General features: G+C 37.2%; 2 protein-coding genes across 6 annotated transcripts; one reads left to right on the top strand and one right to left on the bottom strand.

Moving 5' to 3' along the window:
* The first annotated feature begins 45,531 nt into the window (after positions 1-45,531).
* Positions 45,532-51,910, top strand: LOC148845922 (formin-like protein 2). Its single transcript, XM_088954645.1, has 4 exons — positions 45,532-47,861; positions 48,007-48,206; positions 49,150-49,394; positions 50,785-51,910. Exons 1-4 carry the CDS (start codon positions 46,189-46,191, stop codon positions 51,607-51,609), a joined length of 2,943 nt encoding a protein of 980 aa, XP_088810771.1. The 5' UTR covers positions 45,532-46,188; the 3' UTR covers positions 51,610-51,910.
* Positions 51,911-56,206: 4,296 nt separating this feature from the next.
* On the bottom strand, positions 56,207-68,495 carry LOC148845921 (histidine biosynthesis bifunctional protein hisIE, chloroplastic-like). Of its 5 annotated transcripts, none has more exons than XM_088956263.1 (6): positions 67,684-68,495; positions 59,697-60,028; positions 58,097-58,342; positions 57,912-58,007; positions 57,386-57,537; positions 56,207-56,752 (listed from the first exon to the last, which is right to left on the bottom strand). In XM_088956263.1, the coding sequence occupies exons 2-6, from the start codon at positions 59,829-59,831 to the stop codon at positions 56,548-56,550; spliced, it is 834 nt and encodes a 277-aa protein (XP_088812389.1). In that variant the 5' UTR covers positions 59,832-60,028; positions 67,684-68,495; the 3' UTR covers positions 56,207-56,547. The 5 variants fall into 5 exon arrangements, with proteins under 5 accessions (XP_088812389.1, XP_088812388.1, XP_088812392.1 ...); XM_088956262.1 differs by having other exon boundaries at positions 67,696-68,457; XM_088956266.1 differs by having other exon boundaries at positions 59,697-60,103; positions 67,684-68,439.
* Positions 68,496-72,089: the final 3,594 nt, after the last annotated feature.

Genomic DNA, 72,089 nt, shown 5'->3' with positions numbered 1-72,089 from the left:
GATGTAAATTCATGCTGATCCTTTTAATCGCCATGTGTTTGATGGGAAGTGTTTGTGAATCCAATTGTTAAGATGTCCATGGCTACATTAAACCCTTGCAAATGGATTTGGATTGAGATGGGGTTAGTATAAGATTAGAATTAGATCATTGTTGAGATTACATTTATCTTTACTGAATGTTCTATTTATATCTCTTGTAATCACTCTTCAATTGAATGAAAAAAAAAAAAAATCTAAGTTTCTCAACAATCAAAAGAGTTTTCCAGAAATGATACAGACATTTAGGCGGTTTGAAGGAAAAAGTAGGAAAAGGAAAGGAAATATAGGAAAATCTTTACAAATCTTGTATAGGTTTACTTACCTTTTCCTACCTTTTCCCTCAAACCAAACATAACCTTAGGGTTTTGGTGAAGTAATCTTTGTACCTACCAAAGTGGAGGATTGAAGCCCTAGTTCCTCCTTCTAATGGGTGGTGTACATGTCATTTTTCCTTTTTTTTTTTCTCATATGGTAGTTTAGATGTCCCCCTTGAAGCCTGACTGGCATGCTCAGGATTCTTTAAGAGTTGCATGGCCACATTTGTTTACAAAGTTCCTGACAATCTACTGTTGGAGTTGAGTAACTAATAAATTGGGGGCCCAATGGGTGTAATAGGCTTACACTTCAGTCCAATGGGCCAGTTTAATTCTCAATTCGACAGCTTCTGGGGCCAGGATTGGGCTTGGGATTTTGAAGTTATAACTTTCACCAATCTGGTCCATATATCATACCCTGGCCCATGTAGCCTTTTAGTCCTTGATGAGATGGATCTGGGTTAGGCCTCACTGAATTTCATATATTATGGAAATTCTTATCTCTGAGTCCTTTTTTAGCATGGAATTAAACTCTATGATCATAAAACTGAAGTTAAATCACTCTTTGAAGAAGCTGGGAATCTTAAGACAGACCTGGGGTTGACTCCCACCTGCCCATTAACATAAGATCAAACCCCATAATCATCCTATTAAGCTGAACCTTCTTTTTTTTTTTTGTGGTAGTTGTTGAATATTAGTTCAAGAGGTCATCCTAAGGGATCAAATTTCGTTTGTTAGTCTTTAAACCATGTCTATAAGCAACATCCCTCAGATTTGTATTTGGTTGCACTTGTGTAAATACAAATAGGTTTGAGTGTAAAATTCTAGTCTACTTTTGTTTCAGATTTGACCTTGTCTTGTTGATTTATCAAAAATAAAATAGTGTGGTCTCATTTTATATGCAAGAAAATGGAGATTGAGGAGTTTTATTTGTTTGAGAGTGATTTGTTAAGATGATGTAGTCTCCAATTCCCACTTCTTATGAGAAAATTTTGATATAGGAGGAAGATGGTGCAAATTTTGCATCAGTTTTTTAGATGGAAAATTTACATTACTAGTGAGTGCAAACTAGACAGGCGGTATTTGACATCAATGCCATTGCTTCAAAAAATGGTGAAACATTAGTGTCATGTTGAAAAAATCGGTGCTCCAGAAAATGGTAACATGCTTGGAACTGTTTTTCTATAAAAAATGGTGCTTAAAACCACGCTTTGAAAAGCAAAAAGGCCTGGTATGGGGAAATGCCGAATTTGATGTTTTCTCAATTTGAAGCTCGTTGTTGTCAATGAGGACATGATGTGGACTTCCTATAATGGGTACCAGTGGTGAAAATAGATATGGAGCATTGGTACCAAACAAAAGGTGTTACCGTTGCCCCAGGAAATGTCCTACCTGGCAGCAATATTTCCAAACAAAAAAAAGACACTTTTGCTTCAGAAAACGGTGCTTCCAACCCAGAAACGGTGCTGTATAAGCAGCATTGGTGTCAAATATATACAAAGTATTAAGAGAAATCTTCATTTTACCCCACCTCACAAATTTTTATACATTTCCTAATTTTATTTTTCGAAACCCCCACCTATGATATAATATCACCCTCTTGAATTGTGTTAACTTCCCCCACATGTCACTATTCCCAACTACAAATAAACATTTGTGAGGGGGAGGAATCTGAAAATTTGCCATAATAGAATCAGGTAAGAATGCAAATCATAGTTACAAATAGACAAATGCAAAACTGAAGGGGGTGCAAATGTAGTCTTAGCCCCTCTGGGGTAATGCTTATTTTTAAGCATTTATTAGAAGAAAAAAACACTTAATTTAAGCTAGGACCACATCAATAAGCACTTATATGCATTTCTAGAATAAGCCCAAATAAGTGCTTTTTCTCATTTTCAAGAAATAAGCCCATTTTGAATAAGCCCAAAATTTTGGCTTTCTTTCAAGTTTTAAGTGCATTTTTGCATTTCTGGCCTGTCTTGACTTGTCAGTTGTCACGTACTTTTCATACTTTCCCATTTGAAAGCACATTTTCACCAAACACTCATATGTGCTTATTAGGATAAGCACTTATTTATTCAATTAGCACTCCCAAACAAGAGCTTAACCTTTGATAACCCAGCTGCAAGACAAAGTATTCTTAACTACCAATGCTGCAACCAAATAAACTCTTCCTTAATACTAAAGACAAAGAAAAAAGCTATTAACAATGGTTAATTGCCCATTTAGGAGGGCAAAGCGCAGTGGTTTCTGGCTTTCTGAGGTAGGTTCCACACGAACAGCCTATAAGCTTTGCATAATGAAAAATGCAGAGCCCATATCATCTCCCGTCAGTTATATTAAGTGCTGCCACTTCTGCTTTTTTGAATAGTTTATCCGGAGCAATTCAAAGCAGCTGAACCAATTTAACTAATTTTTCAGCTCAGCCTTCCCAAACTAGCCCTAAATTTTGTTACAGAATGAATATTGACCATTGGGAGGCCTCTGAAACCACTAATGTCAGGCACTGAGCAATTGGGTTTTGGTGTGGTGACCATAAATACATTGAAATGGCACTCTAAACTGTAACCTCATTATCATGGAGTTCCCTCCTCAGTTTAACAATTAAGGTCCTGTTTGGTTTGCAAGAATAGGGGTCATTGTCTCCCCATTTGAGAATCCCATTTTCATTCCTGGTGAAGTGACACTTCCCCATTTGAGGGAATGGCTATTCTCTCTTCTTCCTTGGGAATGAAATCCCATTACAGCTGATTCCTATTATGGTTCTAATTCCTGTCTGAGCCAAACAGACTATGGGAATAGATCATTCTGATTCCGATTATGAAGAATTTCAATTCCGAATCTGACTATGAATCAAACACCCTAAATCAAATTAATAAAATAAAAAATAAATATACTTCAAACAATAGTGTCACAAACTATGACTCCCATGTCATGTCCCAATATGACCATGGGACCTACATTCTTGTGATAGTTCATGTTTGTTTTCATTTTGATTTTATTTATTCACAACTTTCACTCTTTATAATATGAAAAAAAAAATCACAAATAAGAGGAAAAGATGTGAGGTAGATAAGAGGTACTATCCCTGTGCAAAGAAAGTTGTCTTATGCATGCCAAGCTTCACCACTTGAGGCTTCTAGTTGTTTTCTTTCTGAAGGAGACATGTTCTGTTTTGATGTGTCTGCTTCTCTCTATAAAACAAGACTTTCTTACCTTATGAACCTACAAACGGACAAAGAAGATAAGGAATCAAAGATTTTGCTAGCGAATTATGTTTAGGAATCTAGTTGTTCCCCATGTGAATTGAAGACCATGCTTAATGCATCCTTAATTCTTTTTTCTGTAGCCATAACTGGAAAAGTGCACCTGGTTTCTCTTAGTTCTCTATGCTCAGATTTGTCATTTCTGTTTTATTTCTTTTCCTTTTTTTTTTTTTTTAGCTAGGGATGTCAACAGCAAGGATCAAAATTCCGTGACATCGGCCGATACATATCATATCGGAGCCTTCCCGATATGCCCCTACAGAAAGTGTTTTGGGTTGGCGAGTGATTCAGAGGGTAGACTGGCCTTAAACCGGTCCCTCTGAACTAGTTTCGAAAAAAAAACATAAAAACAATACCGATATAGGCCGATATGCCTGCATCGATAATTTGAACCTTGGTCAACAGGTCAGGTTTAGCATAAGTTTGGCTCAACCTGTGCCCAATCTAACATGTCATGCATGTACATCTATATTCAACTAAGGCTAAATTTGAAATGCTTATTTGAAAAATAAGTGCTTACCAGCATTTGATGAAAAAACATTAATTTTAAATAGAGTAATATAGGTATTTTCAAAATAACATGGTGGGCCAAGATAGGCCACAAAGGAAATAAATACTTAAAAATAAGTAAAAAATTTGAGCTTTTCAAATAAGTAATTATCCTAAGAATAAGCATTTAATTTTAAATATGGATGGTATAGGTATTTTAAAAATAAATAAGCAATTATAGAATAACTACTTAAAAATAAGCCAAAAGTTTGAGCTTTTCAAATAAGTGCTTATTCTTGAAGTTATTTCCCAAACACAAATAAATACTTATTAGTATGGTTTCACCCCAAAATAAGCATTCCCAACTTAGCATAAGGCTGTTTACACAATATTTACAATGCTGCAGAATCAAAAGGTTAGACTCGTTACAAGTCCATATCAATCTGAAATCTGATTAAGATTGACTTAATCGTGACCAGGTGATGAGGTTGGGTTAATGCAGGCTTTCCACTTAACCACGAGACAATACTTCTTAGAAAAATAATTCTGCTTCTACACAGTTTGCAGACGTGGGAGCTGACTTCAGACCCCAAAATGGGGTTCATTTGTTTATCTTATGTGGACAATTATAGTCCACTCAGTTATGTAGTAAAAATAAAATCAATTTCTTTTTTAAATGATCATATTAGAAACTACTTTTTGAGCGTGAGAAATGACATCACAGACATAACTGATTAATAGGGTTTGATAGTCAAATTTTATATCAGTGGAAGTAGAAAATAAAAGATGAAAGAGAAGAAAAGAAATAAGAAGAAAATTTCAGAAAAAAACACTAAATCCCACTACAGACCTACAATAATTCAAAACACAAATACCTCCACCCTAAACACCAATACGATGGGCACCTACCCCAACTGTATGATGGGACTAAGAATTCTAACGATGAGCTGAATAGTCGTTCTCTCGAAAAAATTAGTTTTATAGGGCTGAAAGCCCAATGCAACAAAACAAAGAGTTCCATTCTTTTGCTCTAGCTTGCAGCATTTCAAGGGTAGATATGAAATAACAGTTTTCCATCTGAAAGATTTAAATAGTGTTGGATTTTAATCTTGTAAGAGATTAAATCCAATGGGTTTGATTGGTCAATTACATGAGAAATTGCACTTGCACACTTGATTGAAAAATTAGTTTTTTTCTTACAAAATTCAATTTTGAGATTGTCCCACATTGGAAAATTATAAGTTTTGTTTTCAGTATTTTAATAGGAGTTGATTTACACTCTTTAGAAATAGTAAAGGAGAGTATGGGGGCTTGATACCGTGCAATGCGTGCGCACACGTGTGCGGCGCAGTGAAGCGCTTTAGAGGCACACTTTGCTCGCACCCACATTGGCTCGTGAAGGGCGGTTTTGGTTTTAGTGCGATGCTAGCTGTTGATCACCATTGATAGATCAAAGGTCACGATTTGATCGGGTGTAATCAAGAGGCATAATTAATTCAAAGTTAACAGTCATTAACTGTTAACCACTTTTTAAATAATAAAAATGTTTGAAATTGTGACTGTTCAAGGTGCCTTCTCTGAATCAGCACCTACCTTTTCTTCATACCTCTTCATAAACTATTTAAGGAGCATGAATCAGACTTCAAAAACACACATTTTTCAAAATCCACTTTCTCTCTCTTTCTCAGTCCGGTCTGCTACAGTCTCACAGAAGGTTTCTTTGGAGATTCTTCAACTTTGTTGGTTGTAAATTCTCGCCCAAGGATTTGTTGTACTCTGGAAACGGATTTGCCTGAACCCAACAGCAAACTTGGTGAAACTGAGTAGGGGCAAATAATGTTCTAAAGACAGTGCCTTCAGACGTGCTTCAGAGTTTCTCCTCCAAAGTTATAGTGACCCCATTTTCCAACAAATAGCAGATGTAGACCATTCATGCATGTTGAGAGAGATTCTCTACATTAGCAATTTGTGTGTAAATTATATACAAGTTCCTTTAATCTACTGCATATAATTTTGAAGCTTTCTGAGCTTAGAATTTTGCAAGGTCAAACATCAAAAGAGTAGGGAAGAAAAGTAGACTTGAAAAAACTGATGTTAGAAAAAGTCTGAGCAAAGGAGTTACACAACCTTGAATGAAGAGAAGTAAAGGAAGGAAAAAATAAATAAAAGACAAATCTCATCACTGTCATAGAGATAAAAACTACATTTTCAAAGATAAAGGCCACTTTCTCTTTTTTTATAAGACATTTTTTCTCTCTTGAAAGGAAAATGAAAAGTGGTATGAATCATTGAATTGATGCCCACTTATAAAAAGAAGCTACCTTAGGCAGGTCTATTGTTATTAATTATTTTTAGCTTTCCTAAATATAATAACAATAATAATTCTATATAAAGGGGAGTCTTCAACTCCTGATATTTAATTTCTACTTAACTCCTTCATATTATTTCCACTATTCACTTTTTCCATCCCAAAGAGCTGCCAATGGATCCAGTATATCAGTTCTGGTTATGTGGTTTGTGTGTAATAATTGGGTTGGGGCTGATTATTATTGCTCTAAATCAATTAAGACCAAAATTTTCATATGATTTTCTTGTAATCTTTTGCTATATTTTATGTCTGAAAGAATAAATTTTATAGACAGTTTATAAGATAGGGTTCAACTATGATACCGGAAGGACATGATATCTAAAAAGTTTGTGACCAATTAGTCAGTATCATAAACCTATTAATCAATCAGTTTGTATTTATCAAAATTTACTGGTGGGTTTTGATTGATCAAAGCACTTCTGGTATCATGTTTTTCTAGAATCATAGATTTTCCCTATAAGATAATTTTGGCTAAAAACACTTATTTTATCAACAAAGAAACTGTTTATTATTCATTGTCATTTTTATTAAAGTTATATTATTAAAAATGAACTTCCAAGTTGTTATTATCATAGATAACATAAATGTCAAGTCTAATATGGCCAGATTCAATTATCCTGATTAATAATTGATTTGGTTCTTGGTCTATTTAATAGAACCAATTAATAATTGGTTCGGGACTGTTCCACTCTATCCCAAACCAGACCCGGTTCATGGTTTCATGGAATGTACTCTTCTTCCTACTAGGGGTGTTAATTGAATGGGATTTGGTCCAATCTGATCTAGTCCAATGTGAGTACATTACAAATAAACCAGGTCCAATCAAATCCAATATATACTTTAGACCATTAAGTATGGGCAGGTCCAATTAATTCAATGTCTTGTTTGTCCGTTCAATCCGTCCAAATTAATTTTGATTTGAATGGGTCCAATCCAAAAACTGGTCCATTGACACCCCTAGTTTCTTTATTTCTATGTCACAAGTGATGGAATAAGCCACTCAGTCCATTATATTATACCTAAAAAAAACTTAGTACCTGGGGGAATTCTTTTCTTAGGCTAAACTTTTTCTTTTCACTTAAAACCTTATAAATTATCTTATTTCCTTTCTATCCTCAGTCTCTCCTTTCTTCCGACAGATTGCACATTTGTGCCACGTGATATGTATATAATAGAGGTGACCCATGCGTGGACTGGTACCAAAGTGGGACCCATATTCCCAAAGGTGATTAGATTCAAAGGAAACTGAATCAGTTGTGGGTGAGTTTAAATAACCCTATATCTATTTATTTATGTTTCTTTATACTTCAAAAATTCAAAGATACAAATTTTTCAGGAATAGGAATATGAGGGAAATTTTCAGATGTTGACAACTACATTATACTAAGGGGAAACGCATCTTGGAAGACCAATTTTTGGTCTCTTCTGTTTGGTACAGAAAGTAGAGAAGACCAAAAGACACACGACGCAGAAAGACCAATCGCTGAATTTCAAGAATCTTTAAATGAAGCTTTTAGGGGGTGCAGTAAACCGTCTTTTAATGAATTTTTAAAAGCTTACTAGACTGAGGTGCTTTCCAAATGGCACTTAAATTTATTGTGGATGAGCTGAAATAACCCCATGTTCAATGTAATTTGTTTTGGTAGCTTCTCTAAAGCCGCTCAGTCAATGCAGTTCCATCAATGTAAAAGCCCTCTCTTAAGTAGGGGTGTAACTTGGGCAGGCCCAGTCCGAGCTTGAACTGATCTAATCTGGAGTTTTATATGGGTTGGGCTTGGATTTTCGATCCTTAGGTTGGGCTTGGGCACAAGAAGCCAGGCTTTTCTATTTTTGGGTCGGATTTGGGCCTAGCCCTAAGGTAGTTCGAACTACTGCATATATATTTACATATATACATACATATTTGTATATAACATTTGTATAAATATTTTGCATACATATTTACATACATACATAAATATATGTATATATATTTACATAAATGCATTTATATATGTATAATTTTAAAGTGGGTTCACTGACCAACCCAAACCTGGCCTGGGCCCAAGTGCATCAAACTACAGGGCGGGTTGGAAAAATCAGGCTTGACCTCAGGCTCAGGCCTTAAGCCTAAATTTTAGGACCAGGCCTGAGTTGACCATAAACCCGGCCCAACCCGCCCGACTTGCACCCCTACTCTAAAGCCGTTCTAACCACTGATTTTCAGGCCAATTTTTAAAACATTATTTTGAGTTATTCTTCAAATCACATGGACAGACTGTTTAATAGGCAGTATAGCCCAAGACCCCTAAAGCTCTGTTAGGTTTGGAAGAAAAGATAGGGAAAAGAAGGGAACGATAGGAAAACCTGTACAACGTTTGTATGGATTTTCCTATCCTTCCCTTCCTTTTCTTACTTTTTTTTTTCTTTCAAACCAAACAGCCTAAGATTTTCTTTTCTTTTCTTTTCTTTTTATTTTTTTTTTCATGTCGAAAGACCCCTGAAATTTGACCGAGTATTTTTTCATAGCTGCAGGTCTTTCCACTATTAGATTATTATAAATGTAATGATATAGTTTAATAATTCTCAAATATTTGAAAAAAGGTCAAATAATGAAGAAAATAATTATAGAAAAAAGGAAAGGACCACTGGATCACAAACATCAATTGTGACCCATAAAGCAATTATGCAAATTAACAACTCATCTAATTAATAAATACTGATCATCTTTTATTATTGGGGTTAGAGAGAGAGAGAGAGAGTCCTGTTTGGGCCCTACCTTGCATTTGCCTAAAATCTAAGGTTAAATTGAATTATTGTACCCACATTTGCATCTACTCTTCAAATGCTTTGTTTTGTATTGAAAAAGGAGTAGACCGGGTGTACAGTTGGAATTATTCCAAAAACCATTCGTTGCAACACTTTTTGAATGGTAGTTTAATGTCATTCCATTTATTGAAATCCTGCAACAAGACAAATTTTTATTTTTATTTTTTCATTGAAATTGTTTATTGGGCCCTTCTCCTTTTTATGGTCAAGAAGAATGTGTTAAAATTATAATTACAATGATACCTTTCTGTCTTCTTATTTTTCAACCTTTTTATGCTCAATTGATTATTCCTATTTTTCAAATGTTTTAAGGGGAAATTCTCAAGGTGAACTGCTTTTCTTATTGTGAATACCAAAAATAAATCAAAATTATTTGGTTATGCAAACAAAGAAAAAACAGACTGAAAAAAAAAACAAATTCTTCAACTTTTAGCTTAAAGAACATATTTACATATATTGGCTTAGATATCATATTTCATAAACCAAATAATATTTGTATTCCAGAATTTTTTTCCAAAAACTATCATTTTGTTAGGCTGCGTTTGGAAACAATACAAATAGAGTGTAAATCCTGGTTCAGGGTAAATTTACACTCGGGTTCACTTTTGCCTCTGTTTGGCAAAATTTTTGCATTGACAAATGACAGAATAATGCATATTTACATTGATAATAAGATGTAAAAGTACATCAATAAAAAAGAAGTAAATTTTCATTCAAATGGGTTTTTGATAAAAAAAAAAAAAAAGCGTATACTTTATTGGAATTCATGTTTGCATTCATTACAGCTAAAAGTTTATTTGGTAAGAAGGTAAATTTGTCATTGCAAAACTAACCCAACTTTGCAATTTATATGGACTGTTTTACACCATATATTTGTATTCACACTTATTTGCATCGTTTCCAATGCAACCTTATTTTCAAAAACATGAACTGTTTTTTTTTTGAAACAAAGCCAATTTGCTTTTATTTTTAAAAACAAAAACACAAATCCGAAGCGCAGTTTAATTTTTTTACACTCTACATATATGTCAAGGTTCAAAATATCATTGCGTATTGGCCAATACGCCCTTACAAGGAGTGTATCGGATCAGGCCATAGTTCAGAACATAGTCGAGACTTAAACCAACCCCTCTAAACTGATTTTTTTTAAAAATAAATATAGCACAAAAAGAACACCAATACAGGCCAATACAAAATAAATAGAACATTGCCTTATGTTTATGTGACAATTCTAAAAAGGGGAATCTTGATTTATCTCCACCTAACAAATCTTTATTATGTTGTACATTTGGAGTCAGTGACAATAGGGAGAATTAATGCCAATACAAGGCAAATACCATATCATATCATAAAGGAGGGTTTTAGAAGTTATAACTTAGTGTGATCATACGGGTAAATAAACATTTGTAAGATGGATTTCATTGAAGATTTCCCTAAAAACAAAAGCATTCTGTTCTAGTTGTAGAGCACCCCCTTTTTTGTACCCAACTACCTGGGCTGGGCTGGGCTTGAGAGAGATTCCAAATTCTTTACAATTTGGGGCCCTCTGGCTCTGGGTTGTCCATTCTTAGAATCTGTATTTAAAACATAATCTTTTAATGCCAACATGGTTTGGTCCGTTGCCATTTTGAAGATGGGACCAACTTTCTGTGTTTTCACCAACCAAAGGCCATGTTTGGGAGTGTTTAAAAATAAATACTTATTTAGGTTGGGACCACACTATTAAGTACTTATTAGTATTTGGGAAATAAGTCTGAAATAAGTGCTTATTTTTTAAGACCAAATTTCTAGTATTTGTTGAAGTACTCATACAATAAGTACTTATTCAAATTTTTTCTCCCAGAATTGTTCCTGATAAATTATTTAAAATACCAATTATACCCTTTCAGTATTGTTACTTTTAGCAATAATTTTGTTACTTTTAGGAAAGCATATTTATGAAAGTACTTTTATAAAAGTATTTTTACACAAAAACACTTTTACGAAAGTACTTTTGTAAAAGCACTAAAAATATTTTTTATGAAAGTACAAATAAAAAGTACTTTTGCGAAACTATTTTTATAAAACCACATTACTAAAGTACTTGTACAAAATCACTTTTACGAAAACACTTCTATCAAAGTACTTTTATTCATTCACTTTGGATTGGATATTTTAAAAATTTGAAAGAAAATGAAGGACAAAAGAATCACAAGTGCTTATCGGAGAAAAAGACCACCAAATGTCCAATATGGATTGCTTACTTTTTAAAATAAACACTTGAAGAAGTTGGATGCCAAATACAAATAAGCACTCACTTTTGAACACTTACTTTTAACATAAGCACTCCCAAACATGGCCTAAATGCTTTTTGTGCCTTGAATTCCATGAAAGCTGAAACCAATTTTGTGCCAGCCTTCTCAAACAAATAAAAGGTATTGCTTAAGGGATAAAAAGACCGTTTGGTATTTAGGTGACCCATTTCTATCTTTTGCTTCCAGATGCAACCATCTTTACCAAATTATTCTGCAATTGTTCTTTCTTATCTTATTCTTTCACTATTTTTATATTGTCATCCTTTCCGTAAGCACGTTTAGGGAATTGCAAGTTTGTTGCATTGGAATCTTTTATTCCTCAAATTTGCATCAGGACAATGATGAAGTAATAGAAAAGGCAATGAGTCAAATGAGTCAAGTCCCAACAAATATTCCATGTCATGACTGTTGACCTCAACTTTATTACCCTTATTTCTATGGTTATGAAATGAATTGATTTTTCTCCTTGTGTGTTCCAAAAATAAAATAAAACCAGTTGGTTCGTAATTCGGATATCCTCCTCACACCCACCTAACAGCATTTGCAGTAGTGCAGTGATCTTTTAGGTGGTGTGAGGAGGAAATCCAAATTCTTTAAAAATAAATTGGATCTTAAAATAAGGAAACAAAATAATATACTCTTGATTATATATTTTATGTTTTCAAAACTGAAAACTCAAAACATGTTTTTTGAATGTCTGATTTAAAAAAAGAAAAAAAATATATTTTCGTCTAATTCATGGCATATCTGTATAAATTTGTTTTTTTTTTTTATTTTAAAATCATCATTTTGATGGCTTCGAATCATGAATTATTAAAATACAGTTGAAAACTTTTTGTTTGATTTTTTGATCATGGGGGGATTATAAAATCAAATGAAAACAAAAATATTAATATTGTAGAACACCCCCTAAATGGTGGTGATAGTTGAAATAGGACTTCATCAACCCTTAAAAAAAGATTGATGATGATAATGATGGCAATGATGATAATGATAATGATAATGATAAAATAACGATAGTCCGTTGTTTATTCACTCAAATGAGAGAAGGGTCATATTATATAGACATGACAAAATTTTGGGGTTTTTACTGTTCAATCCCCTCCCCAGAAATCTTAGTTTTACTGTACAATTAGGGTATATGCCAATTCGGAATTGATTCTAATTCACGAGCAGGTATGGGTGTTATAGGTGAAGGTGTTGTAAGTCTGCAGTTAAGTTTAGAATTCTGAGGTGGAGTGCAGTCAATTTATCCTTAAAATAATTTATATAAAAATTAAAATATATGGAATGTATCAGCATTAATTGACATATAACCCTTTTCTTTTGCGTAAAGTTGAAACTTGAAAAAATATGGTAGCATTTCTCAATCAATGCAATATGCCCCCTCACCCGAATTTCCATTGGATTTGAAAATGACACGAATTTCCATTCGATTTGAAAATGGACAAACATAAGTCCATTCATATTTTGTGTTGAAATTTAATTAATTATAATAAAAGTGATAAGAATTGAACACTAAAACATTTGTTCAAATAAGCTTTTATATCATTTCAATAAATTGTTCAACCTAAAAACTTAGATGGTGTTTGGAAGTGTAGGCATTTTTTGGGACTGATACGTTTGGGAGTATTTCTGCCATGTAGGCAGTGAACAACACTATATTGTTTGGTAAGGTGATTTTTATTACCGTTTTTCATATATATGCTGATAGGTAAGTGCCACATAAGATATACATAATCGCCAATTAGTCAACCGTTGGGGGAAACAATTCACCAATGCATGAAATGACAAATTTGATGTTTTATGAATCTTGTGGGGTCCCAATTTATGAGACATGCCCATTTTTCAGCATTTTTTCAAAAAACGCCTGAACCAAACAATCATATATGTGGGTGTTTGTTGAAATGCTTATGTGGATCCGACTTGGCACCATTTTTTAGAAAAATGGCCATGCTTCCAAACATCCCCTTAGGTTTCGTTTGGTGCGTCTCTCTGCACGGTCTTTCGACTGTTTACAAGTCTGGCAAACCACATTGCAATCTTTTTCCATTTGGTTTGTAAGAGATCTAGTTGTCAAAAGTCGATGCATTGAAAAGACACGAGAATTTCGGGAAGCTCCAAATAGAGTTTTTGTGTCTTTCTAACTTTGTTTTCACACGAAAAGAAGTACGATAGCCAAAACTAGATTCAAGCTGCTCAGATCTTTATGCAAAAATTCAATGCATCTTTTGAATATCAGAACTACCAAAATATCTTCCCAAAAAGACTTGTGAAAAGGTCCCTAAAAATTTCTGAATTCTACGTACCAAAAAAAGTGAAATTCCTGAATAGGTTTTATAGGGCAGGATGGTAAGAGAGGGATCGCAATGCCCCCAAGTTGAATTTTTTACCCGGCTGATCCGGCTGGTTAGTTCCTTCCACTTTGGTTCGACCAACCAGCCGGTTTAATATAACCATAAGCAGCTACAATTTATTATTTATTTATTTTAGATATTTTTAGTGGTGTGATTTCAAACAGCTGACGTCCATGCCGCATGGGAGGATCGTACGGGGAGGTGCGGGAAGGACGAGTCATCCATGTATATTAACACAACCCGTGATTCACGTTAGGGTCTGAGTCGGCTGGGAAAACGACAACGCCGATCATGAATCACCGTGCCGACTGCTTTTGCCGGCGAGTGTGTCAGACAGACTAGACTTTTTAGGGTTTAGACGAAGAGAGTAGGGAATGATCCTCGAAACTTGAGGATGGGCCCACCAAAATTGCTATTTCGCCGTTCCTTTTCCTCTGGCTATCCCCTCTCATCGGAAACAAGTGGGTCCCACAGAAAGCATCACCAAGGAAAAAAAAAGGTGCTTTTTTCAGGAGAAAAAAATAAAAAAAGATGATCTTTGTAGCTGTATTTTTGTCCTCGAGGGTGAACAACAAACAACTCCGTGAAAGGGAATAAAAGCGATCTGGTGGTAATTAGTAAAATAAATAAAAGTAGAGATTTTCTTTCATTTCCTTTTTTACTTTTTACTTTTTAACTTTTTCTTATCTATTTTTGCTACCACCGACACTCTTCTCTGGTCCAGTTTTCCACAGCTCGATTGAGAGTACAACTGTACAAGATAGACTTTTGGATGAGTTTACTCAAATGCCCTAAATCAGTAATTGTTGCTTTTATGAGTTGATGATCAGTCTGTAAAAGAAGACACAGAGACTTAACTGTTTGCAAGAAGCTTTCCAAAAGCTTTTTGTAGAAGCTGTTCATTATTTCCTTCGGGGGGGTGGGGGGGGGGGTTGTTCTTTCAAAGTAGCTATTAGGGCTTGTCTTGTCTTAGATATGTGAGCTAACCTCCTACCACTACAGCATCTTAGCTAGGTTGGTAGTAGTTAATTTATAGTGCAGTTGGTGAATTAGATGCATGGTTTTAAAAAATGACTCGAAAATGGAATCGTTTTCGCCACTAGTTTTTGGGTCGATGGTTCAATTGTTTAGTTTAAATGGATAGCTTGTTTTGATAAAATAAAATTAAAATAAAAATAAAAAACAACTAAAACTGTTGAACGGATCAATGGAACAATGGTTCAACCGCATAAGTTAATGGGTCATTGACTGATTTAATAGTTTTTGGCTTGGCCAGAAACCAAGTTTGGGATAAAACAGAACTGGTTGCTTAGACAGTTCTTAGGTCGAACGATCCAACCATTCGGGTTAATAACGATTCAAAAACCATGGCTAGATGAATTATTTATGGGATGGTGCAGTATCGAATCCTGTTACTATCATTTCTATAAGAAAAAAGGTGATTAATACAAAAAAAAAAAAAAAAAAACAGAAAAAATTCAACCCAACCTAAAAATTTCAGACTTGGGTTAGGCTTGGAACCCCGGGCCACGCCATGCCTTGCCCCAAGCCATTGTCCTTAAATAAATAGGTGTAAAGCCTGGCCGTGATCACCCCTGTTCCATTCCATACCAAGGTTTTAAAAACCAAACCAAACTGGTTAAACCGTGACCCAAACACCTCGGCAGTTCGATCACACCTGATTTCATAAGTGATAAAAAAACCGTCTCATTGGCTACTATCTGATATTTTATCGTTTTAAATGAAACATTGCAATCATTGTAGTGTTGGCTACTTATTTTAATTCCATTCTATTATTTTTAATTTTGTAAAACTAATTTAGTAGTGCATTATTATAAAATAACAAAATATTAATAAGAGAAACTTAATGAAAACAAAAATCGACAATACCAGTGTAAGCTCATAAACCATGTACTGTTGCCAAAAACAAATGTTAAATAATGAGTAAGAGTTCCTAACAAAAAAGGGAGAAATGACAAGAAAATTGGTTACAGTAAAGTAGAGTATAATTAACCGGACCAGACCGGATGGTCTGACCAGAAAATTTGAAAACCAATTAGATGACCGGTTCTGTTTTATTCTAGAACCATTATTTTGTCAAAAACCATTGATTTAATTAATAAACTGCTGACCTGGGCAGTCGAATACCATTTGAACCATTCAACAGTTTGATGGTTTTTATTTTCTTTTACTTTTAAATTTTAATTTTTTTTTATCAGAACTGACCATCAGTTCAGTTCAAACACCGGACCTTTCGACCTGGGAACCAGACTCTCATCGGTTCAGTTTTAAAATCCTTGCTATAATTGGTACATCAGTGACCATTCTAGATAATTTTCTTTTAGGTGAGTCTATCTCTCATCTCCACATTCCAACTCCAACCCCATTTTAATGTTTCATGAGAATATTAAGTGATGAGAAGCATTAATAGCATTGTTTTTTTACTTAAAAATGACTAATATAAAATATGTTTAACTAATGCAACAGAAATATTTAATCAATATTATTATAATAGTATTGTAGCATTTTTAATATCAAAATACAAAATTAAATGCAAGGTTTTTAAAACCGATCTGGAGAACGAACCGGTCAGGGTTTGGTTTTCAGGTCGAACGGTCGGCCCATTCTGACAAAAAAATTAAACAAAAATAAAAAACGGTCAAAACCGTTCGAACAATTAATCGCCCAAGTCAATGGTTTGCTGAACAAAATCAATGGTTTTGAGAAAAAATCTGGTTTTGGGGAAAAACAGAACCGGTCCGACCATCCGGTCTAATCCCATTTTGAAAACCATGATTAAATGTGGCTGCTAACACAACAATGGCAATGTGTGGTCTATTTAAAAGTTAAAACTAAAATGTGATCAATTTTGGCCTCAATATAAAATAATGTGTTCTTTCTTAATTAAACAACACCTTGATTTTTATGTTATGAATTACAAGTCTGATTCAGCTATGGTTTTTAAAACCGACCCGATGATCGAACTGGTCAGGGGTTTGGTTACCGGGCCGAACGGTCCGACCATTTGAACCGAATGTTTAGCACGTTCTAACAAGAAAATATTAAAAAAATAAAAATAAATAAAAAACGGTCAAAACTGTTCGAACGATTAACCGCCCGATTCAACGATTCATTGACCAAAATCAACAATTTTGGGGAGAAATTCAATTTTTAGGGAAAAGACAAACATAAAAGACAATGTTTGAAAAGTGTAAGAATGGTCCAAATAAAATCCATGTGCATTGTGTTTGCACTTTTCACAAAACCTCATATGTGAAAGTGACTATTAAACAAATTCTATGAGCCATTTTTCAAGTTTGGTACAATGAGAAAAGAAAATGACATAGAAAGGCAAAGTAAAAAAAAAAGGGAATAAATCTTAGTTTGGAAATATATGCTTCTAATGGATGAACTCTCAGTTTAGTCTACACCCACGAAAATGACTTCTAATTTGGTTTAGACAAGAAATCGAGTGTTTTGTATGCACTTACCATCACAAAGACACATTTTTGTATGCAACTTTCATGCTTATTATGATTATTGATAAAAGAATTCAATTAATATTAGGGTGCATATGTATCCATTGTGTTGAATAAATGTGGTCCACAATCATGGCAGCTTTGTCTTTGGCCTTTTTCCATTTTGGTAAGTTATAGGAGAAAGGTTTTCCTTTTGGTGGGGCAAGTGAACCAAGGGTTTTCTTTTTTCCATACATAATCCATGTTCTATTATAAAGAATTAAATGAACATTAATATTATTGTTAGATGGTCATCTTACAAATTTATACTAGTAGGGCTGCAATCTAGCTGAGTTGAGTTGAATTTTGGCATGTCTTGGTTCGATTCGACTAAAATATTAATAGGTTTAAGTTTGAGCTCGATTTGATTAAATATTAAATGAGTTTGAGTTCGGCCCGAAAGCTTGAAAATAAATATATTTGCACATTTTATATGTATGCTATTTTTTATAATATATAGTATATTCTTATATTATAGAATATAAAAATATATTTCTATATATAGAATATAAAATATACTTTATAATACTCTTTATAGTATAGTATATATATGATATTTTTGTAATATATAATATATATTTTTATGTATGTATGTGTTAATCAAGCCATACCTTTTATTGGTCTAACTTAAGCTTGAATAATTAATTGAGCTTACCCCAAGGTTTGAACTCGATTGAGCATAATCGAATTCGAGCCCGAACTGTTTGATTAGAGCTTGATTCGATTGCAGCACTATATACTACCTCCGTGGAGGATTATCACTATCAGCAAATGCAGAAGTTTGATTTCATCCTTTTCTATGTGTAACTTTTCTCTACTTTTGATGAAATTTCAACAATGTTATTCATAGATCAGAAAAATTTGCTTGTAACATCCAAAGCATCTTTATGTAGTCACTTGAACCACAATTTTTTCATCAAACTTACTGCAACTATGTAACCATGTATCAATTTGATGAAACGATGCTTTTGAATTGTAAAAAAAAAAATCATTAATATCATAATTGTGGTAGAGAAACTTCTAAATAAATCACATTTTATATTACTTTATATTTGTATCCAAAGTGGTGTTGCCAAAGACTACAGCGAGATCAAAACTGGAACTTCCAAGGTTAAGAGGCCAAGGGTTCCACCTGTTAGTATAAAAAGATGTCAGAGGTTCTAGTAACAAGGATTTTAATGGTTAAGTTAGTCGATGACCCAAGATAGCTGAAGTGCCATGGTGAGGTGAGATCAAGAGAAATTAAGCGTATTGGAATGCATACGAAGGTTATTTGAAGACCAAGGTTCGTACTTATAATTGAAGGGTCTATTCGTTTTCTCTTAACTCTTATTTTTTAAGAGGAATCTTTTAACTTTAAGAGAAAAATGATTATTTTTTCGTATCTCCTATCTCTTATCTCTTAAATACCCCCTAAAAGACAAACAAAAACATTCATATATAGGGTCAAAATTGATATTTGATAATTTTCAGAATTCAGAATTCAGAACAACATTCTCTGCATTCAGAGTTCAAAGGAAAGAAAAATTAACCAATATCAATGTACCTCTTAATGTAATAATTGCACTTTCAGATATCATAATACTTCAGAGCAAACAAATAAGCTCGAAATTTCCCATAAAATTAGTGTGATAAACTCTTGATAATGGCTTCGCACATCAAGCACCAAGACCAGGAATTAGAAGCCTTTACTTTGTGTTGCTGCTTTTCTTAGAGCCAAATCAGACTCTTGATTATTGGGAGGGGGGAGGTGAGTTACATCCTCCCTCCCAAAACCTAATGGTTAATAAAATTTTAAGATGGCCGTCCTACTTGATAAAAGATATATAGTTTACATCGTAAGGGAGGACAAAAAAGATTAAAAAAGTAACTTCAAAATTATAGGGTATATTTTCTCTAAGTTGTTTTCTAAAAAAAAATTATATATAGAAAGAAAGGATTCAACTATAATACCAGAAATACATGATATAAAAAAAAACAACTTTTACAACTAATCAACCGGTATCTTTGGATAATCAATCGGATGGGTCTTCATCAAAATTCACGGGGGCTTTGATTGGTCAAACCCTTTCTGGCATCCTTTGTTTTCGGCATCAAAGATTTTCCCATAAAAATAAAATAAAATTCTTAAATCGTTTTTAAGTATAATTGTAAGAGGTGTAGTTTTATTATTACATTCAACAATCGAAAAGTGTTGAAATTTTGTCTTATTTGCTTAAGATTATACATACCCTAATGGGGAAAGTTGGGCTAGATGTATAGAAGCTACCATTTTAGTTGGATCAATTCACCATACTACTATCTTTATAAGCTCTATAGCCATAAGAGGTCAAAAGCCACTTTATGTCACTATATTGAAGATGTGATGACTGGACTGCTTTTAATGATATACTAGCGGGCTGAATTGGTCAATAATTCATTAACCCGTTCAATAGTTTTTAATCGTTTATTTTTTATTTTTTTTAATTGAGAATCATTCAAGAAATCAATTCAGTTTTATCCTAATCTCAATCCCTGGCAAAAATTTGTTGAATTGGTCAATGATTCATTCATCTAGATAGTCGAACCATTGACCTGTTCAATGGTTTTTCATTGTTTTTTATTTTTTTTTAATTTTTGTTGTTAGAATAGGACATCCGTTCAAACCAAACAGTCGAACTGTCGACCCAGAAATCGGTGGCCAGAATGGTTCCGTTTTTAGGTTGCATGAGTCACATGCTCAAATGACATAACACGTATGGTACTGCTTAATGGACCTCACACATTCAATTTTTAGGCTGTAATTCTTTTTTGTCAGAACGGGTCGCTCATTTTTTTTTTTTAATTAGGAACCATCTAGGCAACCAGTTCCATTTTTACCCCAGTCTTGGTCCCTGGCCAAAAACCGTTGAATCGGTCAACGACCCATTGACCCGAGTGGTCGAACCGTTAACCCGTTGACCCATTCAATGGTTTTTGGCTATTTTTTATTTTTTAATTTTTGTTGTCAGAACGGGTCCTCTGTTCGAGCTGGACGGTCGAACCATCAACCCAAAAATCGGTGGCTAGAATGATTCCGTTTTCGGGTTGTATGAGTTACACGCTCGAATGACATAATACTGCTTAATGGACCTCACACACTCAATTTTTTGCTTGTAATTTTTGTTGTCATAATGAGTCATTTATTTGAACTGGACGATCGAACCATCGACCCAAAAACCGGTGGCCATAATGGTTCTGTAATTTTTTGCTTGTAATTTTTTGTTGTCAGAATGGGCCGTCCATTCAAAGAAAACAATCGAACCGTCGACCCAAAAACCCCGGTGGCCATAACGGTTTCATTTTCGGGTCATATAAATCACGCTTGAATGGAATAACACATATGATACTACTTAATTGACCTCACAAACTCAATTTTTTGCCTAATTTTTGTTTTCAGAACAGACCGTCCATTCGAATTGGATGATCGAACCGTTGACCCGAAAACCGGTGGCCATAACGGTTCTATAATTTTTTGCTTATAATTTCTATTGTTAGAACGGGCCATCCATTCGAACCGGATAGTCAAACCGTCGTTTGTCAGAACGTTATTAACAACATTTATCAATAATAGTAAGTAATTGTACTATTTAATTAAATAATCATTAATGATAGTTTTAATAATATTATTTAGGTATTTTTAATATAATAGTAAATATTAAATTTATGAATAGGATTTATTAACAATATTCATTAAATTAATAATTACCAAAATTAAATTAAATTAACAATATTTATTAGTAATAGTCAATAATTATAATATTTTATTAAATAATCAATAAAGATACTTTTAATAACATTTTTAATTTTTTTATAGAACAATAATTACTAAATTTATTAACAGTATTTATTAATAACAATACTTATAATTTTAATTTAAAGTAAAATTAAAATAAATATCTATTTATTAAAAATATTTATAATAACAGTAATTATTAATTATAATCACTAATTATATATTTAATAAATTACTGTAATAACTAATAATCAATAATTTATTAACAGCCTTTTTTTAATAATAGTATTTCTAATTTTAAAGTAAATATCTAGTTATTAATAATATTTATAATAACAGTAATTATTAACTATAATCACTAATAACAGTAATTATAAGATAAGCTTGATTTTGCACCCAAAATACAAAAGATGGCAATGAGGAATGAGCATGGCACTGGAAACCAATCTCCTAATGTAAAGGAACTATATTTATTAAATGTCCAATATAAGTTTGATTTGAGTCCATTAAATGTATAGATTATTCACTATATGTAGATTAATACTTAGGCTCAGACGCTCAGTTTGAAAAGAATACAAACACAAATTTGTAAAGTGCAAAACTATCCATTTTGTATGTGTTTGCATTGTACATATTTGTGTTTGTACTCCTTCCAAACTGAGCCTTAAAAGGTTCAGTACATGGTTCTAAGAATGTGTGGTATGGTTTCACAACCATAATACCACACCAATCTCCCTATAAAAAAATGACAATTTTTTTAAACCACACAATGCAAATGAGGCTTTATGGGAATTCACATCTGTGCCCCACAAAGAATACCCCACCGTGTATTGAAAACATCTCCCACTGACAACTTTGGAAGATATTTCTAATGCAAGCTGAGATGTGCATATGGAGCACAGATGTGATCTGGCTTCATGCATGGATTGAGCATCAATTTGTATGATTCATATGTACATGTACTTTGCTATCTACTTTTGGTCGGTCACCCGGCCATAATCAAGTAGAGACATTAAAAAAAGGCCATTTTGCTGGTTACGGGACCATGGTTTTAAAACCCCCAATAGCACATAAATGGCATATGAAATGCTGATTATGTTTGTAAAACCAGATGAAATACGAACACAACCATACACCCCCTAAGACATAATTCATTAATTATTCTACAAAACCAGTCTCATTATCATTTCAGGATGGAGGAGATGTGAATTTTGCCGCAAGTAAAACCTAAATTTGAATCAGAATTGGTCTTAAAAATAATCTCAATATCAAAGTAGAAATGATGAACAAATAACTGCCTCACGGGTCATCATATCCAATAGAATTCAGAGATAGCCTCACAGGTAAAGGGAAAAATGCTAGCAGTCGGCCCAAGGGCTATAATTTCAAATAGAATTCAGAGGTAGGTCATCATATCCAATGATTCAATGCATATATGAACCGAAGGCATTGTATTCTCAAATAAAAATAAATGTAATAAGGGGGTGTTCTTTTTTCGGATTTTGAGAGGAGAAAGTTAGTCAATGGGATTTTAATTCCCATTGACCAAGAAACCAATTCTCTTTTTTCTAATTTATGTGGAGATCAAGAAAACTTTATTTTTTTGGGTATCATTTACCCAAGTCATACCCATCTCCTAGATGGGTAAATAAGTTTCCCACCTGGGGGGAAATTGCCAATACTTGAATGGGACAAAAGTATTCCTTTTAATAATGAATTTATGGATAAAATGGTCATTACCCTATTTACCTAGGAAATAAAAGAACTTGCTTAAATGCACTTACCTAGATAAGTATTTCATAAGAAGCATTTACCCAAATAAGTAATTTATCAAAAAGCGAACAAGGCCTAAAGGATTAATCTAAGGGCCTCTATGTTTTTTGGATTTTGAGAGGGAGTAAAGTTGATCAATGAGAGCCCATTGACCAAGATACCCATGTTCTTTTTTCAGATTTATGTGGTGTCCATGGAAAATTTATTTTCCTAGGGTATCACTCACCTCTCCTACGTGGGTAAATAACTTTCGTATTGGGGTTGAAGTTGCCAATACTTGGATGGGACAAAATTGTCCCTTCCAATAATTGCTTTTTATAGTTAAAACAATCGTTGTCTTATTTACCTAGAAAATAAAAGAATATGGGTAAATGTACTTGTCCGGTAGTATGGCCCCCCAAGGCTTGTTGGATTTGCCATTTTATTGACACATAATTTGACTAAAGATGAACACCAACATTCTTAATGCGATTCCTTATTATATCTAATATATATACATGGGTAGAAGTAGTAAGAAATGATTTAAGCACTCATAATTTAACAATAGATACTACACTAGATTTGATGGAATGGTAAAACAGATTTTGATGAGGGCAGATTTGGCCCTCCAGTGGAATTGTGACACATGGCACCTCGTGACAACTAGGCAAACACCCAACCAACAAACTTACGAAGTTGGTGACCCACCCGGGCACCAGTCTGGCCGGCCTGGCGTGACTTGCGCGCGGCCTGATGCGCGGCACGCGCGACCTGCGCGACCTGCGTGCGGCTTGACGTGCGGCTTACGCGAACTGCGCGCGGCCTGGCACGCGGCATGCGCGACCTGGCCGACTTGAACCAGCCTAGCACATGATCCGGCCAAGCCGCCCATAAGACGCCCACCGATAAACTCGGTGGCATACATACCCCACGAGCTCGGTAGCTCACCAGGGAGCTCGCCAAAGAGCCAGGCAGCTCGGCAGAGCTCGCCACAAACAGTTCGGCAGAGCTCGCCACAGGCAGCTCGCCAGAGGGAGTTCGCCCCCAGACAGCTCGCTATAGGCAGCTCGCCACTTGTAGAGAAGTTCGGTACAGGAGTAGTTTGGCGTATCGCAGGAAGATCTCCTGCCTGACAACCCGGCCTAGACATTGACCCGCCGAATGACGAGGCGCCAACCTGACGACCTGGCCCAGACACCAACCCGCCGACTGACGCAGGCGCCGCGCTGACAACCCGGCCCAGGCGCCGACCTGGCCGCCTGACACAAGCGCCAGCCTGACGACCTCGAGGAGTTCACTACCGTACCCCGATTCTGACAGGATGTGACGAGTCTTACCGTTTGGAGGCTTTTCACCCACCTAACCCGCGAGGACTCCGATATATAAAGACCTCACCCCCCAAAGGGGAAGGGGATGGAAAAAGGGAAGTAACCCCTGCTCTCTAGCTCTCTCATATTATCTTTAGAGCTCTCTACAATCAGAGTGCTAACTTAAGCGTCGGAAAGCCCCCGCCGAGAAAATACCCCTGGGACCTCTGATTCAGTTCTCGCAGGTCCCTCAGCTCCTGCCGCCTACAAAGAAGAGGAAAAGGTGGAGTTCTCATAGGTCCCTTAGCTCCCACCACCTACAAAAAGGAGGAAAATGTGGAGTTCTCACAAGTCCCTCAGCTCCCACCACCTACAAAGAGGAGGAAAAGATGGAGTTCTCGCAGGTCCCTCAGCTCCCACTGCCTACAAAGGAAAGAAGACCGCCTCATGCTGAGGGCAGCCGGATTGCGCCACACCAGGGAGCTCCACTATTCTCCAAGTCATCGGTCGCCTAGTAGGGAGTTCGCCACCAAGTAGCTCTCCGCCAGGTAGTTCACCACCGAGCAACTCGCCACCAGGCAGTTCACCACCAAGCAGTTCGCCACCAGGGAGTTCGCCACCAGGCAGTTCACCACCAGGCAGTTCGCCACCAAGCAGTTCGCCATCAGGCAGTTCGCCACCAAGGAGCTCGCCACCAGGCTGTTCACCACCAGACAGTTCGCCACCAGGCAGTTCGCCCCTAGGCAGTTCTCCACTAAGCAGTTCGCCAGTAGGCAGTTCACCACCAAGTAGCTCATCACTAAGGCACGCCACCACCGGGTCAAATGACGAGGTACTTAGCCAAAAAATTTTACATCACAAAATATTTGCACGTGGCCGAAAACGGTTACATCGGATTTCATGTAAGAAATTAGGTCTATGGTGATATTAAAAACCACTCTTATTTTAATATTTGTCCTTTTCTATACCATTTTTTTTTTGGTTGAATGAGAATTCCAATATTAGTAACATCGAACTTTACAGACTCGATACTTTCTTTTCTATGCAAGCTTCTAAATGGCTTATCAATGCAAGGTTTTAAAAATGATGACCTAGAACCGAAATCATTTTGGGCAATGGTTTCCTGGTTGATGGTTCAACCATTCGGTTTGAACTGATGGTCCATTTTAACAAAAAGATAAAAATATGGCTAAAATGGCCAAAAACCATTGAATGATTTTGAGATAAAATAAAATCAGTTGTCAAATTGTTTTGACAGTTCCCAAGCCGAACGATCTAACCATTTAAGTCAACGACAGTTTGAAAACATTGTATCAATGTATCATAGAATGATAAATAAATATGTTATTTTTAATTGTTTTTATGGAAGCCCCTACGCTGATTCCATTGCCACCAAATTACATTTCATTTTCAATATACAGTTCCCAAGAAAAAGGGTGGAGAATCTGAAGCGACAAACAGCCATTGTATGGATGATGATGTCTACATCCACAAACATATTTTGTCATGATATGATGCCTTAACTGTTTTATTCTAACAAAGAGAATAAGAAAGAGATACTTTGGTTACAAATTGATTCGTCCTACATTAGCACTGAGGACCATCACCCTTGGCCAGCACATCTTGGATGGCTTGGTATGTCTCCAAAAGATGGTCCCTAGCTCCCTGCTGCATCTTTCTAACCATGTCATTATTGATTCTACGGTAGTTTTCTTAACTATTTTTATCTGTTTGATTTCTCTCAAGGTTTACGAACTATTGTTGAGCTGAACAGTCAGACCGTTCAGCCCGGGAACTATTTAGATAATCGGTTTCATTTTACCTTAAATTTAGTTTTTGATAAAAAACTGTTGAAGAAGTCAATAATTCGTTGATTTAGGAGGTCAAACCATCAACTCGTTCAATGGTTTTTTATCATTTTTTTATTTTTTTTAATTTATTTGTCAGAACGGGCCGTTCATTCGAATCAGGTGGTCAAACCATCGACCCAAAAACCAGTGGTTAGAACGATTCCATTTCTGGGTCATTTTTTAAAACGTTGATTTCTCTTAAGGCTTAATTAGTTTATTTGCAGTGAAAGTTTCATCCACCGCTGTAAATGAATGGGAGGGAAATTTGACTGAATCAGAATCGAAATGGTCTATCATCCACCTGTTAGGTTCCAGATGGAATTGAAATTGGAGTCAGAATTGACTGGAATGAATCCTCATTCCCAGAGGGGGAGGGAATGGTCATTCCCTCAAATGGAGGAATGTCATTCCATCAGGAATTCGAATCAGATTCCAATTCTGTCCAACAAACAATTGGAATCGGAATAGACCATTTTGGTTCCGATTCCAGACCCCTATTCCTGTGAACCAAACCTGCCTTGAGCATATTTGTTTATGAAAAGTAAATTCCGGCTTACTTTTCGAGAAGGAAAAATAAACTGAGTGTAAATTCTGATTTACTTCAATTTCATATATTTGACTATCTTATTTGTTTATTTGTTTATGCAAAGTAAAATAGGAAGTAAATAATGTGGTTTCCACCTTCTATGAAAGAGAATGGAGGTAAGAGGGTTATTTGTTTAAGAATGAGATAAAAAGCAAGATGGTATGATCCCCACTTTATATGAGATAAAGAATTGATGTAAGAGGAATGTGGTGCAAATTTGATCAGTTATTGGGATGCAAAATTTATACTGTTATTAAGTGCAAATGAAACAAAAACAAAATAAAATAGACAAAGTTTTAGTGCAAATCATAATTACAAAAAAACAGTTGCAAAGCTGAACCTTTTTTTTTTTTTTTTGCTAAACAAAAAAAGCCAATTAAGTAGTAGAATTGATAAAGTCTGTTAGAAGAGGAAGCCATGAAGGCAGATGATAAAACTAAACAATAGATGAGTCCATAAATTTGGCATGCTTAGTCATTTTATGAGCAGGGAAATTATATTTTATATTTACAAGACAGAAATAATCAAAACTCTTTTTTTTTTTTTTCACTAAAGAATTCATTTCAAATATGATTCAAAAGCAAGGTTCAAAATTTTGATACATATTGGGTCGTTATGCCCCTACAGCGGTGTTTTGGGGTCTAACCCGGTTTAGGGGGTATTGGACTATATCGACATTTTGCACATTGATTCAAAGTATTAATTGATACATCTTTTATTATTTCAGTGTTTTTTTTTTCAAATTTTAGTTGTAAGTAAAAAGAAATTTTTTAAAAAATATATATAAATAGATGTATTAAGACTAAAAGATACGATACAATACGCCCCGAGCCTTGATTTCAAAAAAGATATAACTGCATTGACAAGTTAGAAAACGAGGAAAATTTGAAGACTATTCACAACAAATTGAATGTCCAAACATAAAATATATATTGCACCATAAACTCAGCCTCTATACAATTCCTTGTGAACAAAACGAACCCTGATGTAGATCCTATAGAAGATAAGTTCTTATTAGCACAAACAAACCCAAAGGAACTGGCAGAGAAAGTAATAGTTACACCATCACCAAAAAAAAATCCACATCAATTGGAATGTTCAGATTTTCAGTACAAACAAACAGAGCCTAAAATAATTTTATTCTAATCACAAACCTTCCATCATTTTTCCTTGGTGACCTCACAATTTATGCAAGAAGGGAAGCATCAGAAACCTTGGCCAATTGCAGAAATTTGAATCACATGGATTCAACAATCAAAACAAACTATTGGCATGTTATGAAGCAGACAATTCAAAGTGTGAGAGGATTTTAGCCTGAAATTAATCTAGGCTGAGAGATATTGTTCACTGAACAACAGGCATCACTGTGTCTCAGTCTAGTAGTACACATAGGTGGAATGCCACCGACACTTGAGTTGGGTGCCACACCTCAGCAAACATGATGACACGTGGAAAAAAGACAAAATAGCATGCAATTTTATTGATTAAAGTGCCTCTATTGTATTGTCCTTTTGAAAAGTCCATTTCCAAAAAGACCCTTGAATGGGTATCCACGGCCCAAATTTCTTTAACATTCCCTTTACCCCAAAGATTGTTTGGTATCGATGGTGTTTGTAAGATAACTGTTTTGTACGTTTTTGTCTTGAAAAATGAGACAAAATCTATTTTAAACGTTTTGTAAGATATTTTTACACTTCAACGCCATTAGGCACCACTAGGTGTTATATAAGCCAAACAATGAAAAATCAGTCTTGAAAATGAAAAAACGTTAAAATTAGTGTTTTTTTAATCAAATAACTTTTTAGACATTTTTTTGTTAAATACATCTCCAATGCTGAATTGGCACCATTTCTTTGAAAAGCTACATCGATTCCAAACATCACTTTAACCTTAAAGGTGACATTTATTTTTGTAAACACCATAGTTTTTAAAACCGACTTGGAGACCATTCTGACAAAAAAATAAAAAACAGTCAAAACCATTCAAATGGTTCAAAGAATTAACTGGCCAGGTCAGCGGTTTTTTTACCAAAATCAATGATTTTTCCCGATTTTGGGAAAAAAACTGAACCAATCACCTGACCAGTTCCTAGTTTTTCTGGTCCGATCATCCGGTCCGATTTTGAAAACCATGATAAATACGGCGAACGATAAGTTAATTACTTATGAAAAAGTAATTTATGACATAACTTGGACTAATTTACCTAAGCTTATTTAATATAACCATTTTATAGAAGAAAAAACCAATGTACTTTTTCACTTCATACTAATGGATATCAGTAGAAAAGTAATTTTACCTGTAGTGACCAAATACCAAACGCCACTTAAGAGTATGATTATCAATTGTACATTGGAATAGCATTCCCCTGGATATAGTTGGTCCCCATTTAATGTCACTGCTCATAAGTTGCCAAATAGTTGTGGGACATTTATTCTTATTATAATTGAAGCTTGTGGGGGGCATATGTTGCTGTTATTACCCAAAAATAAAAATTGAAAATTGATAGGGTCGGTTAAAATAAAGAACAAGTAGAAAAATATGAGACCCTCTATCTCTATGGGAAGATAATCTAAAAACCTTGGTCATCGAGGTCTTTAAAACCGGACCGGCCAGAGAACTGTTTTGGGTCTGGTTTTCAGGTCGAATGGTCTGACCATTCAGTCTGAATGGATGGACCACTTTGACAAAAAAAATTTTAAAAAAGGTCAAAAACTATTGTCTAGATCAACAGTTTTGGCCAAGAAACAGTTTTTGGGTGAAACAGATCCGGTCTGACCGTCTAATGTGGTCCGGTTTTGAAAACACTGTTAATCATTTTATATGCTGCAAGTTTATTTCATTGTGCGTCTTCAGGGTAGAAATATGACTGACTGATTGTTTTGACAAAAAAAAATTTAAAAAAGGTCAAAAACTATTGTCTAGATCAACAGTTTTGGCCAAGAAACAGTTTTTGGGTGAAACAGATCCGGTCTGACCGTCTAATGTGGTCCGGTTTTGAAAACACTGTTAATCATTTTATATGCTGCAAGTTTATTTCATTGTGCGTCTTCAGGGTAGAAATATGACTGACTGATTGTTGGATTTTCAGTGGGTAAGATAATCAATGCAACTTCAGTTTCATAAACTGGTTTGAATGTTGTGTTTTTACTTAATTGTTTTTGGTACCAATTTTATTTCTTCCTGAAGAACTCAGATATGCTCTCCATACAGAGATCGGCTTCAGTCAGTGCAAGGCCCGTTTGAACAATTTTTATAGCTTTGCATCGAAAGCGTCTTCATACTTCTGTATTTTATTTCATGGAGAGATATTCTCAATACAAGGTTATAATAGTTGTTGGAACGGGTTCTGCACTGACTGAATCCAGTTTTCTCCATAGACCGCTTCCCGGCAGCTGCAATGTGCTGTGAGATTGGTTTGGGGAGAGCTCTGTGAGGAATCGATCCAGATTCATACCTGAAACTTATTTTGTTGATGAATACAAATTGAAATATAGTTTCTATTTGAGGTTGTTTATAGTTGAAATAGTCATACTAGTATGGGACTGACCATTAACGTTTGGAGCCTGGATCTATTACAAGCAAAAACTCTTTGCGCATGAGATTGGATTTGGTCCACAGAAAACTGTTTTCTTACTGTTTTCACAGTCATTTTAAGCTATGTACATTGGGAACACCTCCGTACTTGTATATTTGGGAAATTGTCTAAAATTCACCATGATTTTTTGGCATTTCTCTTAAACACACCATAACTTATCAAAATGTCCAGGGACTCCCCTGTCAGAAAATTGGCGTTAAATAAACTAACTGATGTTGGTAGATTACTATTTTACCCTGTGTTCTGTTGTAAATGGAAAATAAAGCAAAACTTTGATGAAAAAAACAACAAAAATATATCTCAAATATTTTAGTTTAAAAAAAAATTATGTCCATTTTACATATTTAAGTAAAAAAGGGAACTTCAAATAAAAAAAAGAAAGTTTTTGATCCAATTAGAACAAAGATGTATTGAATAAAAATTAGGCTGACATAAAAATATTTATAAAAAGGTTGACATGCCCTTCAGGGGTAGTTTGGTCATAAAAACTTGCATTTTTGCTGACATGGACAACTTCTATCAATGATCACTAACGGTTACTCTAATGGATGGTGAGTTTTGAAAAACAAAAAGTCATTAACATGGGGTTCACTGGATGTTTTGAAAAGTTATGATAAATTTAAGAGAAATGCTGAAAAGTCATGGTGAATTTTAGACAATTTTGTTATATATTAAATTCATAAAAGATATTCCAAATGCGCCACTGGATTACTATGCAAAGTTTTTTACTTGCAAGAAATCTCATCACTGATATTGTAGTTGAAACATCAAAATTGATTTTGTTGTTCTAGGAGCTGAAGTCTAATCATACTATCTGAAATAACAACGCATATCTCACCAATGTTTCAATTAGAAACAGCAATGGTACCAAAAACAATTTAAAGATTCATTGATTCAAATTTCATGAAATTTATTTTCGAAATATTTTGTGCGTGGTATAACATATGAAAGTATATTTTTAATTCATTTATTAATATAATATATAATATTTAATCAGTTTTAGGCTTTTTGATAAGCTAAAAAAAATCATTTTTAGTTTAATTTATTAATGCTATTCAATTTCCAATGTACTTCAAAGTCTGCAATTTGAATTTATGTAAACAATGTTTTAAAAAACGATCCAAAATTGGAACCATTCTGACCATCAATTTTCGAGTCAATGGTTCAAGCGTACAGTTAAAATGAATGACCATTCTGACAAAAAATTTTAAAAATTGAAAAAATAATTAAAATAAAAAATGATAAAAAACTGTTAAACGGATCAAATAAGTCGACGATTCGACTATCTAAATCATGGGTCATTGATCGATTCAACGTTTTGAAAAAAACAGAACTGATTATCTGAACGGTTCTTGGGTCGAACACATCCAAATTAACACCAATTATAAACGGATTTATTACTTGAGATCCATGTCCTGTTTAATAAATTCAAATCCGATCCAGATCATGAGCTGATAAAATTGTTTGAGAAGCTGTGATATAGCTGGATCCGACCCGGACCGAATCCCACTACCACATTCAAATCCACCAATCCCTTTCCAAAGGAAAACACAGTTCACATTCTATCCTCATCATACCCGACAGCTTGAGCGGACCCATGGAGATTCACATAAACACAAACATTTCCATACTTTGACTTGTTTGGCCCAATTCCGGTGTCATCAAGGCTGCTGCCGGTTTGAATGGCCGTTGTAAAACTAACAACAACCGTTGTAGATTGATAGTAGCCGTTGTAAAGCACTAAAGCTACGTTTGAGTTGGCCCTTTCTTTCATTGTTAGGGGTGATTTGGTCATTTAACGACCAGCGGTGTAAATTTGTAATTTCAGTGAATGGCCTTTTGCTTGGATTCTCGATGATAAAACGTCATGTGGGCCAACAGACTGATAGAGTACGGAAGTGCAGAGATGATGACGTGGTATTACCTGGCCAATATTTTCTACTGCTCTTTCTTGACTATTTTGTTCAATCACGTCGCTCTCGACAACAGCTGCATGTAGCAGCTTTCTATACATCGCCAATTAATTGCCGAGAAATGCTAGAAACAACGATTCGGTGCAGTTGCTAAATTCAGCGCTATGAGCATGCTAACGGCCAAGTAAGGCCACCGCCCACGGGCTACGGTCTATCCCATCCTGTTGCATTTGTCGTTGTCTACTTTGTGGAGTTGCATTTGTACGACGCCATCTGATGGGTTCTGATCTCCGAGATCATACATGTTGATTGTTGCAGTTGAACATCAAAACGTTTATTATTTGTACTCTTTTACCACGTGACCTTTTCTTCATTTGATACATTTTAACACGTGACTAGATCTGGTATCTTACGCCTTGTGTGGACCCAGCATGGACCCGCTGTGCCTGTGGCTGTGGACCCTTCAGACCAATTTTCACATTGCCAAGCACTATTAGGTTAAAGGTTTAGAACCTTTAATTGATTGAATCTACACCATTAATCATGCTGATTCTTACTTCAATGAGAGTATTTATGATAGACGCTATTAAGCACTACATCAGCGAAATGCTAATAATAAAACCAAATACATACATTATCATGCACGGGGAGATATTCCTAATGCATGGAGATAGTGTTTTATGAGTAGGCATGGATAGTGTTAGTGGGCAAGAGATCCGGAGTAAGTCTCAAGCCTCAAGGCGTAATAGACTAATAGGTAACTTGAAGTGTCAAAAAGTCCCCAGTGTCAATGATTAATTGATTATATATTATTTTATAAACTTCTATTTTGTAAATATTAATGATATATTATATGTTATTTTTTACTAATTTATAAACTTTTAATTAAATTATTTCTTAAGCTTTGGTATTTACGCGTTGATGTTTATATTCACTTTTTTTAAATGATTACATCTCAACTACACCTTTGGCCTTAAAACGAGAAAGGTCCGCTGGAATCAAGGTTTCGGAAACCGAAATTTGGTTATGTTCATCTGTCAAACCGGAAATCAAACGAAATTTCTTTATTTCGGGTTTCTGTTCCCAAATATCGATAAAATAGTCTATACCGTGCCATGCGTCGATTCCTCATCACGGACAATGGAGCTACACATCTTTAGAACCCATCATTGGAATAAGTCAAACGATCCAGGCCGTTGAACAGGAACAGCATCCAACGCAGATCCGTGCTGAAAAAGTACAGAGCACGATACGGGGTTCTTTTTGGACATTTACTATAGGATGCCGATTCTTCATCTGCCACACACTAGAATGATCCCTGACACAAAACAACCCGAATCGTACGGTTCACATGTGACCACAATCCATCCACTCAAAAGCCACGTAGAAGTGGGCCCCGTCCAGCATTACATCTAATTTAAACTTGGAGGGAGTAGGTTAAAGTGCCCTCTTCACACGTCGATGAAGATGAGGATGGGTAAGTTTATTTGTACGTATTGGGATTACAGTCTGATGTAGGAAACGTGTGACAGTTCAAAAGAGCCTGGTCGTTCCGGTTCTGGCATCGGTGCATAAAATTTGATAAAAAATCAGGCAAGAAAAAAATAAAAAAAATGAGTAAAAATTAGGAAAAAAAAGGAAAAATTAGGAGGTTAAGGTTAGGGAGGAAAAGTAATAAAACTGTAATTTCACGTGATAATATCGAATGATAATGATGATATATAATTAGTAACCAAATGACTTTAGTGGTGTAGGTATATATCGCTCACTCAAACATCAGGCTAATACCAACCTCATGCTTGTTGAACTTGTGACACACTGTCACGTTTGTGATGAACTTGCAATGCATGAAACAAGACCGCAATAAACCTGTGGTCCACCAAGCCCAGTCAACGCTTGAACCTAAAGAAACCCCATAGGGACTCATCCAAAGGAACCAAGCCCACCTGAGTGTGCCAAGTTACACTCACTACAACGTGCGATGAATTCACGACCCATGAGTCCACTCTCGACAAGGGGTTAGAAGGGATAGTAGGTCGAGCCCATGGCGAGGCCTGCGTGTGCCCGAATGCACATGGACCCATGACAGCAAAGAACCTTGCAAGCCGTCATGTGGAATCGGTGAAGTACCAACCGCCAAACGGTGATGTCACTATTTCCATAAGATTAGTTATAATGTGCAAAAAAGGTAGTAACACACATGAATAATGAGGGATCTCAAGGATAAGGAAAGCCAATCCCTGAGAAGATCCTCATGAAACACGTGGCGATACCCCTGTAGCGCATCCAATAATTGACAACAAATCAAATATTCCCTTCCCCAATACGAAGCGAATATCCTCATCTCCTACCTTTTAGGATCTTGGGATCCCCTTCATGAATAGGGATCCTTCTCATATCAACGAGGATCTGATATGAAGTAATCTATCACCTAGTACCCCCAAGTTCTCACCATTTCCTACATCCTAAACCCGAAGACCCTACTTTCCTATCCACAAGACCATTCTCTATCTTTCAAAGAGACCACTCCTCACCTCAGTTTTACCCCTCCTACAACTGGTTAGACCCATTAACCTATTCAACCAGGAAAATGGACTATGATTAATACATTATTTCAAATTTTTCATTGTATTTTAGCCATTTCTATTTTTACTAACAATAATACTTATTTTTCAAGCATATTTTTGACATGGATAGTCGGGGCATGTGTTAGACATTAAATTATTGAACTATTTGACTGATCTGTTTGACTCCCTACCAAACCACTTACCTACGATGACCTAAATAATTAAATTATTGAACCATTTGATATGGTTAGTCGAGTCATGTGTTAGACATTAATGCTCATTATTTTTTATCCTAACTTTTATCCCTTTTCTATCATTAATGAAAATAATTCTCATTAATCGCACTTTTTTATATGATGAATATATAATATTATAGAATGTACCCAAAATTATTGATAAGTTTCTATATTTTCTAAAATTTTATATATTTTATTATTTAATATTAATGTTCATTTGACATGGATAGTTTAACCACTAACCCACCAGTTGGATGAAAAAACCATTTTGCTTTTTTTGTTGATTTTCAATCATGTATTCCATTTTCATCATTGACAAAAGTAATTCTTATTTTCACTTTTTTTTTTTGTTTAATTGATGAATATAGACCAATAGAATTGTATCAAAATGCTTTATACAAAGCTTATATTTTTCTTTGAGTTTATGTATATATATATGTATTTAATATTTGTTACTTAGTTATGACATCACAAATTAACCCATTTGACCTAAAACGTTAGATCATTGACCTACCTACCATCTAGATATGGAAATGGTTTCATTTTCAACTAGTTTTAAATTTTGCATTTCATTTATACCACTGATAAAATAATCATTATTTATATTGCTTATTTTTGTTTATATTATTAGTATATAATATTATAGATGTGCCCAAAATTGTTTCATATTTTTTGTATTATTCTATTTTAAAAAATATATTTTTAATTATACATCATGGGTTAACCTATTTGACCTAAAAGGTTGAACTACTAACCCACCCCCTAGATAGGAAGATGATTTAATTGCTAATTGGGTCTAAGTTGTATATAATAATAGAAACATGTCCATTTTTTTCAAAATTTCTTTATTTTCTATATTTTTTCTATTTTTTATATTTCTAAATTTGTATTACTTATTTTTGACATCACGAAATTATCAATTTGACCCAAATGGTTGAAATACTTACCCATGACCTAGATAAAAAATATGATTTCATTTCTAGGTTTATTTTAAAAATATAAAATTTCATTCTATTAATAATTATTGTGTATGGATTTATTAGTGAAATTTAATGATGATAAACAAAAGTATTTTTTATATTTCTAAATTTGTATTATTTATTTATGGCATCATGAAATTATCCATATAACCCAAATGGTTGAACTACTTACCCACCACTTAGATGAAAAATATGATTTCATTTCTATGTTTATTTTAAATTCCATTTTATTAATAATTATTGTGTATGGATTTATTAGTGTAATGATGATAAACAAAAGTATAAATGTTGGATTCAATGAGAGAGAATGTGATTTATTTAATGACTTAAATGTGAGACTTAATGAGAGGTAATTGAATGAACTTAATGGTATTCTTTTAATTACATTTTCTGCCCTTTCAATGGAGATGAACTAAATTCAAGAGGAGGGGTATTTTAGTAAAGAAAAGTTTTAGAAGCCAATACCTCCTCATTCACACTTATATATATAATGTAGGAATATTTGGCCAACCTGGGGATCTTGACACATGGCGTTGATTAGATGTATCCCAACCGTTCATCACAACCACTTCCAACCGTCGCCACCTATTCCTCTAACGCAACTCTGACTATAAAAAGGGGCTTCCACATTAAGGTAAACACACTTTGAAACTTAAGCTCTAAGTCTCCTCTCTTGTTTGGCTTGACCCCTCACAACCTTCTGTTAACTTGACCATTGGAGTCTTTACCCCTGGGGTAACTCTTGGGCCTCTAACATCTTCTTTTTGTCAGCAAGTTGGACCCGTCAGCCTTTGATGCTAGAAATTATGTTGTTACCTCGGCTTCATATTTGATAGCAATAATTAGAGTCGTCTATAGTAACATATTCAAAACTTTCCCTTGAGAAAAAACAAACCTAATTTAATCAACTAGTGTCTCTAAAATGGCTCATAAGCAAGACCCCATCCCTAAAGTCCGGAACATAGTCACAATTGACCAGTTCAAGCTAGTCCTGAACAGGCTGGACAACCTAGCCCAGCAGTTGGACAATATAGGGCATCCAATAGGAAGGGGTGGCTGCCCCGTTGGAAACCATGGACAACACAACGGGTTGATCATTGCGCCTGTCGAAGTTGTTGGATCAACACCTCGACCTTATCGCAAGGGTCAATCGAGCAAGAGACCATTTGCACATGAAAAAGGAAAATCATTAGCCACATTCAGCCAAGAAGACATTGGTGACACAACAGACTCGAATAAGTGTGCACATACCTCAACGGCCTTATCTAAAAGTGTGTTGCTCGCATAGTTGAAGTCTTTTGGCATGAGGGTCTCTAGCCATTTCTATAGGGCGCTTCTGCACTAGTGTCTTCTTATAGGCCGCTTCGACCTCGCTCGTTGTCTACAGCCCCATCCTCTGGCGAAGGCCAAGGCGTGCTCCCGGTAGTTCTCTTAGATGCCACAACCTCCAATAGCTTTGCCTTTCTACCCTCCATTTCTACAAACAAGAGAAGCAAATGGGTTAGAAGAGCGCCAACAAAACTTAAGCGATTTCACAACCGGCAAACAACGAGAGTGTCCATACCAAGGGGGGCAGGACTAAGGCTAGCCATCACCAAGGTCTCCTCCTTCACCAAGGGTCCGGCATGAATCGTCCCATCCAGCTGAAGCCGACTCATCATGGCCTTATCTTCATCGCTATTGCGTAGCTTAATCCTCTCCACTAGTGTATCTGGGTTCCCCCAACCAGACTGAAAGGACTAACCTTGGGGGCAACTAACAAAGAAGAATTTCTTCTTCCAATTGTGGACAAATGACAAATTGTCCACCATTCTTCCATGTTGGCCTTGGAAGTACCACAAGCCTTCCTTGTCAGGATGCTTCCTCAATGCAAACAAAGTCCGAAATATGTTCAACGTCACTAATACCTCTCAGAGATGGATCATCACTAATGCGACCATTATCGTCCTAATGGCATTAGGAGCGAGCTAGCTATGGGTGAGGTTATAGTGGTTCAAGATCCCGAGAATGAGGGGGTGCAAGGGAAACCACAACCCAAAGTGAAGGTAATGCTCATGGACGCACACCTCACCTTTAAGAGCAAGCTACGACCTGTCACCCATGCAGGGGACTTTAACCCTATAGTCCCTTGGAATGTAGTACTTCTCGGCCAATGCACTAACTTTCCCCTTCCCAAGAGTGCTATCTAGGTCAGAGCAGGGATAACGCCCCAACGTTATGCCTTGGCACTCTACCTCGGCCTCTTCCACATCTACCACATCAGGGAGCCCAAGAACATCCCTGGGGCATCGACCCTCGGTCACGTGAAACTGATACTCTCATTAGCAGAGTTTGCACTCTATTAGTCGTGCTTGGCCCTGCAAGACATGACCCCCTCTCTCAACACTTGGATGCTAGACGTCTGAGAGGAGCTCTCAGAGTCACTACTATCACTCCCATCACTACTAGGAGTGCTACTAGGAGTACTCCAGTCTGGAAGGTTATAAGCCTCACCTGAGGCCGATGTGTTGGGGGTAGGAACTCTTTACCTAAAGATGTTAGTTAAAGAGGGTCTAAGAGATTGATTGTTGATAGCCGATGTGTCCTTCATATCTCCAAGGCGGAAGGTTTCGATCAAATGGTGAATAGTTGTTCAACTAGCCTCCCTATTTAAAGAAAAATGCACGACTCAATTCCAATTGATCCAACAGCCATGGACCTGCCGACCTAACAGTTTGAACAGACGGGTTCCACGTGGCACCGACCTCAAGAGACAGGGCCAATTCACCTGTTGACTTAGGCTCAAGGATACGCCGACCCCCCCCCCCCAGTATCATCTCGTGCACAGCTTCATTCAATTAACCTCGACGCATGTTCTGCATACATCATATGACGAGTGACATCAACGCATGTACGGGGTGCAGACAACAGACGCGGATAGCTTACGCACGCACGGGCCATGGACACATCCCTCAGCTTAGGATGGTCCTTTACTGATGCAAAGGGTGAATGGAAGAGCAGTTGCCGCACAACCATTGAGAAGAGCTCTGCAGTCGAGGCCGACACCTCTACGCGTATCTACCATACTCTCTTCCGCCGAAGCTGAGGCCTCCGCACAATTCACCAACCGACATCAAAAGTGAGGGGCAAGTGATGAGGAAGATTTGCCCGACCTGGGATCTTGACACGTGGCATCGACCGGATGTATCTAGGTCATTCATTACTAATCACTGCTAACCACCGCCACCTGCTCCTCATCTAAGGCAACGTCGAATATAAAAAGGGGCTTCCACATTGATGTAAACGCACTTTGAAACTTAAGCTCTAAGTCTCCTCTCTTGCTTAGTCCGACCCTTCGCAACCTTCTACTAACTTGACCGTCGGAGTCTTCACCCCTGGGGTAACTCCTGGGGCCTCTAACATCTTCTTTCTCTCAATAGGTTGGACCCGTTGGCCTTGAACGCTAGAAATTATGTTATTTCCCTCGACTCCACAATGGGGAGAAAATCTAATCCATTTATTTTCTCTCTCCTTATTCTCTTTGCTTCTATTCCTCTCAATCCTTTTTGCACCTACCATTCAACTAGTTGGTCTGACCATATGCCACCCCCCCTAAAAAAGTGAACACATGGCTAATAATTTAGGGGGCATTCTACAACATGAATATTTTTTTATTCGATTTCAAAGTCACCACATGTTTTTGAACTCTTTTTTTTTTTTTTATTTTAAAGAGAAAAAACAAGTTGGTTTGGTTTCAAAACCTAATACATATTTTTTGAACCATCAAAATTATGATTTTAAAAACCAAAACAAATTTTGTAATGTAGAAATTATATGATTTATATAACATGATACTAAATAACCAAATGAAAATCTATTTTCAGAACTAAAACATGCTTTTTTGTATTTTTATTTTGAAAAACAATTTGTTTTCAAACTATATGATTTTGATTTGTTTTTAAATCTGACAACAAGAAAAACAACCCACAGTATAAAATACCCCATAAATTATCAAAACAAATGTCATCAATTTGACCAATCATAATTGAACTAGTGAACTATGGAGTGCCAAATAGAGCTGTAGTTGGGTCGAATTCAGATGGGTCCAACTACATTTGAACCTGAATTGATTATTAAAATTACAATTTCGAATTTGATCCAAAATCTAAAATATTAGACTTGCATTGAATTTCGATTTTATCCAACTATGTTCTATTGTTATTAAAATGAAAAAAAATAAAATTTAATTATTTTTTAACTTATAAACATAAAATGTTAAAAATATATAAGAATAGAATATTACATATAATATTTTTATATGCTTAAAGAAAATCAGGCTTTTATGTGATGGCATGGGGCCAAAATCTGATTAAGATGGTTTGAGCATATGCATGAAGACCACCAATTTAACTACGGGACCTAGGGATTAAGCATATAGAATCATGACCCACCAAGTTTGTATGTTTTGCAACAAACCATTTGAATCTAATTGGTTAAAACTTAATGCTTGAATTGGACTTAGACTGAATTAACTTACACCTATCGTGACTGTTTGAATGTAACTACATCGGCCAAAATCTTTCTCTTTTGTATGCCTAATTGGGTACAATTTGCCTAACAGTCAAGCATGCACATTGTATTTGTTCCCAACCTCTGTCAAGAGTTGCCCGTTGCCCTACACCATTAAGAATCAAGTTATGGTCCATTTGGTTTTAAGGGTTTGATTCTGAATTAGAATTCTAACTATTTGATTGGACATAAGTGGAATCTAATTCTTATTTTTGGTAGAATGATATTATCCAATTGAGGGAATGATCACTCCTTTCCTTCCCCTTTCTTGGAAATGAGGATACTAATGATGTGCGATCTGGCAATTCTTTTTTGGAGGACAGCTCGGACGTTGAGTTGGTGAGTTCCCCATTGGAAGGTGGCTCGGATGCTGAGCCGGCTAGTTTGCTAGATTGACTTGCGAAGAGATAATGTCAAAGTGTCCGGGTTGCTTTATCCGATGTGGGCACTCCGATGCTTAAGTCAACGAATTGGAGATTTTTGAAAGAGCTGCGAGAATTAAATTGCGCATGTACCTTGTGAGGTTGGAGGTGAGGCCTATATATAGGCATTATGTGGCATGAACATCAGTGCAGAAGTTGACTTTCGGAAGACCCGGGAGTGACGGGATTCACACACGAAGGAGGTTGGCGAGCACGTCTCGCAAATCGCCACCTGGACCTCAGTTGAGTTGACAAGTCCTCAAGGGAGGTCGCTTCCCGCGTTGAGGTCACTTGGACCAGTAACGACGAGGTACCACAGGTCCTGGACAAGGTGTTTCTAGCCGCCTTACCGAGGTGCCCAAGTTGTAAATGAGGCCACCCGTTAGGACTCTAGTTAGTCAGCGGAGATAGGTCGTTAGGTTGGCAAAGGTAGGTCTCCAGGATGATGGAGGTAGGTTGCCAGGTCGATGGAGGTAGATCACTAGGTCAGATTTTAGCTAAGGTAAATCATCGACTATGTGGTATTGGGGTGTTGTCCAGTTATTCTGAGATGTCACATGTCACGATGTCAGTGGAATGTCATATCTGCCCTCATCAAATACCATTCTGATGAATTTTGATTACAATTTCAATTGGGACAGCAAACCAAATGGACCCTTATGCTTTATTAAATGTTACATTAATTATTTGTAAAGCTGCCGGGGCACCCAGCAGAATATTTCCGGGTCTCTTCCCTAGCTGTCCTGTTCCGTGGATTTATGGTGTTTTCATGAATTCTCTCCTACTTTACCCTCTCAAATTGACATCCCACCCCACGAGACAAGGAATTCGGATTTATTCCTCACGCCATTCTTACATCTTTTTGCAGCGTGCATTAAGAACATTTCCGTATTTGTATGCTTTTATTCATAGGAGATATTTTTACAAGGGGTTCTTACTGTGAGGACAGTTTTGTGAGCATTAAATCTGAATTTTAAGAGAGCTGTGGGGATAAAATCTGAATTCTAAGATGGCTGTGAGGACGATTTTGTGATGATGAAATCCAAATTCTGAGACAAGCCTATGGCTTTTAGATTCAAACTCGTGTTAGAAAGTGAAGTTTTACACCATCAAATCAAAATCAGCAGATCTTAAGGAAAAAGAAGCGAGTTCAGATCTCTGCCCCACGAGGGGGTGCCCCACAACGTCTCACAGCGCATCCCCGCCGTGTATTGGGAACATCTCCCGATGATGTTTGGTATTATCATCGGGAGATGTTCCCAATACAAGGTGTGGATGCGCTGTGGGATGTTGTGGGGCACAGATATGAATTCAAAAGAAGAATAAGAAAAGGACCCATTTATGGAGTTTCATTTCTAAGGGTTTTCACTTTCATTCAAGAAAATCGCCCATTATTAAGTCTATAACATTTGGGCTCAGTTTAGAAGGAATACAAATACAAATTTGTAGAATATAAAACTTTATATTTTATATTATTTTGTATGTATTTCAGTAATTATACCATATATATTTGTATTTATACTCATTCCAAACTGAGCCTTGAGGTTTAATATCCTCTCAAACATGGGTATATGGCTTTGTTATCCATCTGCAAAAGTAGCCTTGGCTCCTTTCAAAGTGTTGGAAAGTTTCTCCTTTTTAATCTCTTTTTAAGGAGTTAGATTTATTGATGAGATGCAATGGGTCAACCCGAACCCGACTAGATAGAGAGGATATATAGTCAACCAAGCTTCTATTTGTATATTTCAATGTTGCCATGACAATGGTCGGGGTTCAGCATGAGCCACCCTCCTCAACTCAAACCCCACCTAAGGCCTGATACTATCCCAACAGGGTCGGGTCATTGCGGGTTTACACTTAACCCAACCCATTGACATCCCCTAACTAATACTACGTACTAAAATGGGTCAGTTTGCGGGTCAATATTCCTGTTGCTTTCATAGAAAAAGCCTCCACATGGGAGGTAATCTGTCTCTTACCTGCCTTAGTTTATAAAACAAAATATAAATATATCAAAAGAACCCTAGAAATTTCTATGGGTAAAGGGAGGTGTCGTGTATGTGGGACCCTGTGACAGTCTAAATTTGCAAAATTGTCCAATGTAACATGACGTGTATGGTGTAGATGCTTAGTGATGGGCCTGATGGCCCAAGATGATGGTTCCCAAGATCAACATATAATAAATAATATAATCATTCCCCTTAATAAACAAGCAAACGGTTAATAAAATAAATGATATTTTATTCTTACACAGGATGTTGTATTACTCTTTAGAGGAATGTCACTAACAATGTTTTATGGGACAGAATTCTTTGCCACGTGGAAAAATTGTCAGACCCAGAAAAGAATTTGGGGGATCCGTGTTGTGATATGTCAGTTCTGCTTATATGGTTTCTGTTCCCATTAATACTTGCATCGGGACCGGTTCTTTCTGTTCTGAACCGATTAAGACCCCCGAACCGAGTTAATAATGTATAAGGGTATTATGTTTTTTTTTTATAGTTTTTGTTATATTTTATGTTCAAAAAAGTAAATTTCATAAACATATATAAGATAATTTTGATAAAATACAGTCACTTTAACAACATATAAGCGGGTTACTATTTATTATCATTTATATTATAAAAAGGTTGAAAATCATTATTGAAAATTTTATTTGGTTGGTCAATTTTAGTGATTTAAAAAAAAAGCGGCAAAAAATCATTTTTTTAAAACCATATGATTTTCTGATTTATAGGAAATTTTGATTTTTTGAGAATGGCATAACGGCATTGAATAATAACTATAATACAAAAATAATTAGGCCTTGAGAATCAATACCAAATACACTCAAAATCGATTTTTTCAAAAATCAACTTATATTGCAAAAATTACACCAAATAACAAAACTTGTCGATTTTGAAAAAACATTGCTTTAAATCGATAAAGAAGAACCATCATGAATGTCAAACATCACCTAATTGGTTTATACTTAATTATCCCGATTAAAAATTGATTCAATTTTGGGTCGATATTATAAGAACCAATTAAGGGGATGTTTGGTTTTATTGGTGTTTATTGAAAAAATGCTGCCTCATCAATGCCACATAGGTGTTGATGTTTATTGTAGATGAAGCAAAATGAAATAATTGTTTGGTTTCACCGTTGATCAAATAAATGATAGAAATAGAAATGCTTTGAATTTTTCGCATGTGGCATTTGGGGAAATGCTAAATTCTTGTTTCTCCTAATGCTCCAATGTTTCTTGGAACCAAATGCTAATATGACACACTTTAACGGGTATTAATGTGAGGTAGAGTCAAAAACATTTAAAATGAAGTTCAACCAAATAACAAAAATAGGAAATGTTTAAAGTGAAAAAGTGTAAATAAATGCTCTATCCATAAACGCCCACAAAACCAAACACATACTAAGTATATGTTTGACACTAATGCTGCTAGAGCAATAGTAACACTTTGTTTGGTACCAGTGTTGCATATCTGTTTTTAACAGTGCTGCCCATTATAGGAAGTTTACATCAATGCCACATCGATTTTTTTAGTAGGAACAACTTACAATGTAAAAAAACATCAAATTTGACGTTGTTTCAAGTCATGATTTGGAACATTTTTTTTTTATCCAAACATATTAACGTTTCTTGGAGCACTGTTTTTTATGCATGAGTCTGATGTGTCATCGTTTTTAGAGCAACGGCATCCATGCCAAACAGACGCTAAATAATCGGCTCAAGGCTTGTCCGCCCTGTCCCGAACCGAATCCGACGCATTGACAGCTACACTCTCACCAGGATGATGTGGGATGGTGGTTTGTATAGGTAACGGACTACAACCGTTGTGTAGCCCCATGAGAAATAAGTGTTGTTTCCTGTTATGAACGGTGGACCTTTATTTAATTATTTAATTTTTAGCATCATGTGTCATGAATCTGCTGTATTTCGTCCTTTCCACTGTCAATGTAATAATATTTCTTATTAAATTAAATATTGGATGTTTCCAAAATTTAGAAGAGAAGAAAAGAGGTTTTTGTTGCTAACGATACAATGTAGCTAGCACGAGGATTAAACTATACGAAGAACTCCTGATTAAATCAGGGCCACTCGTTTTCAGCTCTTCAACACCCACCCTGACCCCACCTCTGCAAAATGTCAATCAAGCCCATTCAACAAGCACCATTCCCCTAAGCAGATCGAACGGCTGGAGGTTCTGCTCAAATGACCGTTTGTGCAATGTCCTGAATATGGACCCACCAGTGCATTAAGGGATTCTGCCACGTGTGCAGGTGAAATCAGAAGATGGTTTCTTTTCACATTTTTTTTAGAAAAAGTAAACAATGAGTATTTTCCTTTTTGGCTTTTTCAGATGTGTTGGTATTATTCAATAGGGGTCACTCTACCTCATACTGTACACGTGTCATTGGTCGATGGAATGATTGTTTTAGATTTCTCTTCCTCGTCACACAGCCGATCATCTCCCACTACAATAATTTTACAATTTAGAATAAAATTAATAAATTAATTAACAAAATATGTAAAACAAAAAAAGAATAGAAACCCAGATTTTACTCTCTCTCTCTCTCATAGATTTGCGAGAGACCACAGGATTCATGTCAGAGATTTTGAACCATATTCCATGCCTTCGATAACCCTTCTCTCACCCGTTTCCAACATTCAATCCCCTTGTAAAATAATCCACAGCTTCTTCTTCTCTCTCTCTCTCTCTCCTCTTTTCTCTGCCTTTTTCCTGTTCGTTCTTGAAAAACTAAACTAAACACTCATTATGTGTTCTATCTGGGGTTTCTCTATACTACGTTACCACCGAATCCAAGAATCTCCATCAAACCATACTGCAGATCTCATTCCATGCTCTGAGTGTGTATCATGTAGCAAACCTTCTCTTCTTCCCCATTTTCTGAGAAATAATCTCCATTAGTACAACATCAACACATCTCATCTCTCTTTCTCTCTTTCACACCTCAGAGTTCAGTCCACATTCTTGTTTGAGCTTTCCCTCGAGCTAATCTGAGCTCTAAATTTCCAAAATGCCCATGAAAGAACAACCCTCTATCTATCTCCTCCAAACCACTCACCAAAGAACCGATTCTCTCTCTTTCTAAACCACCTCTCAGTCAAAACAGTCCCCACAGTCCACACCGCATCTACCATCACTGCATTTCTCCATCTACAGGCAGCAGCCTCTCTCTTTCTTCTGAGAGAGTTGAAACCCACAATGCCCACCTTCTTCCTCCTCTTCCTCCTGTTATCCTGTACTCCCCACCACCTGACCTGCACGCCCCTTCGCAGTCACTACCGCCGGATTCTCCATCAACCCTTCTTTCCTCTGGACTCATTCCCCCCAACCCAACCTCCATCTTCATCTCCACCTCCTCAACAACTACCCAAATTCCCATTTTCTTCTTCAACCAACAGTCCACCTTTCTTTCCATCTTTTCCTTCCCCACCTCCCCCTCCTTCTACTTCTTCTTCCCTTCCCACATTTCCTGCTAATATCTCCTCTCTTATCTTCCCTCAGTCTCCTCGCCACAAATCCTTCTCGCCCAAGCTTCTCGCCGTCTGCATCGTCCTCGCTCTTCTTTCCTTAGTCTTTATCGCAGCTTTCGCTTTCGTTGTTTACCGCCGGAGACGGCAAAATTTCTACGACACCAAGACCACCAGATCCGACAGTCATCGGTTGTTCCCGGCGAATGCCGGCCCCTCTGATGGACCTCCCAAGCTTCGAGGCGCATCTGCCACTAGCTCTGAGTTTCTCTACCTGGGCACTCTCATCAACTCCCGTGGGATCGATGGAGATGCTGATGCCCGCAGTCTTGGGGGAGGTGCCGACGCCGGTGGTGGTGGTGGTGGCGGTGGCGTCTCCTCGTATAGGAAACTGAGTTCTCCTGAGCTCCACCCGCTTCCGCCACTCTCCCGTCAGAGTTTCAGGCAGAATGATAATGCAGAAGATAGTTCGTCTGGAGATGAGGAAGAAGAGGAATTTTACTCCCCGAGAAGCTCTACTGGCGGCAAGGAGAGCTTGACTGCTACTGGGTCGAGCTCTCGTAGGGCGTTTCCGGCTACTTCGGTAGAGAATTTTGCAAGCCGAAGCTCAAAGTCGAGTACTCCATCGTACCCGTCTTCGGATTCAGCCTCGCCAACTCCATCTATGTCTAACAGTCCTTCCCCACCAATTAGCTTAGGTTCCAGAAGCTTAAAATCAAAATTTCCAGATTTTGTCACCACTTTGCCTCCACCTCCTCCACCGCCGGCACCACCGCGTCCGATGACTCCATCACCTCCGAAGAGAAAGCTCCCTTCTCCCTCGCCCCCTTCTTCGCCTCCAGAGAGGGATTCCGACAAAATCCCACATTCACCTACAAGAATTTCTGATTCGGAGAAATGCCAACATTCACCCATCAGCATTTCTGATTCGGAGAAAAACCCACATTCACCCACAAGAATTTCTGATTCGGAGAAAAACTCACATTCACCCACAATAATTTCTGATTCGGAGAAAAGCTCACATTCACCCACAAGAATTTCTGATGTTTCTGTCCAAAATCGGCAGTCTCCAGCGAGAATGGACGGAATTTTTAGGCACCCGGTTTCTGTCCCACCACCGCCACCCCCGCCCCCTCCTCCACCTAGATTCTGGGAAGCTCCAACTCGTCCTCCACCCATCCATGAACCGTTAAGTAGGCCACCCGAACTTATTACTCCTTCTAGACCAGTTGTCTTCCAGAATTCACAAGCACTTTCTCCGAGTGGATTGGCGCAGAATTCCCATAACTTGGAGAGAAGTGAGGAGACTCCAAAGCCAAAGCTGAAGCCATTACATTGGGACAAGGTTAGGGCAAGCTCTGATCGTGCAATGGTTTGGGATCAGTTGAAATCCAGTTCTTTCCAGTAAGATTTTTTTTTTTTTTTTTCTAAATCTGTCTCTCAATTCTCTTTTCTGGTGTCACCAGGCTTGTCTCTGGGTGAAAAACATCTAGTTTGTTTTCTTCTCGGGTGGTGTTTCTCTTAAGTTGTAAAATTTGATTGGATGCAGATTGAACGAGGAGATGATCGAGACATTGTTTGTCGTTAGTGCTTCTAGCTTGAATCCAAAGGAGATGACTCGCCGTCCAGTCCTCCCCTCATCTAACCAAGAGAATAGGGTACTTGATCCAAAAAAATCTCAGAATATTGCTATTCTGTTGCGGGCACTGAATGTGACCATTGAGGAAGTTTGTGAAGCCCTGTTGGAAGGTAACAAAGTTATTCGAGTCAAAATTGGTGATGTTCTCACTTTGTTTCATATTGTGCCATAGAACTGACGGATCCTTCTCTTACTGGGTTGAATTTACTGAACGGTTATGCCCATTCCCATAACTTGACTGTGGTTTTCTCTTGTGCACAATCTTACTTAGATTTGTGTTTTATTTTATCTGAAATGGAAATTGCTTCATGTCCTGTTTAAGTTGTATTATACAATTTTTGGCTTTATCTGTTACTGTTACCTTGCTGAGTTGAGTTGAATACAGTCATACACTCTTATGTTCCTCATATTGATCATATTAATTTGAAAGCAAACATTTATTAGCTCCTAAGCTCTGCTTTTTTATTACAAGAAGAAAAAATAACACCTCTGTCCATTCAAATGGTGGTATTTCCTTGATTGGTTTAGTTCTATTTGAGCCCCTATAGAAATACTTCCACGTTTCTGTTTAATTTTTAAAGGATGCTTGGTTTTCCTTGTGTAAATAAAGATGGGAATTTTGTTTTCATGTTGCATAAATTTTAAATGTTGTTAATTTTTAGTTGTTTTTTTATGCCCTTTTATGGTCTTTTTTAGCTTACTTTTAATCTCACAAAGCATATTGATTTATGATAGTTTTGCAAGTAGAACTTTGAGTATTGGGTTGGTGAAATGTTGTCTCCTACTCCTTTCTATTTGCAAGACTACCTTGAAAAACATAATGATGATCTTCCTGGTGATATTACTCTTTTGGTATTCTGCCTGTTAAAAGAGTCTCTATAATTATTCAGTGTTTCTATATGCCTATCTCTATCTCACTTCATTTTGTATTCGGCATGTTGTTAGAGAATCTTACATTATTCAGCTATGCTCTTATGGTTCTGTGGGATGCACATGCTTACTTTGTTTCAGTAATAGATTGTGATCAATTTGTAAAATTTGTACTTGCAACAGGTAATGCAGACACCCTGGGAACTGAGCTTCTTGAGAGTTTGTTAAAGATGGCTCCAACCAAAGAGGAAGAACGTAAACTAAGAGAGTATAAAGATGATTCACCATTCAAGCTTGGCCCTGCGGAGAGATTTCTCAAGGCGGTTCTTGATATTCCCTTTGCGTTTAAGAGGGTGGATGCAATGCTTTACATAGCCAATTTTGATTCAGAAGTTGAGTACCTTAGGAAGTCATTTGAAACTCTAGAGGTAAATTCCAATCATCAATTTTAGTTATATATTGGTAAAAAATTTTGTAGTTTTCATTTTTGAATCATCTTCCAATTTCCAATTTCTACTCCTACACATGCTTATCCTAAACTGTTTTCTTGTCCAAAATGCTCTCGACATGGCTGATTTCAAAGTATCAAGGTCAAAATTGTCTCTTGCTGATATTCGAGAAATCAGTATGATACAGCAATACAAGTATGCCAGTCCAGGAGTCAGCTGGACTAACACATAACCACATAGTTGTCCTAGCTGTACAAATAACAAACTGTGGTCCATGTCTACCTGGCTCTGAAAGAGTCTCGAGTCAAGTAGTTGGTCATGTTCAGCTTTCTTCTTCATTCTTACCTTCCTAGTTCTTCACTCAAAGTTCAATCAACAAGGAGCACCTGCAACCCCAAATGAATTGTCATCCTTAGTGGCTTGACCTGTTCATATAAGAGACCAATGTAAAATTCTGTTTCATTTTCTTTGACCAGTGACATGCAACATTGTAGGAAACACTAGCTCAGGAATACAAGTGCAGACTTTTTTTCTGTGCCGCTTAATCATTTATTATTCCATGGAAAGGAATGATTGTTTTAATGAGATTGCATGCAAGTTAAAACAGTCTAACCCAATGGCCATATCTTCAAAACCGTGACTTGTTTATCATGCTGTGCATTGTTCCCTGCACTCAGTCCCATTTTTGGTTGCATAGCTTTTCTCATTTGCATTATTAATAAATCCTTTTTGATTGTTTTTAATGATAAGAAATACCCCACAACCTGTTTATTATTGTTATGTACTTCTGTGGAATTATGTAACAGACCTGTAATATTTGAACATGCCTAATGCACCTTTGTCAACATTACATGGCGTCAATCATGACACTGGATACTGCATGGATATTATAGGATGGAGTTATACTTGTTTTCACAAGTTATTCCCTTAACTCTTTATGATTTTCATGCTTGTTATCATAAAAACATATTTATAGCATTTTTAGCAAATTTTATTAAACTTAATAGATACTGGAAGTTTAACTGAATACTGTGGTGGTTATATGGGGCATAATTTCTTTGCCCTTCTGAAAATTGACTTATTACATTAATTGGATATATTCACAAAAAGTACAAGAAGGATGACAGGACTAGATGAAATATTTATTTTTGCATGCACCACACACAGCATATATGCCATAGAACTTGTCCTGTTGCAGTATCTATGGTGTGATATGATCTTTCCTGATCGACTGCTTCTAACTATCCTACCTATTATGCACAGTCTGGTAAAGCTGTGTAGATAGATGGCAAATTCAAGTAGGTATTTCATCTTTGTGAAAATCTTGGTTCTCGAGTTAATAGCATTCAATAATAGCCACTTTTTGCAGGCGGCCTGTGAAGAACTAAGAAACAGCAGGATGTTTTTGAAGCTTCTAGAAGCTGTTCTAAAGACTGGAAACCGCATGAATGTTGGAACCAACCGTGGGGATGCCCATGCTTTCAAGCTTGACACTCTTCTCAAGCTCGTAGATGTCAAAGGCACTGATGGGAAGACCACGCTATTGCATTTTGTTGTACAGGAAATCATTAGAGTGGAAGGCTCTCGGCTTTCTGGTGCCAATCAGGGTCCAATCAATGGAAAAAACCAACAATCTGCCTTTAGGGATGATGTTGAATTTAGGAAGTTAGGATTGCAAGTTGTAGCTGGCCTTAGTGGGGAACTGACGAATGTGAAGAAGGCTGCTGCCATGGACTCTGATGTCCTTAGTGGTGAAGTCTCAAAGCTTGCTAGAGGAATCGGAAACATTAGCGAGGTGGCAAGGTTGAATGAAGCAATGGGGTTGAGGGAGAGCAACCGCAAATTCTCAGAGTCGATGAATGGGTTCTTGAAGAGGGCAGAGGAGGAGATTATCCGGGTTCAGGCACAAGAGAGTGTAACTCTTTCTCTAGTGAGGGAGTTAACTGAATACTTTCATGGAAATTCAGCCAAGGAAGAAGCACACCCATTCAGGATTTTCATGGTGGTAAGGGACTTTCTTTCAACTCTTGATCAAGTCTGTAAGGAAGTTGGGAAGATCAATGAAAGAACAATAGTAAGTTCAGCTCGACCATTTCCTATGCCAGCCAACCCAACAATGCCTCCGGTTTTTCCTAGATTTCACGGACGGCAGCAATATAGTTCTTCCGATGATGACAGCTCATCCCCGTCATAGCACTTGGTTATCACAGCAGTGATGCAAACTCCTGTCATGATGCATTTTCTGTTAGAAGCCATTCGACAGGGAAGGGAGGAGCTTGAGCGGATAGGCTACCTGGTGGCTTCTTTTTTGTATTTATGTATGAATCCATGTAAAAGATTTAGGAATTGTTTCATCCTTCCATATATATACAGAAGAGAAATATATCTCATGGAACAATAAGGCGGTAATGTATCTGTAAATCTTTTTGAAGCTGGATATGATCGAATGTTGTTCGGTAATAGTAGTCTTCAATGATAGGCTGTTTATTCTTTCACCATTGCTTTGATTATGTGGATAGTTTTGCTTTGATATTTGTCCTTTTTTGGGCTGCATTGGCAAGGATGGATTTTTTTCCTGATCAACAAGGATAAATGAATATATTACATCAAGGTGGAAAATTCTCCAACAAGAATAACTTCAGAGTTTTTCCCAAAATATTTGTTATTCAGCAGTTTCTTGTTTAGCCAATCTGTCCATTCTAATTGCTGTTCTCCTCACTCATTTAAAAACAACATTCATCTCCCTTGAGACCGTATGGCATAGATGAATTGGGTTCAAGCTCTTGTTCTCTATCTAATAATTGTTGAATTCATCTGTATGCTTACAAGTTACAAGCATATTAACCATGAGCCCGGCTTCGGTCAGGGCAAGCCCGTTCCATCAGCCTTTTATTTATTCCCAATGTAAGGTTGTAAGTGGCTGTTTGAACGGTGCGAGCATCAATTTGCCCTGACAGAAGCCGAACTCTATAACATTTGCTTAACATAATTGGGTGATCTCAACCATCCGTGTAGTAGTTAAAGCTCCAATTATATAAGATATATTAGGTTATTATGATCCATGAATATGCTTTTAAACCCTTGAACTGATCTTTTCTATCAAAGATCATAATATCGATTTCAGTCATGTAGCATCCTTATTCAAGGTCATGGAGACCTGTGGATACATTGATAAAGGGGTATGGGGGGTTTCAAAGTTTGGGAAGGTGTATCCTTAAATAGTTGTGGTGGGGTAACCGGGTAATGCCGTTATGCTCCTCACTTTTGTGGAATACATCTCACTTCTCAAGGCTGTTCTCGACCGTGGTTCTAAAGAATTGGTTCTGCGTTCTTCCCATGAGATGCGAAATGAAGGGTGAAGGTTGGGCTTCATGTGTTCATCTATTCATGCCCATGCTTTGGTTTTTAGTCAAAATAAATTAAGATGTAATTACTAATTTATCCATTCTCATGGTAACATAGCATTTTCAGATGAAAAATCCTTTCAACAGCTAAAGTGTTTCCCCATTGATGACCTCTACGGTGAGTGGTCTTGCTCCACGTCAGTTGTGTTGCATAGCTCGACCAAGTGTCGTCTACATAAGCATCCACGTAGTGGCTCAATTAGGATGGTTCATGCCTCCATTACCTACCCCGTAGTTCCAAAGTCAAGGAGCGAGGTGTTTGGTCCATCCAGATCCAGACTTGTTTGTACATCACATTATGTACTGATTAATTTTTTTTTTCAAAACCCAATTTTACCCATCTCTATAATCTTTCTTCGTCCCCATGGAGCATATATCAGGATTAATATATCAATGAATTCCTCTTGCATCTTTCATGACTCAGCATATGTGCCAGCACCAGAAGTGATGCTACTTTGAACAAAATAGTTAGCGGATCCTTCAATTTCAAATTCTAATATTTACATTAACTAGGAGTGCTAGCGGCTTGAATGCATTGAGTTTATAGAAATGAAGTTGATCATCAGGAGCCTTCTCTTGGGTCCTTGTCTAGAGTACTTTTAGCTTCGACGTAGATCTTGTTCCCGCTAAGTGCTTCTTCATGTCTTCACCTTTGTCTTCCTTACACTTGGGATTATGTAGCTAGAGCTCGGGTAATAAGCAAAGACTAATGCCAATGAGGTCGAGGTTAAAGTGGACATCCTCCGAGTTGAAATTTGAAGAAGATGCCCATGAGGAGGCAAACAAGGATATTGTCCCCCATTCTTGGCTGAGGTTGAGGAGATTTCAATTTGGGCCCTAATTAGTCTTGTGAACACCCTTTTGTTTCTTGTTTGAGGAGGATATGTTAGGATTAGGGAGCAGTTGTTTATTGGGTTGCAAGAGACCCCAAAAGGTCGGATCTTGATGGTGGGAAGCATGTAATTTCAAAAAAATTTCAGCCCAACAAAGATAGAAGCAAATTTCCAAGGGAGAAACCTGTTTAGTTTAGTTAAGGCCCAACTCCTTTTGATACGTGATCATACTCCTTTGTTTTTATACCATCCATGACCTATTGATGACATTTTTCATCTTTTACAACCGTTTCTCTCAAAAGAAGCATCAACAGAGGGGGTATTACTATTTCTCTACATGGCTGAACTTGACAGTGCTCTTCAGAGCCCCCTCCTTCATCTATGATAAGAAGTAGGGGGTGTCAATGGACCAGTTTTGGGTTGGACTCCATCCAAATCAAAATCCATTTGGACGGACTGGACGGACCAATAAGACATTGAATTTGGCTGGACCAATATGATATATTGGATTGGACCTGGTCCGTCCATAATGAATTTATATTGGATTGAGCCAATATCTGGTCCATTGATAGAATATAGGAACATAGGTGTCAATGGACCAGGTTTGAGTTGAAACCAATATAAATTAACAGGAATTTGAACAGATTAGACAGTCTCTAGACCGGTTCAAAATATTCATTGGACTGGATTGAATCAGGTTCATTTGTAATGGACTCACATTGGATTGGATCGGATTGAACCAAATCTAACCCAATTAACACCCCTAATGGGAAGGAGATTTTTTCTTTTTTTTAGGGTCCAAACTTGTCGTCCTGAGGACTAAGTTGAAGATGCTCAATTCAAAAGACCTCTCCAAGGAGGAGCAGGGAGCCTTGGCACACATGGCCAAGATTGAGGTTACATCAAGGAGTATACCACTAATGCCTTTTCGATCCATGTTGGGTTATGACCAACTCAGCTTGATTGGTTACCGAGCTGTGAAACGTTTGATCCTTTATAGTTTTCTTTCCAAGTACTAACTTTGGTCGGTGTTGTGAAGGTATGAATATGGATGCCAATGCGGAGCAGCAAATTAGGTGCTTCGTGAGAGCACAGCGCCGTAGGCAAGGAATAAAGTTGTGGTTGCAGGCTTGAGATGAGGCCTTCCATGAAGTAGCAAGCAACTCAACAAACAAGCATAGAGGGACAAACCTTGAAGGAAGCAAAGGGCGAGGTTTACTAGTAGTCTAGTACTACCCCAACTGGAAGGTTCACCCCAGTGATACCTTAGAAATAGAACGGGTCACCAAAGGGCTTGCTCTGTGGGTCCCCTTGAGAATCCAAGTTGTACGAGGGTGTCTGATGTCAGCACCCAATTTTTGTTTGGCCACATCTTGGTCCACTTCCTATACCCTGGGTACTCGATCAGGCCCCCATTCTTACAGAATATATCAAAACTCCCAGAAAACCAAATCTCAGTCCATATGCCCTCAAATCCATAAGATTCCTTTCTAATGACCATGATTATTCCACCTCACAACACCTATCATACAATAAGACTCGTTCACATGAAATAAGACCTTTAAACAACCAATCACACAAATCTCAGCCTCAAATTCCTCCAAATCCTTCTGAAATAAGCAAGATCCTATTCTTGAGCATTGCTCAAGACCTTGATCTGAACCAATCCATACTTGATTAAAGATCCACCACTCTTGGTGTTGGAAATGGCTAAAACACACACACAAAAAAAAGATTTTATATCCAATTCACACACCTTGACTGGGTCAAAACTCAAAAGTTTTAATGGTTCAACGAGATGGTTCACTTGCTCACTAGCCAAGTTCATTTAAGTTTTGGGGTGAGTAGTAATACCTTTCATATGCTTATCCCTATCATCAATAAATAGGGAAAATACATGGTTATTCATGTCTACCGTCTAAGCCTAATTAGTTTTAAATTCTAAGGTCATGAATTATCAATCAGATGGTGTTTTTTGTCTAAACATGAATAGTTCTGGAACGCCAAAAGGTCTTCTGTCAATTTCATTTAACAAAGCCCATGCATGGCATGGATCCCAACTAGTAAATAGTACTATGCCTAGGGGTGGCCATGAGTCAAGCTTTTCACAAGTTCGAGCTTGGCTCATGAAAAGCTCAACTTAACTCATGAAAAACTCAGCTTGGCTCGGTCTAAACCAAGCTGAGCCAAAGTCAAGCCTAATATATAGACTCGTTTGTTAATCGAGCCAAGTTCAAGCCTAATAAGCCTCATGAGCCTAATTGAGCTTTTACATATATACATAGGATGCCACTTCGGCTACTGAGGGAGACCTCAGCTCGACACCTTGGCAGCTATTGGCTTAACACCTTTGACAGCTGAGGGAGACTTGCAATCAAAGGCAACTGAACTCAAGCTTGATAATTTATTAGTGAGCCAAGCTCGAATAACTAGATATTCAGCTTGGCTCAGCTCGAATCCACCCTATTTATGCCCTAGTTAGTGATACAAGCACACCAAGTTCTTATAAACTTATAATGCATACTAGAAATCACATAAAGTTACATCTAACTTGTAAACTCATAAAGCAACATAAATGCATTGGCAAAGGTTTAATAATACATGTGCTATTTAGAATCATAAACTTACGATAGTGAAGTGGGTAGTGAAACATGAAAAAACCCACAAACTGTTCTCCCATGCAAAATTATTAAGTCCTGTCAAACAATATATCAAACTTGCCGAAAGGTGGTGGAGGGTCATATTGAAATTACAAAACCAACCAGCATTTACAATTTCATTTGGAGCTGCAAAAGTTTTGAGAATGTTCTCTTGGCATTTTGTGGCAACTTCTAGGCAGCATAATGATGGTGATGGACTGCATGGGGATCTCTCAACATAGATAGCAATGAAGATTTAGCTGTTTGATTTTCGACTCTTCTTTTCCTCAATGCCTGACTGAGAGAAACGGTGTCTTAGGAGCTGGAGCACTTCTTCTATCCTAACATCTTTAACTGCCAATAGCACCATGGCATGATAAAGTACATCTGCCATCTCAGAGGCTGTGCGCAACTTATCTTCATTCTCCTCCAATGTTCGACATAACTCATCTGCCTCTTCCCTGCAAAAGGTTTTAGATTCCACTCAACATAAGAAACTCCATAGGATTGCAATTTGGTTGGATGTTTCGCCTCAACCCGAAGCAAACTGATCCGACTCCACCTTTAAGACAGGTTGGCCAGTGCCCAGGCAACTTGACCCAATCAACCAACCCAAGCCCTAAAATAACAGTTGGTGCATGTATAAGCACAAGTTTAAGCATGCACTGATGTGTCTAAGGTCCTCAAAAACTTGAGATGTATTGTTCAGTAGAGGGGATCCATCAAGAAGGGGCTAGACCATAAATCACCTCACAAGATGGCATTTAAACATCTTATCCATATGTTATTTACCGAGTTTTTGAATAGTTCAAATAAAACGTCTCTCCATTGCAATAATGTCTAAAACTTATTCTCGGATAAACAAATTGCCATGGTAAGACTCACTGAATAGTGAGTCTGATATTCAAAATATGGTATACGTCAGGTCACAAGTTATGGGACCCAGACTGGCTACAGGTCCTATGGCCCCAGACTTGGGCCTTTTTCTAAGAAAAGAAGACTATTAAACTAGTGGATATATAACCACTCCAATTATAACTATGTGAAAGTGTAATTTTTAATTTATAGGTTGGTGAAGAAAACGAGTACAATACCGGATTTTGGAGCAGAGCAACTTATTGTCAAGCAATAACCGTTTTGTCCATGATGGCTTTCCATTTTCCGGTTTTTCTATGTCCAATTTACGCATGGAGATTGTAGACTCTAATGAGTATAAAGTAGTTGACGCCAACCTATTATCTTCAACCTGTTGCATATGAACCACTGAAAACCTAAATGCTTATTACTCAACAGAAAATAAAGTAATTAAAGCCTAAATGTGTATCATTCATCAGCTCCCCAGACCCCTTAAAAACACACATCACTTCACCAACTCTAGCATCATGGCCTGACAGCTACATTATCTCTCTCTCTCTCTCTCTCAAAAAAAAAAAAAAGAGAGTACAGAATTCAAGATTGCAAACCTTTGGATGCTGATAAATGTGTATCATTCATCAGCTCCCCAGACCCCTTAAAACACACACATCACTTCACCAACTCTAGCATCATGGCCTGACAGCTGCATTATCTCTCTCTCTCAAAAAAAAAAAAAAAAAGAGTACAGAATTCAAGATTGCAAACCTTTGGATGCTGTAAGAAATCAGAAACTGGTGTATAGTAGCATGTTTCTGCTCCTGTGTGACATGTAGGACCATCAGGTTTCCCAAGATAAATTATCTGAAATAAGATTTCAAGTAAACCCCTGTCCAGAATTAAAAGAGACGATTCAAGTTTAAGTTCCAAAATTCAGTTCTTGAGAAACATACTGAATCATGATCACAGTCAAGAAAAATTTCATGAACATTAATAAAGTTCATGGATGTCTCCCCCTTCGTCCATAATGTTGACCGTGAACGGCTGTAGAATGTAGCCTTCTGAGATGAAATTGTTTTAGCCAGAGCATCCCTGTTTGCAAAACCTTGCATCAAGATAGCTCCTGTGTCTTTGTCTTGAGCAATCGCCACTGCCAAGCCTTTGCCATCCCACTTAATGCTGTCCAGTAATGTATTAACCTGTAAGATTTCCAATTAAAAAACTAAGAATTATTTCATTATTGTAGACAAATAAATAAACTTTAAAATCCATATATCTGCATTCTTAACGTTAGAATGTAAAAACTGATATGGCCCATTCAAGTATCAAGTTAAGACCGTTAACTGGTCATGCAACTTGTACAGCACAAAAGAAAATATCCATGATCCATCTTAATAATTTATAATATTCAAAGCCAACCTTGTGCCTCTAAAAAAGAAATTTGCTTAACAGTTCAAGAATAAATATGGAAGAATAAAATGAAGATCCTAAGGAAACACCAATTTACCGGCTTGAACAGCTAAAAATGTTAAATTTTCTGATCCTTATGGTTGTGTATCACGCAATAAGACATTAAGACTCTGAGCAACAATAGATTCAAAAGCTGACACAAAATTATACAATCAATCATTTGATCCTTTGATGCACATTAGGTACTTCTCCATGGTAAAAAGGATATAAAGATGCAACCTCCGGATCATTCAAAAATTCCTACTAAATTCCACAAAATTTCATTTTAGAAGAGGAAACATAGCTTAAAAAATGGATATGTAGATTCGGTAAACACTCAAGTAACCATAGAGTGCAGATCATCGAGCACCAAAAGATACTAGAAAGAGAAAACCTGCAGAAATATTGTGATACCATCCTACAGCTTTCTCCCTCTTCTTTCTTCCAGACATGTAGAGGCCCCTAGAATTTAACAGAGAGATCTGTAGGCACCTGGACTATGTCTTGTAACAATGGAAGACTTGAAAAGCAAAAACATACCAGTGCAACCATGAGACCCTTATCGGGACCAAGTTTAGCATCAAAGGGCTGCTTGGACACAATGGGCAACATATGACGAATCGTTAGAGCATTTATCCCTTAGACTCTGCTGACCAACACTTTTCTTTATGGGGAGAAAGGGGGGGTTGACTTAGTCAAGATATTAATCAAAATAGGAACTCCTTGGATATTCAGCTTCAGCCAAGTCAAAATATTTTTAGAAAAACACTAAAGCTTAGATAAATACAAATAAAACGCAAGTGGCGATGATCTTAAATCCACGATCTCCATTCATGAAGTAGATTCCATACACATTATAGATCCCTTGACCCAAAATCAGTTTGATCAGATCATTCTATGATTTTCAACCTGTGCCATACTCCAATTGGAGCAAGTATCAAGTAAGTGAGCGTACCCACAAGACCCTAGCTTCTGAATCGAAAAGGAAAAATATTGGATGAGCTAGGGTAAGATATAAGGACCATGGAACGAACAAGCAATGTAAAATCAAAACCCTAATGAATAAAATGACAATGGAGAATGTGGTTTCTGGATTGGAAGTACCTTGGATTCGAGGAAGATTTCTTTCTCTGGTTTCTGAGCAGATACACAGACTAAGCGACAGCTTTTCTTGTTGTTGATGCTGGGAGAATATTTACCAGGAAATACCAGAGACGGTAGACGAGTAGAAGCTGCCATGAAGGACAATAGAAGGGTTTCTGCAGGAGGGTGGAGTCGTGGGACTGAGAAGCTTGGGCCCCGTTTGGCAACGTTAGCACCTGTTCCTGTTCCTTCAGAAATTCTTGTTCTAGGGCTTAGAACAAGAATTTTATTTCTTGATCCTCGGGTATTGCAGAGACGTTTGGCAACTTGTTCCTCGAGAACAGATTTTTGCTCTAAAGAAACAGAAACAACAATTGATTAAGAAACTACTTCTTAACATTAGTTCTGCAAATCCATCCCCATTAAGCCTAAAATTAACAAAAAAAAAAAAAAAGACCAGTTAGCCAATGAACCATAAATACCTCAACAAGAAAAAGTATACAATGAAAACCGAAAAGGCAAGGTGAGTGTATGCTGAATAAAACAAGCAGACAAGAGAATGACGCTGCACATTTTAACAGGTATAAGACAAAGTATTACAAGTCTTTAATCTTTGGGAAAGAAGGAAAGAAGTGGCATTATCTAAACAAAGAAAATGAGAATATAAAAGATTCTAATTGAACCATAGCATAAACAGAGATCTTATAAGAATAAAATTCCAGGATTAAAGTTAGTTAAGCTTAAATAATTCAACAGAATGCCGTAGAACCTAATATAAATCTAAAAAAGCAACCTTCCACACTTCCCTCCTTTAAAATAAATATACATCAAGCATTCAGCAACACATATTCAGCACCTATGTTATCACCAAAAGAACTGGAGAGGGTATTGGAATTTTTAAAAATAGAAAACTGAAATCAAAGTCCAATCAATCTACACATGTGTATCTAATTAATTCAGTTAAAAAAGCCGATTCATTGAGACAAATCAAGACAGGCAACAACCATAAGTCCTACTACACTACTAGTATAACACATCACACCGCAAGCAGAAACCATCAATGACTTGGTTTATACAGAAACAGATCGCAAAAAATATACTATAAATAAGTTCAGAAACAGAAAATAAATAATTTCTCATTTTCTTTTCTTTTTTTTGCCAAACACGTTTCTGTTTCGCAGGAACATTGAGAACAGGAGAAATGCTCTAATGGAACGTTGCCAAATGGGGGCTTCATTTCCCTTGCTAAAGTTTCTATTTTTTGGATTGTGTGCCTGTAGACTGCATGGCATAGATGAATTGGTTCAAGCTCTTGTTCTCTATCTAATAATTGTTGAGTTCATTTGTTTGCTTACAAGCATATAACCATTGCCTAACATAATTGGATGATCTCATTCATCCGTGTAGTAGTTAAAGCTCAAATTATATAAGATGTGTTAGATGGTTATTATGATCCACGTATATACTTTTAAACCCTTGAGCTGGCCTTTTCTATCAAGGATCAAAATATAGTTTTCAGGCGTGTAGCATCCTTATTCAAGGTCATGGAGACCTACGGATACATTGATAAAGGGGTATGGGAGTTTCAAAGTTTGGGAAGGTGTGTCCTTCAATACTTGTGGAGTAATGCTGTTATGCTCCTCACTTTTGTGGAATACATGTCACTTCTCAAGGTTGTTCTCAACCGTGGTTCTAAGAGTTGGTTCTGTGTTCCTCGCACAAGATGCAAAGTGAAGGGTGAAGAAGGTTGGGCTTTGATAGGTTTTGCATCACGTGTCCTTCGTCCAAGGTCCAAGACGTGCACCATTGTTGACCTCTACAGTGAGTGGTCTTGCTCCACGTCGTTGTTCTCCACCTCAGTTGTGCTGCATAGCTCGGCTAGTCATTGTCCACATAAGCATCCATGTGGTGGCTCAATTAGGGTGGTTCATGCTCCCATTACCTAAACCCTAGTTCCAAAGTCAAGGAGTGAGGTGTTTGGCAGCCATTAGGAGGACAATCTCTTCATGTGCTCAATTGTGAAATTACCCAGTTTCTCTCATGGTTTGGGTTGAACCATTTGGGTTGTGACCTACTCAGTCCAGGCATTAAATTCCAATGATTGGAGGCTGAGCATGGGAGATTTAAAAAAATAAAAAATAATTTTCAAACTAAGTGGCATTGGGCCACGATGCTTGTCTTTTGATCTCTCATGCATACATTGACTGTAGGGTGTAATCTGAATTGTTTATCGTCAACCTATCTAGGCCATTAGCCATCCCTATAAAAAGGGAAGGAACAGAACCGATTGCCTTTCTCATTTGAGTGAGAGCATCTGATGGAGTTCAGCTTGGGTCGTCTTCTAGAGTACTTTTGGCTTCAGTGTATAGCTCTTTCCCACTAAGTGCTTCTTCATGCCTTCGCCTTTGTCTTCCTTAAGGTTGGGACTAGGTAGCTAGAGCTCGGGTAATGAGCAAAGTCGAGGGTCATCTTACTGGGAGGTGGCAGGTGGCTGAAGTGGTAGTCCCCGAGACTAATGCCAATGAGGCCAGGGTTGAGGTGGACACCCTTGGAGTTGAATTTGAAGAAGATGCCCATGAGGAGGCGAACAAGGATTTTGTCCCCCCTTCTTGGCTGAGGTTAAGGTAGATTACCATGGTGAAGAGGTTGAGGAGATCTCAACTCGAACCCTAATTAGTCTTGTAGACACCTCTTGTTACTTGTTTGAGGAGGATATGTTAGAATCAAGGAGCAATTGTTTATTGGGTTGCAAGAGACCCCAAAAGGTCGGATCTTGATGGGGTGAAGCATGTACTTTCAAAAAAAATTCAGCCAAATCAAGATAGAATCAAATTTCCAAGGGAGAAAATAGTTTTCTCTATAGATTGATCTAGGATTCAACTAATTTGATTACCAAAACAAGGGAAGAATGTTACCTGATTTGGATGACACAAACTTAGCTCCCAATAACACACCCAAGAAATCAACCAAACTCTCCAAGGTTGAACAGTGTAACCCAATTCAAGAACGGTCAAACTTTGTGAGAACCAAACCTTGTTGATTTGCACTCCAATGAACTAATCAAATCTCCGATGGTTTGCATCTGTTAATCACTTGAGGGACTAGGATTTTTTCTAGAAAACTCACAAGAAAAGAGAGAAAAATAATCTTCTTTCAGCTTTAGTTGGACTAGAGTTTCTGGGAGAATTATTCTTTATGAAATTCTTATCTCTCAACTCTTCTACACTCAATCTTATATAGAGTTGGACTCCTAGAGTCCTAAAAAGAGTTTTTCAATGATTTTCAACTGTTTTAGAGATTTCCTAATTGACATTTGAGACGAGATTTTAATCTAATTAGGAGTTGGGGAGAATAAAGTCTTTTCCTAATTCAGTCTAAGAATCCGAACAACTTAACCTCTTAGAGGCGTTCTACAACGTGAATTGTTTTCTTTTTGACGGTTCCAAAAACAAATCAAAACTATCTGGTTTGAAAATAGATTGTTTCTCAAAACAAAAACACAAAAAAACGTGTTCTTGATTGTGTGTTTGTTTTCTGTTTTCAAAACAGAAACCAAAAAAAAAAAAGTTATTGAATCTGGTTTCAAAAACATGTTTCATTTGATTATTCAACTTCGTGCTCCATAAATCATATAATTTCTGTACTAAAAAATTTGTTTTTATTTTTTAAAAACCAATATTTTGTTGGTTACTAAAACATGTACTGTTTTTTGAAACAAAACCAACTTGCTTTTCCTTTTGAAAACAAAAACAGATTTCAAGAACATGTTTTTGAAAACAAAAACAGATTTCAAAAACAAAAACAGATTTCAAGAACATGTTTTTTTTTTTTTTTTGCTGATTGGCGATTTCAAAAATAAATGAAAGCAAAAACATTCATGTTGTAGAATGCCCCCTTAGTCAAACTTGTCTTGTTGGAATGTTACCAAAACTCTCAAGTGAATGTTTTCTCACATGGATGACCAACCTCCTTGGCCTCTTCCTTGTATAGCATGGGACTCACCAAGCTCCCAAGTTATGTTGAAACACATGGGCGAATTCACTAAGTAATCCTTAGTGAACCGCTCCCAATCGAATTGAGCTTAAATTCGGTCCAGTGCTTTATGTTACAAGTGGGATTTGAGTTTTAGCCATCCTATGAACCCAATCCAATTGTTTAACAGAAAAAGCCCATGAGGTTAGGGGTGCAAGCCAGGCGGGTTGGGCCAGGTTTATGGTCAACCCGAGCCCAACCTTAAAATTTGGGCTTAAGGCCCGAGCTCGGACCAAGCCCAAGGTCAAGCCCAAATTTCCCAATCCGAGCCCAGCCCACACTATAATTTGATGCACTCGGGTTGGGCTCGGGCTTGAGTTGGTCAATGAACCCACTCTAAAATTATACATACATATATTTGTGTGTGTGTGTGTGTCTGTGTGTTTATGCAAATATGTATACATATTTTTATATATATTTGTATGCAAAATATGTATGTATATATGTAAATATATATGCAAAATTAACAAATATATACATATGTGTATAGTTGGGTCGTGCTCAGGCCACGTTCAGGCTACAAGGGCTAGGCTTGGGCCCAACTCAAAAAATAAAAAAGCCCGATTTCTTGGGCCCAAGCCCAACCTGAGGATAAAAAATCCAAGCCCAAGCTGTGTAAAATTTCAGGTTGGGCCAGTTCAGGCTCGGGTTGGGTCCACCCAAGTTGTACCCCTACATGAGGTTTTAGCCAAAATAATCTTTTGCTCTCAACCTCTCAGCCAATAATATTAGTACATTGTCCAAAGAGAAGGACATCTTCCCAAGCTAGAAGATGCAACATCACACCCTCTGCTCAGATGAATCTTGCAAGCCCTTTTATAAAATAAAGTATTTATGGATATAAATACATTTGATTTCCATCAAAGCGAATATAAACTAGGATATTCTCTTTGTTTGACAAAGTAGTTGATCATGTCATAATGATCACCCAATTAAGTGATATTCCAAACTACTCCAACATACCCAAGTATTTTACCCCTAATCGATCTTACTAGTTAAGCATATCAAAAGCACCTAGTCCAATACCTAGTGCAATATCATTACCAAGTTAGAGGTTAAGTGTAACTTTATAGTTTTACCCATATGTCTCCAAGGTTTAGGGAATAACAAGAAATGGTCCCTATTCAGTGCTTCACCAAAACACCCACTCATTGTACCTTAGGTTTAGCCCTAGCTATTGAGACAAACTGTCCCACCAATTTGGTAGTACAATGGTGTCAGCTTTGACATGATAAGCTCCCCAAGTTCATCAAATGGTTAAGAACATTCTAAACTAACATAAGTCTTGTAAATATCTAGTTTAATGGGTAATTCACAGAAGCATACCAAAACACACATGAAATAACAATGTTCTGATTTCATTCACCAATAAAGATTTGACTATTTTAATTTGTTTAGAGCTAAGGGCATACACTATCTAAATAGTAAAACCTTATCCCTCTAGTGTATGAGCTTAGGTTCTCAAGGAAGGGATAGAAGGTTGATTCTCCTTGGCTTAGTGAGCTTTGCGTGTACGAGGACAACATCGGGGATGGTCTCAGGTTTCCCTTAGATAAGGGGTTAGTAGTCATGCTGAGAGACCACCTCATATTGCCTGTTTAGTTAAGGCCCAACTCTTTTTGATACGTGATCATACTCCTTTGTTTTTATACCATCCATGACCTATTGATGACATTTTTCATCTTTTACAACCGTTTCTCTCAAAAGAAGGATCAACAGAGGGGGTATTATTATTTATCTACATGGCTGAACTTGATAGTGCTCTTCAGAACCCCCTCCTTAATCCATGATTGGAAGGGGAGCTTTTTTTTTTTGTGAAGTATAATGATAGATTGCCCTTTGGGTCCAAGCTTGTCGTCCCGAGTATTAAGTTGAAGATGCCCAATTCAAAAGAGCTCTCCAAGGAGGAGCAGGGAGCCTTGGCACACATGGCCAAGCTTGAGATTAACATCAAGGAGTATACCTCTAATGCTTTTTTGATCCATGTTGAGTTATGCCCAACTCAACTTGATTGGTTACCAAGCTATTAAACATTTGATCCTTTATAGTTTTCTTTCCAAGTACTAACTTTGGTCAGTGTTGTGAAGGTACCAACATGGATGCCAATGAGGAGCAGCAAATAAGGTGCTTCGTGAGAGCACAGCGCCATAGGCAAGGAATAAAGTTACAGTCACAGGCTTGATCTGGATTCATGTTCAGCCACACACCAAGGAGCTTGTAATGAGACCTTCCAAGAAGCAGCGGACTATCACAAGAGCGTAGTGGTGTTAGACTTTGAATAGGAGAGCTGGTGGGAGGCATTCAGCAGCAAACAACTCAACAAACAAGCACAGAGGACATACAATGAAGGAAGCAAAGGGCGAGGTTTACTGCCCCAACTGGAAGGTTCACCCCAATGATACCTTAGAAATAGAAGGGGTCACTGGGAAGCTCGCTCTAGGGGTCCTGTTGAGGATCCAAACTGTACGAGGGTGCCCGATGTCAGCACCCAATTTTTGCTCTACCACCTCTCGACCCACTTCCTACACTCTGGATACCCGATCAGACCCCACCGTTCCTTCCAAAACATGTCAAAACTCCAAGAAACCAAAACTCGATTCATATACCCTCTCAAATCCACTGTTAAATCCACAAGATTCCCTTCCGATGATCATGATTGTGCCACCTCACCACACCTTTCATACAATAATACTCCATCACATAAAACAAAACCTTTAAATAACTATGAGCGTAGGAAAATGGCTCACTTGGGCTGATTTGGAGTCACCACACATCAGATAAGGAAATGGAGGTGACGGACCCTTTGGGAAGTACATTAGAAACCATTTTTATCAAATAGTTGCTCCAAAGCCCAAGATGGCTCAAAACTCAAAAGGTTTAATGGGAGAGGGAAGGGGTTAGGCACCCTTCTCCTAGGTCCAATAAGTGGAGCCCACATGGGGTTTTCAAACAAGCACAAACACAATTATTTAAACAAACAAAAACATACTAGTAACTTTAAAAGCAAAAGACAAGAATCAACAAATCTATCCTACCAATTATTATTATTATTTTATCCTTATTTTTATTTTTTATATTTTTTATCATTTATTTTTTATTTATCTTTTTTTCATTATACTTATTCCTTCATTTTTCTGTTTTTTATTTAATTTCCCCAATTATTCATTTCATTATTTTTTATTATTTATTTATTTATTTAGTTAGTTATTTCTTTACGGAATTCTATTTGTGTATTTAACTTGCTGGATCAGTCATCTATTTATTCTATTTTTATATTTTTGTACTATTAGTGGCCTATCCTCCCTCCTTGTCACCTCAACACAACCGAATCTAAACTAACCATCCCATTTCATCTCTAATGCCCACTTTGCTTATTATTTAATTTATTCTACTTTTTAAAATTTTTATTTTATTTTTTACTTTTTTACCCTTTTGTCTTTTGTCTTTTTTATTTTTTATTCCTTTTTTGTGATTGGTTTATCTTCCTAGGCTAATCATCTTTCTCATTCTCAACCTGCAAAATAGAGGAATCATCTTGGATCCTTCACATTCTTCTCAAGACCATTTGCTCCCCCTTTTTTGCATTAATTTTACTATTGTAATGAACCCCAATGACCCAAATTCTTACACTTACAGTCTTGCCAGACCTTGATTAACACAACAGATGCAGACCTTTCATTACATTATTAAGAAACTGAACTGAAAGGATTCTCACAATTCAAACCACCTCATTCGACCAAGTCAAAATCACAATAAAACATCACACTGGAGCAAGTAGAGGGATCACAACAGAATTTGTATAGTCACATGACATAGTAGATACGATAAACAGCAAATGGACACACAGTTGAGATAGACACCATGCTTAGGCAAATCAACAGTCAGTAGAAATGCAGTAAAACTTCTATTGATCCTAAACACAGTGGATGAGATAGAAGACGAATGAAGAGGCCGTTGAACAGTAAATAATAGGGACCTGATATCTTGCCTGAGTCGGGTTTGGCCTGAATCCGCACAATGCAATAGGGGGATCGGGAGTGTGCCGTTCTCAACTTACTTCTCCGAATGGCAGTGTTGATCGATGCTCATAACCAGGAGCTTTCTATTCTAAATCAAATCGTATTTAGCCTGAGATTAGACCCTGCAACAGGGGAGCTGAGAACATTTGCTATTCCTACCCTCCTTCAAACGGCGATACTGACAGACGAACCGCAGTTGGGAGCTGGGCAAGAGGAAACGATCTGCTGGGTGAAAGCTTCACTGGAGATCGAGAAGAGCACGGACCTGAAGGCCGACTGCTACTGTGGTTTCTTATTAACCGGTGATGACTGAGAACAGGGGGCCGCTAGAGTGTTTGGGACAGACGAAAATGGTCAAGAAAGGACAAGGAAAACGACGAGGAAAGAAGAGGAGATTCAAGAACGACGAGGGGTATACAGAAAATGGACGAAAATCGAGAGGGATGGCACTGGCGCTGCTGATAGAACTCTGTTCGGTGTCGAGTGGAAGGGGATGATGAACAGGAGATTTGGGCGATTAGGTTCTGGTTCGATAGACGAGAGAGGGGAACTGTGGGGGTGGCCAAGAGAGAGGTAATGAGAGAAAAACGGAGAGAAAATGAGAGAGGAGAGAACGGGGGAGGGATTCCACCGCAGATCGGCCGCTGTGTGTCGAGAGGAAGAAGGAATTGGACAGTGGAATTTTCGGATTAGAAGTAATTGTTTTGACGCCCATTCCACTTTTTCAAATCACTTGGTACTTATACCTGCTTATATTTATTCAAATCACAATCTTAACCATCATTTCTTTAGTACATCTATATAATACTTTTCAATAATAATAATAATAATAATAATAATAATAATAAGACGATGAACGGGGGGAAGGTTGTCATCGTTGCAACTCCCCTTTTCTCCCTTCGAGTGTCATTGTCAGAGAGCGTCAACCACCTCTCTCTCTCATTTTCTTCCTCCTCTCCTTTGTTTTTTGTTCTTCTATAACCACTGAATCACGAACAAAACACTGTTCATCTTCCTCTCTAAAAGAGAATCAGCGGTAGCTGAAATGTCTCTCTCGATTCTTTGACACCTGAGCGGCGGCGACGACTAGATCGGGCTTTGTTTCAGAGACCTGAGATCGAGCTATGAGCTCTGTTTCAAAGATCTGAGATTGAGCTACGAGCTCTGTTTTAGAGATCTAAGATCGAGCTACGAGCTATGTTTTAGAGATATGACTTCAAAGAATAGAGGAAAGAGGCCAAACGGCAGATCCACCAGCCACAGATCCTCACCGCCAATCGTCACCGATGGACCTACAACTGGTGTGCCGCTACTGCTAGGGTTTGAGGATTGAATGAGTGGAGAACGGGGAGGTATAACCTCGTGGGGGTATTTTAGTCATTATATAATTTGTCAAGGATTGGTTCATCCTAATATTTTGGAGAAGTACTTCTTCAAGAAGTACTTGAAAAAAAAAGCCAACTTGAAGTCCCTTTTTCAAAGAAGTACTTTTAAAAAAAGTAATTTTTCCCTACTTCTTTACCAAACACCCATAAGTACTTAAAAACCACTTAATGTGTGGTCCCATGTCTTAAAAGAAGTACTTATTAAAAGTGTTCTCAAACAATGCCTTAATTTTACAATATTAGGTTAAAGGGCAAATTTCTTAAACTACCCTTAATGTTTAGGAAATTGATTAACACTACCCCTATTGTCAGTATTATCTTAAAATATCCTGCTTACAAAAAGTATCCCTACAACTCCCTTCCCATTAAGGCTTTAAGGTGTTAACTCTTCCCCACAAACCGTTTCACGTGTTAGATTTAATGTTACATTATACCCAAAGTACCCTTCAATGGTTGGAGATGCCCCTTTGACTTGCACACAATGAGATGAAGACAAAAGATGTTATGTTGGTTAGTGCCTTTTGGTATTCATCGACAAGAACACTGGTCTGGTGTAGAACTCCTAAGCATACACATCAAGGAGTCGTGTGAACAAACATTTTGGGTTGGTTGTATACTGACAGCAATCATGGTTTGAAACTAGGGTTATTGACGATTGTGAATAGGAAGGAGGAAGGAGGAGGGAGGAGGAAGAATGAAGACAGAGGAAGGTGATCTATAGATGTTCGATGAAAAGTTTGCCCATGCCCAACCCCGTTGCTAGCGTAGTACACATAACCTCGCGCCTGCCCACACACACACATCACCGCACCTGCTCACGCATGCATAGCCCCGCGCCTGCCCACACATGCACAGCCCCACACTCATGCACTCCCAGCCTCGCACTTGCCTGCGCACGCCCACCCCATGCACCCCTCACATACCTACACACCCAAGCACCCCTCCGATACCATGAAGGTTTTCTACCCATGTGGTGGTGGAGAGTGTGTACTTGTTGTTGTGTGGAAGAAGAAGACTGAGAATGTTGGGCAAATGTTCTATGATTGTCATTACTATGTAGGTCATATATTGTGTTGTGATTTTGCATTGGGCATTTGATAACGTATCATCTAACCAAATTCTTGGTTATTGTTGTAGTTTGCCCTTGATAGAAGACATAATTTCTTTTTTATGGAAGGATGAGGCAAGGAGTTGTCCATGTGGAAGTGGGGTTTGCAAGGTTTTCGCATCTAAATTGCCTGGTACACAAGGGAGATGATTTTGGATTTGCGCAAAGCCCCAAGTAAGATGTATTTGTTTTTACAATTTAGTTAAATCTCCAATCGTTCAATCCACATCATTTTTTATAGGATGTAGGTGGGTGTAGGTTCTTTGCATGGATACCAAGGAGAGCAAATGTCCAACATAACACAGGGAGCGTAACCATCAAAAGAGATGGGGCAAAGCCTTCAGGAAGTATGGAAATGTCATGTAAAGACTCACTAGATGATGTTGAAGTAGTTGTCCAATTAGAGAATGACAACTTTGATAGAATGTCTGAATTTTGTGATAAATTGTTGGGTCGTATTAAAAATATGTGAATCAAAGATGTATAATCTGATGCACTAGTATGTAATGTTGGTACTCAAACAATTTACAAATCAAACTTAGTTTTGCTTTACAAAGATGCATAATCAAACTTGCCTCCTTGAACATGACCCAGTGAACCATAACTAGATAGTGTGAACTATGTGATTCTCCATCTTAAAAAAATACAGCCTTCACTTTGATCTATTGACTCTGGAATCTTACCTTCACATGGAAGATTTTGAGCCCTGATATTAAAATGGAGATTTGAATTGGAACTCTAGGAATGTTTTTTCTTTTTTTATTCTTTAGTTGAATCCCTCCACCATTTGGGTTTCAGATTACCTAGTATGACCCATAATGGATGGGGCTCAACTAGTCAACTTCTCACTTAAAGCCGAGACAAACTCAAGTTTTGGCGTTTCCCAACCATGGACGGAGCTACACTTGATTTTTTTCTCTTTTTCTCATAAATAATTTCGGACTAACAAAATTGATGATCATCTAAGACCCATAGAACCATATATAACTGAAGGAATAGCAACTAAGATATGACCGAAGATTCATGAACAAGCTGATCTGAATTATGAAAGTTAAGCTTGTAGTGGTCTACATTTACTAACCAATAGAAGACCCAATGATGGGTTTAATTCATTCATTAGTTCAAGAAAAATTGAATAATCTATACATATAGCCTGAAACTCATGGCACATCAAGCATGAATAGTCATTAATCAGATTACAAGATGATGAAGATTTTGAAAAACTGTGATTAAATTGAGAAAGGTTCATGATAATTCTATAAGAGTGCACTTCCCCCTTGAAAAACCATCTATTGATAGTTGCTAGCTAGCTATAGAATATATTGTCACCTCATGTGTGCTTTGAACAATATGAGTAGATGCACCACCCCTCTTGACATTCAACAATTTTCTCCTAACAAATCAGGTACTTCTAGGTTGTTCAGGATTGGGCCTTGCACCTACAATTTCAATTTTGGACATTAAAGCTCATCACTAAGGGAATGTTTAAGAGACTTTCAAACACTTGAATTAACATTAGTGGGGGTGACTCAATATTACCTCAGCATTAACATTAGTGGCACTCAGGGGTGGAGCATGACAGTTCCTCCTATTGTGCCATAGACCATTGAAGATGGAACATCAAACAGTCTTGCACTGTAATGGGACATGATATGATGCTCTTGATTCATTTTCCTCTCTCCTTCTGCTGATTGGAGGTTTACTTGATCTTTTCTTCACTACTGGAGGTCTAATTGGAATGTGATTAATAGGTGACCAATATTTCTCACCAGGTAGGGCATGTACAAAGTGGTTGTATACTTTCACATACATGTCCTTGTGAAAGGCTTCATCACAGTGTTCCTCCACTCTACCCCTAGTATAGGTCAGC

This window comes from Nelumbo lutea, chromosome 7 (genome assembly GCF_056320005.1).
Source record: "Nelumbo lutea isolate HS-2025 chromosome 7, American lotus-T2T, whole genome shotgun sequence".
Lineage (NCBI taxonomy): Eukaryota > Viridiplantae > Streptophyta > Magnoliopsida > Proteales > Nelumbonaceae > Nelumbo > Nelumbo lutea.
This window is presented reverse-complemented; position numbering and strand designations above follow the sequence as displayed.

What these genes read in the sequence shown, in the direction of transcription:
- LOC148845922 (XM_088954645.1), top strand. Translation starts at nt 46,189, where the DNA reads ATGCCCACCTTCTTCCTCCTCTTCCTCCTGTTATCCTGTACTCCCCAC. An exon ending in TTGAAATCCAGTTCTTTCCA is followed by an intron (nt 47,862 to 48,006) that starts GTAAGATTTTTT and finishes GATTGGATGCAG; the next exon opens with ATTGAACGAGGAGATGATCG. An exon ending in AGTCATTTGAAACTCTAGAG is followed by an intron (nt 49,395 to 50,784) that starts GTAAATTCCAAT and finishes CACTTTTTGCAG; the next exon opens with GCGGCCTGTGAAGAACTAAG.
- LOC148845921 (XM_088956263.1), bottom strand. Translation starts at nt 59,831, where the DNA reads ATGGCAGCTTCTACTCGTCTACCGTCTCTGGTATTTCCTGGTAAATAT. An exon ending in AAATCTTCCTCGAATCCAAG is followed by an intron (nt 58,343 to 59,696) that starts GTACTTCCAATC and finishes GAAATCTTACAG; the next exon opens with GTTAATACATTACTGGACAG. An exon ending in TTGACTGTGATCATGATTCA is followed by an intron (nt 58,008 to 58,096) that starts GTATGTTTCTCA and finishes ATCTTATTTCAG; the next exon opens with ATAATTTATCTTGGGAAACC.